A 72089-nucleotide genomic window follows, 5' to 3' on the forward strand; every position below is an offset into this window, starting at 1 on the left:
GGCTTCTCACGGAGTCTCCGGGCAAAACCAAGAGAGTCTCCAGGTATGACTTGTAGACAGTTAATAATAAAGACCCCCTTTCAGGCATTCTATAAATATCTAGTTGAGAACAGAAGTTCCATTGGGTTTCAGGGAAAACAAATTAGGTTGGGAGATTGAAGATGTTAAAGGCACAGCATTACGTTACATGCATACCCACCAACTAAGAGTACCCACCAACTAAATACAGCTATAAATACTCTGCAGTCCAAGATTCACACCACTTTCTGCTGCTTGTAGCAGGAAATCCAACATAACAAAGATTTAAATCCGGAATTAGGAAAGGGTATCCAATCTTCTACAGATTTGTTGTACCAAGAAGAAAGTGCTGCGAGCAGCTGTTCGTTTCCTAACACTGAGTAAAGTTATGAAACCCATTATGTAAACACCAAATACCAGTCACGCGTTCAGTACGACGTAGAAGCAGTTTGTCCTAAGCGGCCACCGTTCTCAGTCACTGTCATGGCGACCTCCAACAGCGGCGTGAGTTCTGACTCCCTGCGTTATTCCGAGTATATGCCCGGTACCAGGTCACCTCCCGTCGGTGACGTTGATCGGGGACTGGTGAGTTGTGCATTATCGCTTCGGTTTAACAGATTTGTCGATGAAGCGTATTCTGGACCTTGTTTGATTCGATCACCTAGTGTACCGTATAAGCGAGAGTTATGTGAATATAAACGAGCCTGCCTTTTGCTTGCCGTCAGGTGTATTGATTAACCTGCTAGGCGATTTTTACCGGAAATATGCGTTACAGCCTGACACTAGTAGAGACACGTTACCGGTGCGGGTGTAACTACGGTATTTGTTATCGTATCATTCTGCTAGCTTTGTGTAACGTTATAAACCGGAATAACCATAATCCAGGGTGCCAGAATACTTCTAAAGTAGGTCTGCATTGTGACAGTTTAGAGGTAGCTTTTATTATCTTTAGATTTTGTCAATAAAGCATACATTCAGTCATTTTACATAATAGAGAAAAGATCAAGGTCCTTACATGAAGGACGATGGAAGATTACAACACTATTGCGTAAGAGCCCACCTCTCTGTACGCAAAGCTGGAGTGTTTTCCTAATGGTTTCTTTTGTGTTCACTCGATAGGCTTTGCAGTCTGTTTGTGTTTATATCTTTTTTTTTTTTTTAAAAATGTGTATATATGTGTTTGTTAGTTTTAACCCCCTTTTTATTTATTTTTATTTTTTACTAATGATATATTGTGACCTACCTTTTTTTTATTACGGTATATTGTGCAACCATAATTCCCCTTTTTGATTTTAGCTTACCTCCTAGATTATACATAGTGCTATAAATAACATATTGTTTCCCCCATATAAGTAACATTTTTATTAAAAGCCCTGGCCCAGTCTTAGTAAATACCGTATTGGCTCGAATATAGGCCGCACTTTTTCCCCCCACTTTAAGTCTTTAAAGTGGGGGTGCGGCCTATATTCGGGGTCTAGCGCCCGACGCCTGGGACATGCAGTGCTGGGCAGGCAACGGGGTTAGGATACAGATCCCCCGCAGCAGTGCAGGGGACCTGTATCCTACTCTCGGATGTGCTCAGACAGCCTCCCCTGCCAGCACTTCCCACGGAGGGAGTGCCGGCACGGGAGATTGTCTAAGCGCATTGCGTAGATGTTCACCGGCAGCGGCGATGCGCATAAACAGCCCCCACTGCCGGCACATCTGCACGATGTGCTTTAACAATCTCCCTTGCCGGGAATTCCCACGGGGGGAGTCCCGGCAAGGGAGATTGTTAAAGCACATCGTGCAGACGTGCTGGCAGCGGAGGTTGTTAACGCTTGTACTCTAACAATCTTCCTTGCCGGCACTTCCCACGGCGGAAGTGCCAGCACCGGAAGTTGAGTACGCGTACTGCGTAGCTGCCCCCCGCCAGCCCTGCAAGACCCCGGGGAGTCTGCACCGGTAAGTCTATGGGGGGGGGACCTCTTGGGGGCAGAGTGGCAGCATATCTCAGGGGGTTAGAGTGGCAGCATATCTCGGGGGGGGGCACATCTCGGGGGCAGAGTGCATATCTCAGGGGGGGATAGAGTGGCAACATATCTCGGGGGGGCAGAGTGCATATCTCAGGGGGGGATAGAGTGGCAACATATCTCGGGGGGGCAGAGTGGCAGCATATCTGGGGAGGGCAGAGTGGCAGCATGTCTGGGAAGCGCAGAGTAGCAGCATATCTCGCGGGGGCAGAGTGGCAGCATATGTAAGTGTTTTTTTGTTTTGTTTTTTTTTTACTACGATTTTTTTTCTTTAACCCCTTAATGACAAAGCCCGTACATGTACGGGCTCAAAATGCATTGTTTTCAATGGGTTTAGGAAAGCACCTAACTTTTAGGGTGCGACCTATATTCGGGTGCGGCCTATATCCGAGCCAATACGGTATATCACATAAGCAGTTGTAGAATGTAGAATTGGATAGGCAAACGTAAGATGGGGTTAAATGTAGGGCTGCAACTAACGATTATTTTCATAATCGAGTAGTTGGACAATTATTTTTTCGATCAATAAAATACATTTACATTTTTCATTTATTTAAAATAATTTAATAAACAAACAGCAGAATTTAAAACTTTGAGAAAAATGCATTTCTTGTTTTTATTTCCCAACCTGCCCCCCAGTTATGCACATTTGAGCCCAGCCTTGCCACACTGCCCCCCCCCCGATATGCCACATACCCCCCTCGATATGCCACAAAACCCCCTCGATATGCCACATACCCCCCCGATATGCCACATACCCCCCCCGATATGCCACATACCCCCCCCCCCGATATGCCACATACCCCCCCCGATATGCCACATACCCCCCCCGATATGCCACATACCCCCCCCGATATGCCACATACCCCCCCCCCGATATGCCACATACCCCCCCCGATATGCCACATACCCCCCCGATATGCCACATACCCCCCCCGATATGCCACATACCCCCCCGATATGCCACATACCCCCCGATATGCCACATACCCCCCCGATATGCCACATACCCCCCCGATATGCCACATACCCCCCCCGATATGCCACATACCCCCCCCGATATGCCACATACCCCCCCCGATATGCCACATACCCCCCCCGATATGCCACATACCCCCCCCGATATGCCACATACCCCCCCCGATATGCCACATACCCCCCCCGATATGCCACATACCCCCGATATGCCACATACCCCCGATATGCCACATACCCCCGATATGCCACACCCCCCCCAGATATGCCACACCCCCCCAGATATGCCACACCCCCCCAGATATGCCACACCCCCCCAGATATGCCACACCCCCCCCAGATATGCCACACACACCCCAGATATGCCACTCTGCCCTCCCCCATATGCCTTATATACCCTACAGGCCTTATACCCCCTGATATGCCACATACCCCAGTATGCCACTCCGTCCCCCCCCAGATATGCCACATTCCCCCCAGATATGCCATAGTGCCCTCATAGATTTGCAGACTTATTTGCAGACTCGTTCACAGCACACTGCCACAATACTTTTAGAAATAAATACAGGGTTAATCTTCACTGCCCCCAGGATTTAGATTCCCCTTAGTTTGGCCCCTTTACCTGTAACTGGACTTTAAGTTAACTTTATTAAATTAACTCTCAGTCCTCGGCATTAAATTAACCCTAAAGACCCCATTAACCCTAACTGCCCCTAAATTAACCCTAAAGACTCCATTAACCATAACTGCCCCTAAATTAACCCTAAAGACCCCATCAACCATAACTGCCCCTAAATTAACCCTTTAATGACCCCATTAACCATAACTGCCCTTAAATTAGCCCTAAACACCCCATTAACCATAACTGCCCCTAAATTAACCCTCACCTTGCCTAACTTTCAGCAGCCCAAATATTAATTTTATACTTACTGTTAGATGAGTTGCTGGGCAGTGTGGATGCTATAAGGAAAGGGGCGGGGCCAATCGTCAGAGTGACTGCAGGGAGGGACTGGGAAGTAGCGACTGCTTTGAGAGACATTGAATGAACCGAAGAATCGGATTCGAACTTCACCGCACAGACACCCCCCCACAGGCTGTTAGAGAGGAGGATCTGGGTCATCTGCAGCGCTGCAGGGGATCTGGATCTTAGTGTTATTATCCGACCTCTATTTGAGGTCAGATTATAAAGCGAGGGGTGTTTTTCAGAGCATTTGCTCTGAAAAAGCCGCCATCTTATAATCGATTAAAATCGATGTAACTAATCGATAATGAAATTTGTTGCTAACGATTTTCATTATCAATTAGGAAACTAATCTATAGAGGAAATACAAATTTCCACAATGGCGTCATACTTTTTCACTACAGTTGCTGAGGGTGATAACCCAGAAATGCTTATTTACCTATTTTCTTATTTGCAAAAACTAAATATATTTGTATAAATTGCTGCGTGTTGTTTATTGCTACTTTTGTAATAATCAGACTAGGGCTGCAACTAACGATTATTTTAATAATCGATTAGATGGCAGATTATTTTTTCGATTAATCGGATACAAAAACGCAGATTTTTCTTTTATTTAAAATAATGTAATGAAAAAAAAAAAACTTTTTTACACTTTCATCTCTTTATCACAATGGCATTTCTCTATTCACCTTCTTATTTTACTGACATAATAATAAAAGCTACAAGAACCCAAACCCAGTGTTTCTCAAACTAGGTAATTAGTAAATATTAATTCATGTGTTAACAATTTTTTCATATTTAATAAAAACTATGAGAAAAAAGCCTTATTTATATTTTCTTTTATTTGCCAAACTGCCCCCAGTTATGCACATCTGACCCCCAGCTTGCCACTCTGTCCCCAGATATGCCTTATACCTCCTATATGCCAGAGATTCCACTATGCCCCCTGATATGCCTTATACTCCTTATATGCCACTGTGCCTCTGATATGCCTTATAACTTCCAATATGCCACTCTGCCCCTCAGATATGCCTTATACCTTCCAATATGCCACTCGCCCTCCATTTATGCCTTATACCTCCCTATATGCCACTGTGTGCCATGATATGCCACTCTGCCCCCGCATAAATGCCCTACACCACCCTGAAATTCATTATACTCCCTGATTCACCACTCTGCCTCCCCAGATATGCCACTCTGAAATTCATTATACCCCATACACCACTCTGCTACCCTGAAATTCATTATACCCCCATACACCACTATAACTCACCCATACCCCACTTCCTCCTCCCCCTCCCATACACCACCTCTCTCCCCGACTCCCTGGTGTCCTATGAACAGACGTTGCTGACAGGCACTTTCACTGGAGCTTCATAGAAGCCCCAGCCGAAGTGAAGGGGAGTAACGAAGGCTGTCTGTGTGCATTGCACGGACACCCACCGGCTGACAGTGAGGGGAATCCAGGTCCCCTGCAGCTCTGCGGGGGATCTGGATTCTAGTGTTATAATCCGATCTCTGTTTGAGGTCGGATTATAGAAGGAGAGGAGTTTTTCAGAGCATTTGCTCTGAAAAAAACCTTTTTATAATCGATAAAAGTTAATTCGACTAATCGATAATGAAAATCGCTGTCAACGATTTTCTTTATCTATTATTATCAATTTTATCGATTAGTTGTTGCAGCCCTAGTTCAGACAAATTTTCCTGAATGCCAGGGGGCAATAAATTGGTAACATGCAGGCACTTTTCTCGTTATCGGTTCCCATTGTGAGAGGCAGTTGCTTACATTGGTACTTTCACAGATTCGTATATTTTTGTGGCAGCAACACTTTTTTTTCCCCTTCAATTCTTGTATGTTTATCTAGTTTATTCGCAGATGAGTATGCATAATTATAATTTAAAATACTGCCAGAATAAAAGGTCAAACTGAAATGCTTGAATGATTTTAAGGTTGACTTTTGCATTTGTATACAATGAACAGTTTAGGCTGATTACTAGTAACCCCTTAAGTACCAGGCTGTTTCTTTATTTTTTTGTACCCTTCGTGACAATGGCTGTTTTTAACACTTTTGAGGTGCTTGTGCTTAGCTGTAATTTCCTCCTCTCCCATTTAGTGAACCCACACAAGTTTATATATTGTTTTTTTTTCAGGACAAGAAGGGCTTTTTGATCATATGTCTAACTACCTATAAAAAAAAAAAAAAAAATTTATGAAACATTGAAAAAAGCCTTTTTTCTCACTTTTATTTGAAAGATCTAAATGAAAAATCCTGCTAAATAAATTCTACTATTTGTCCTGAATTTAGAAATACCCAATGTTTTTATTTTTGCTTTTTTCTGGAAGTTATTGGGCAATAAGTACAAGTAGCGTTTTGCTCTTTCAAAACCATTTTTTCCAAATCCGGTAGGCAATTCTGCTTCATATGCTATTTTGGGTATCTTTAAAGCCGGCCAATGCAATTTACCCCATCAAGCCATATATTTTTGAAGACTAGACACCCCAAGGTGTTTCAAATGCTGGTATTTTAACCCTTTCCATGAGATTCTACCACCAGCCTTTGCCAAAGTTTGTGGTAGTAATTTGTCACACAAATTTACATTACATTTATTTATAAAGCGCCGGCAGATTCCGCAGCGCTGTTACAGTCAGTAGAACAATTTCACATACGAAAACACGTACAATAACAAACTGGTGCAAAAGGAGAAGGGGGCCCTGCTCTTGCGAGCTTACAATCTAGTCGGTGGTTGAGGGGGAAGTGAGACAATAGGAGAGGATTGCTTGGATGGGGATGAGTTGATCTGGTTCCGATGGTGTTGTAGCCGTTTTCTGCAGTGGTACCTGGTATGCCGTTTCCCTCCCGTTTAACTCCAGTGTAACTCTTACATAGCCACTTATAAGGAGGCCAGGTGGAAAACAGGGATAACAGCAGGAGATGATGGGTTCAAATGAAATATAGGATATTCATACCAGGTGGAAAACAGGGGTAACAGGGGATGTTCATATCTGTAAGAGAAGGAGATATGGTGGACATTAGTGGATGGATGAAAGCATGAAGACCAGGGATGGATGTCTGGATAGTCCAGTGTAACTCTTACATAGCCACTTATAAGGAGGCCAGCTATGAATTTATAGCTCCTGGTATAAGTCACTATCAAACAACACCCCAATATGTGTGTGTGTGTGTGTGTGTGTGTGTGTGTGTGTGTGTGTGTGTATCAGCCATAACATTATGACCACCTGCCTAATGTTGTGTAGGTTCCCCTTTTGCTGCCAAAAGAGCCCTGACCTGCCTACACATGGACTCCACTAGACATCTGAAGATCCTTTGAGTCCTGTAAGTTGCAAAGTGGGGCCTCCATGGATGCATCCTGGTGCCATGCGTACTCCAGGTAAGTGACGCTCACGCACCCGGCCACCCACATTCCATAGTCCAGTTCTTATGCTCACATGCCTATTGCAGGCGCTTTCGGCAGTGGATAGGGGTCAGCAAGAGCACCTTGACTGATCTGGGGGTACACAGCAACATATGCAGCAAACTGCGATGCACTGTGTGTTCTGATACCTTTCTATGAGAACCAGCATTAACTGTTTCTTCAACTTGAGCTACAGTGGGCTTACCACACGGGCCAGCCCCCCCCATGCATCAAGGAGCCTTGGCCCCCAATGACCCATTAGCAATACTAATATTTTATGGAATCAACTTGGGGTGGAACTGGTGCTGATCTAAACCATTGTCTTGGGAATAAAGACTTAATGTTAAAACGTGCCAGCCTTTATTTTGTTACCAGTCTATAATAACAATTTGATCATAATACTGAGCTCCGTTCAGCATGAGATTTATTTTAAGAACGGTACCTATTTAGGCTATTTCCCTAAAGAGAAGTTTCCGTTTACTGATTTCCCTATGCATTATTAAGGACCAACCCCCGTAAGCCTCTCCTGAGGTATTCATGCATAATGCACAGTTTTGGTAATTAGATGGCCTTTTATAATTTTACTGAGTTAAATATTGTCACTGATTCCTGCAGGAGCTACTACCTGTTGGCTCTTACTGTGACATGAGGTGGGAGGGAAAAGGTTAACGGAAGAACCAGACCGGACGCTCAGTCACCTCTCTTCCCGCAGGGCTCAAATTGACAACACTTTAACCCAGTTCGGTTTACCCCACAACCCCAAAAACTACTCACTGCTACCACCAAGTTCTATTTAAGGTTTTGCAAAAACCCAAGGAAGCTTTGAAGAAGCTCAGACTGCTCAAACTGTTTAAAAACCCAATGTTGCCACAAAAGGTGTAAAAGGTTAATTTAGAAAAAAATGGTAACTTGGTAAAAAGCACAAATACAAAGCTGATTAATTTATATTTCATCTAAGCAAAAATACTTTTACAAAAAAAAATGGTAAAGAAAATGTTTTTTTGCTCTGGTCCCAATTCATATAAAAATCTCCTTTCTTTGACTCTAGCAGACTAGAGTCAATAGCCCAGGCACTTTTTGACACTCTAAGTGATTTGGGTCTTGTAACCTTGCACTAGGTTAATAATTCTGGGGTGATCAAACACCCCTATCAACCTGTCAGACAGGTCACCCATTACTTTTCAGGGCCTGTTTAGCCAACTCCTACTATGTTTCCTGTCATTTTGGAGGCACACAAAACAATTATGTAATGATTCTACTATCTTGTCTAAACTATATTTCTGGTAACATAACTCTGAAAATGATAGGTGATTTGACCCCAGTGCCTGGTCCATGTAAGATTTTCTTTATAGCACCAAGGACAGTACACCTGGCATCATTTGAATTTGCTCTATTTGGGGCTCTTCATGTTTCACTGATTTTATGATGTGGTCTGGCCAGGTCTCAAGATAACATTTATGGCAGCATCTGGCCTAAGATATATATATGCACAATCAAGCCCTTCAGGAGAAGCTTGTCCCTTAAAATGGCACATTGAAGTTACCTTACAAAGTATAGAATTTCTTGCTAGTACGGCCATTAAATTCTCAGTCATCATATACGTGTGATGTCACCATTGCTGTGAAGGTGTTAATACCTGTATAGTCAAACAGCAGACCTGCATTAGTAAGGGAGCCAAGTAATGACTGCCAAGTTTTACAATGAGAATGAACGGAAAAGGAAGAGTGACAAATGGCACAGAAAAGTGGACAGTAAGAGCAGTATGCCAGTAATTTCACACTCTGCTTGCTTTAACAACATTTCCTTAAACTTCTAAATAGCGTAAACCCCTTGTCTGACATACACCCTGGTGTGGAAAACTTTACTGTATGCTGTGAGTTGTAAGTGTAAATCCATGAAGAACTATTTAGCTTAATGTATAGCCTTGTTTTAATGTATCTAATAAAAGAATGAGCTATATAGGAAAAAGTAGTTGCAATGAAGGCAGAAGCTTTTTAGAAAATAGATGTGGATGGTCAGAGACTGATGTAGGGATGTAAAAAGGACAGTCTTTCTAAAACAGAATAGGGGATAGGTTAAGGTCTTTGTATAGCGTTTGTGGATGTAAAGGGGGAAAAAGGTGAATGATTTGTCTTAATGGAGACCCTTGAAATAAGGATAAACAATATTCTGCCTTTTACCACAGGCAGCATGATAATGTATTAGGGGCAGTAGTGGGATTCAATTGTTTTAGTAACCACTTCTGAGCTTTCTTACTAAAAATAAAAACCTTACACACACAGAATCAGGCAGTCACTCTCACAAACACACAGACTCAGGCATTCACACCTAATGTAGAATGTGTGTAGAAAAATATATTACTGCAAACTTTGATAAAGGCTGATGGTAAAATGTGTGCATGGAAAGAATTAAAATACCACCGTTAGAAATACCTTGGGGTGTTTAGTTTTCAAAAATATATGCTTTGATGCCATAAAAAAGTGACTGGTTTTAAAGATGTCCCAAATAGGACACGGAGGCAGCTTGATCAGATTTGAAAAAATGGTTTTGAAAAAGCAATATATAATACTTGTAAATATTGCATAAAACATTGGGTATTTCTAAACTCAGGACAAATAGTAGGAACTATTTAACAGGTTTTAATATTCGCTTTTGTAGATTTTCAAGTAAGTCTTTTTTTTTTCCCTCCATCTTTTATACTTTGTCAGTGTCTGGAAGGGGTTAATATTTCCCATGTAGCTTTGTGTCAAGATCCAGGTTCCAGGAATAAAATTGCGAAGGTTACAACTGAATGCCAGTTCAGTGTATTGGACATTACACACGCAAGCACACTGTGTCATTTGATGCAAGCATTATAAGACTTTACATAAATCTTTCGCATTGCATATGGCAATGCATATATATAATTTGGTTTTTGACTACCTAATCCAGAAATTGGATACAAATTTAGTAGTAATTTTACATAAACATCCTTCTTACATGTCCCCTATACGTGCATCTGTGGTTTTGTGTATGTACATATTTTTTTCCCTCATCATTCTGCAGGTATTCCCATTTCTTGATTTATTTTTATTTTTTTGGCAGTCACTGTGCAGAGTCAGCATAATTGTCTTCAGCACTCTGAAATAAAATCAAAGTGCTTTGTTCACAGAATTCGAAATAAACATCAGAACACATAAACAACACAAGGATGTCCCATAAATATCTATAACAGACACCTCAGCAGAATGGAAAATGCCAGTGCTAGAAATGGGGAGTGAATCATATCTGATTGGTAGGGTAATTCTTCTGCCTTCAGAAAGTTTCCAACAGATGGTTTTCCTACATCTTCCAAGTATTGCTAGTATCCATACATACATGTAATCGGTGATCTGCAGGAAAATGGTTGTTGGGGACTCTTTAATACCACACTAATAAAAAGGTCATTTTCAAATGACGATAATGACTTATCTAAGCCATAGACGTAAAGGTGCTGTTTGTCTTAGACAAAAAATTAATTGTACAATAAGCAAAGACACTTGAGTCATTCCTATGAAGTTTAATCGCATAAAAAACTGCAAATAGATATTTGCGGGTTCCATGGCAAAACCTTTCAGTGCCTTTTTTATGAAATGGACAAAGTTTTACATGATTAAATACTACCGGTATTTATAGGAATATTTGCCACAATATGCCACTGGTCACATTTGTAAGCATTCCATGAAAAATTATAAATGAAGCGGATAAAAAAATTACTGGGAAGGGTTTGAGCATTCAGCAATGCTAGAAATGATCTTTCTAATGCTACATTTAACTGCAAGGGTGTTGTATTCAGGGTAAGGGTAAGAAGAGTACCTTTTAACATTGAAGTCATTTTGATTCAGTCTGCCAAGAACGCCTTGCAGGTTTACAGATATTATATTTCTTTAATACCCTAGACAATATCGAAAAAGTATTTTCCATGTTATGTATCGGTTTTTCAGAATCTTATCATAAGGCTCTTTCCTAGAAATAAAGATTCCTATTCTGAGACAACAGGAACTGCATAGTTATGCATTTCATAACCCAGTAGAGCTTGACTCATAAAAATGAACCACTGTTTGGTAGAAGGATGAGAAATATAGACAAATCATAGTAAAACACTGCTTTTCTCGACAGTGAATTAACAAAAAAACACACTGTTCTTAACTTTGTGGTGGACTTATGTCACTAACGGTGTCGTATATAGGGCCAATGTTTGAGGTGTCAGTGTCATTTTTAGTGTGTATGTATATATATATATATATATATATATATATATATATATAAAAATAAATAAATAAAAGCTCTTAAAAAATAATATATATATATATATATATATATATATATTATTTTTTTAAGAGCTTTTATTTATTTATTTTTTACATTTTCCCTCTGCGTACCAAGCCTACATAAGCCACCTTCCTATTTCTTCCTAATTGCCCACAATATTTATTTATTTTTTAAGAGCTTTTATTTTTAATTTATTTTTTCTACCAACAAACTAAATTCTCAATTCCCCTCAAATTAATTTAAAAAAGAAAAAAAAACTTGTACAGAAACTGTATAATTGATCAGGGTTCTCTCTGCTCTCAGTTTATCACTGAACAATGTTCAGTGAACACTAAAGATGGAGGCAAAGAAACACCTAGTGTGCCATGCAACCTAGGTTGTTGCTAATTGACCGGTGGGTATTTAATGACGTTCTTTGCCATTAACCTAGATTTTTGGGCAAATTCTTTCACGGTGGCACAGAATCGCTACCCAGACTTTGTAATTATTATTTTTTTTTTTTACAAATAAGGCAAAATAGTTGTTAGCAGTTTAATTGAGAATGTTTAAGTAGGTTGGCCATAAATGTGACTTAATCTTTACATTACAATGAATATCATTCACATTAAATACATTACCTTAATAATTAAGCTTACAAGTCTGTTTTTTTCTCCATAGGGTGGAACTTTATTTGCAGTTGGTCTTGGAGTAGCGGCTGTAGCCTTTGCAGGTAAGATGAGCGACAGCTACATGACTAACCTCCTTGGTATTTGTGCACTTCAATCTTTTTCTTAAACATTATGTCGTATGAAACATTTGTGAGATCAGTCACTGATGTTGGACGAGAGGACGTGGCTCGCAATCAGCGTTCCAATTCATCTCAAAGGTGTTCAGTGAGGTAGAGGTCAGGGCTCTGTGCAAGCCACTCAAGTGCTTTATACGAAACTCTTCGAACTTTGCTTTGTGCACAGGGGCACAGTCATCCTGGAACAGGAAAAGAGGGCCACAAAGTTGGAAGCATATAAACGCCACAAATGCAGTAACATTAACGTTACCCTTCACTGGAACTAATGGGCCTAGCCCAAACCATAAAAAAACAGCCCCAGACCAGTAGTGAGTGATGCTACAGACAATACTAAATGACGCACTATATGCTTCAGGACTCAGCAACCCTGCTCTGTGAGTGTGCCTAGTCTACCGTTTTGTGGCTGAGCTGTTACATCCACCACCTCACATTAATACCCTCTGGTATACCTGCTTTTGTGAGTTCCCATTACCCTCATCATCATTCAGGTGTAATACTGTGTAATTCGAGTTGTAGCTAATAAAATCTCACCTTTATTTTGAAAAAAAAAAATAGAAATGTTATTACATTTCTTTTATTTATTAAACAGGGACAGCACCTAAAAAGGTTACATGAACACTATTTTTGTATGTAATAAATTGGGTTTTGTTGGGTTTTTCACTCGCCCTCATTCAATTTCTCATTCTTTCACAATTGCTCTCACTTTAATTCATATTCACTCACTCTCTTATTCACTCTCTCGCTTTCTCTGAATGTCTCCCTTCCTTCTCCACCAACCGCTTCCGTTTCCCTGTCTCCTTGCTGCGCAGTTCTGCTTCTTTTCTGCATCTGCTTCTCCATGGACAATTGGACATGGGCTACCAGTGAACTTCCCCAAAAGAGCGTAGCCTCCGCGCACACCCTCTCCTCCAATTGGCAGCATTGGAGAGAGGCTGTTCCTATGGGCCTGCTCTTTTGAGGAAGTCCACAGAGAGACCAGAGTAATACAGACAAATCTGTCTTCATTATCCTGGCCTCCCAGTACACTTTCGACAGTTTTTTGTGCACATTTTTCACAAGCTCATACACTGTGTATTATACATTATATAGCATGGAGCAGAAACATACAGTGGTGTATTTAGGCAGGGTGCTGCCATAGGCCCAAGCAGGAGCAATTCTCCAACCTACCATCCTCTGTACTGAGTACTTGGTGGAGTTCAGCATGCTATAGAGACTGTGCTTGACACAATTCTCCATAGTGTAACTTGTCCTGTTACAAGGGAAATCTCTGATCTCCCTAATGGCCCAGTACCATAGTCCTACAATCAGTTTCGCATAAAGACTGGATTTGTCTTCTCAAATTGCCCTGCCAAAGAAGGGCTGAAATATTAGCACATTCTGTAAAATGTAATTCAGCAAGACATATATAGCACAATGACAGTTCGGTTAATACAAGGTTTATCCAGGTTTCCGAAGCTGCTTATTGACATAAATATTAGCTTGGGTTAATTAAGGTGCCCATTTTCATTAGAAATGAAAGTTGCCATAGTTACTGAACATGTTCTACTGCAAGATGACTTGTAGCCAAGGATCAAATGGAGACTGCCTTGCCAGTCCATGTGGCAGTGTTTCAATAATGTAAAATGTTTCTCACCTAACAATTCAGTACAGAGAACCTTAAATCAAGTGTATAAATGTGCAAAAAGCAACTTAATTATTTACAAATTATTATTTGTGGAGAGATGATAAAAAAGAACATTGTGTGAATTCTTTCAGGTCGCTTCGCTTTTCAGCTGTGGAAGCCTTTGGGACACGTTATTGCAGAAAATGCCAAAAAGATTTCAACTTCAGTAAGTGCAAATTTACTCATTTTATAAATAGGACTGGGCTGTGTGAGGTTTCATTCTAATACATAGGTTCAGCATCTGGTCAAGTTGCTTTATGTGATAGTTACATTGCTGTGATCTCAGCTATATTACTTGTTTTCTTTCTCTCTCTTTGTGCAGAGCCTTTCCTATTATTACAAAGGAGGATTTGAACAGAAAATGAGTAGGCGAGAAGCTAGCCTTATTTTAGGTATTAGGTGGGTGAGCTACATTATGTTTTTTTTTCTATCTAACACCACATTTAATTAAATCAAATATTTTCTGATTATGTAGGGGATGAGAAATGTGTTTGAATGTTATAAGGCTATCCCCAGCTGTCTAACAAAATTGAGTTTTCTGTCCTTGTCTCCTTGCTTCTGATATATTCACAAGGAACTGCATTATTTTTGGTGTCACTGTGCGGGTTCTAAACTTTATTTCCCCCCCCCCCCCCTTCTGCAAGTACAGTCACCTACAGTCACAGTTTCTATGGTTTTACATATCAGATCATAGTAACCATCATCTGTTCCTTAGCAGGTCTAAAAATTAGGTAAATACAACCTCAGATGAACAAAAACACATGCCATATTACACTGTGTCATGATTTCTTCAACAAAAATAAAGCCAACATGGAGAAGCTATGTGCGATAAACTAAGTACATGCTTACTGCTTCCAAAGGAATTAAGATGCTTAGTAGCAGACTGGTGCTTCTATTCAAATGCCCTTGATTGATTGATCATCACCAGGCATGTCCACTTCAATAAAAGCCAAAGTTTTAGCAGTTTGCTGGTCTGGAGCATCCAGGTATGTGTTAACACAATGCCATTGAGGAAAGACATGAGCCATTGACATAGAGAAGCAATTGTTGCTGCCCATCAATCTGGGAAGAGTTATAAGGCCATTTCCAATCAATTTAAAGTCAATCATTATACAGTTAGAAAGATTATTCAAAAGTGGAAAAAATAAAAAGAGCGGACCTAAAATCCTCCACAACAATGTGACAGAATGATAGTCATACAGAAAATGATTTCTTCAAGTTATTGCTGCTAAAGATGGTTCTACAAGCTACTGAATCATAAGGTATACTAAGTTTTTTGCACATAAACTCTCCATTTTGGCTTTATTTTGTTGAATAAATCATGACACGGTGTAAGGCATGTGTTGTTCATGTGGAGTTGTATTTACCTAATGTTTAGACCTACTAAGATCCTGATATGTAAAACCATAGAATTCAAAAAAGGGTGTGGTTTCTTTTTTAATGTAACTCATTAATGTTAGTAATTTTAATAAACCTTTTTCGTGTCTGATAATTGTTTGTATTAGTCTGATTAAATAACCATTCTCAGCAAATTGGCTATAGTACTTAAGGTCGCCTTGAATCTCTTGTAGTGAACCATTTTTTTCTGTACAAGGGTAAACGAACATGTAGCCAAGCACAAGCATTCAATTTCACCTATATTTCTCACATGATGCACATAGATTTGTACAGAGATCTAAGGGCATCTGACTGAATTATATGTTTGCTTCTTTTGAAGAGCTTGTGTAAGATCTACTCTTAAATCAGTAAATCTCCTTTTATATCAGAAAACCTTCTTTCTTGCATAATGTGTGTGTGTGTGTGTGTGTGTATATATATATATATATATAATGTTTAGTTGTAGATAATGACATTTTGTAGTAGATAGCTGGACAGAGCTGTAGGAAGGATGCAGGAAGTGAGGTGCTCACCTCAGACACAGCTGTAAGGGGGCACAGGATGTGTTTCCTTACCTTCTCCACTGACCGCTTCCATGTCCTTTCTCGTATTCTGCAATTTTTCTTGTTCTGTCTTCTTTCTCTGTTTACTTCTCCTCGGTATGAGCTGTTCCTGGAGCAATTCTGCAAAAGAGCGGAGCCTTTGCACATACCCTCTCTGCAGATTTGAGGAATGGGGGAGAGGACATTCATGTGGTGTGTGCCATGGCTTTGCACTTTTTCATAATTACTCCAAGAAGCCAGAAGAGCAAGAGAAAAGACGGAGAAAAAAGAGACAGGGACACTGAAACCGGGAAAAAGTAGATGTAGAGGAAGAGGCAAAAGAAGAAGTGGATTTGTGGGAAAGTAAACAAGGATGTGGAAATGGTCATGTAGAGTGACATGAAGAGAGAGTGAGTGAGAGTGTGAGAATGTAAGAGAGCATGAGTAAGACCCCCATGATGCCCTGACAGGCAAAAAGTATATTGTGATATTTGCTGAGCATCATAGAAAGGGTTGTTCTCAGCAGCAGTATATATTGGAAGCTATGCTGCACAACTATTCGTCTTTCTTATTTTATAGTAATGGGAGTTATGCTGTACCATAACGTGTGCCTAAATTACTATATACTTATGAGTCACGATGCACCACCCTCTGTCCCTGACTCATCTATGATGATAGAAGTCAGGCTGTACCACCGTCACCGTGTGGCTCACTATATGATGATATGAGTCATGCTGTACAACCGTCTGTGTCTGGATAACTATATGGTGAAAGGAGTCGCACTGTACCACCGTCTGTGTCTGGATCACTGTATAATGATAGGAGTCATGCTGTACCACTGTCTGGCTTGCTATATAAGAATGGGAATTATGCTGTACCACCATCTTTGTCTGGCTCACTATGTAATTATAGGGGTCATGTTGTACCACTGTCTGGCTTCCTATATAATGGGTACTGTGCAACAATCTGTCTGTGCTATATAATTTGGAGTCATGCTGTACCACCATCTGTCTGCACTGTATAATAATAGGAGTCATACTGCATCACTGTCTGTGTCTGGATCACTATAGAATGGTGGGAGTTATGCTGCAGCCCCATCAGTGCTGGATCACTATATACCGTATTTGCTCGATTATAAGACGAGGTTTTTTCCATAGCAAATGCTCTGAAAAATACCCCTCGTCTTATATTCGGGTCGTCTTATAATCAGACCTCAACAAGGTATGACTATGAGACTAAGATCCAGATGCCCCGCAGCGATGCAGGGGACCTGGATCCTCCTGTCTCCCCCCCCACTTACCGGTACTTCTGAGTCCCCGGTGCTTAGTCCGGGCAGCGTGTAGAGCTGTACTCGATTCATGTACACAACTTCCGCTGCAGCCGGGAGGAGGTGCGTTTGGCAGCGGGGGTTGTCTGTGTCCATCGCGCAGACCTTCCCCGGCTGTCAGAGATCAGAGTTCCCCGTGATCTCTGACAGCCGGGGAAGGTCTGCGCGATGGACGCAGACAACCCCCACTGCCAAACGCACCTCCTCCCGGCTGCATCGGAAGCTCTACACGCTGCCTGGACTACCAGAGTGGCATATAGGGGTATAAGGCAATTCTGGAGGCAGAGTGGCACATAGGGGGTCAAAAGGCATATCATGGGGCACAGTGGCATTTAGAGGGTTAAAAGGCATATCATGGGGCACAGTGGCATATAGGGGGTATAAGGCATTTCTGGGGCACAGTGGCAAGCCAGGGGGCAGATGTGCATAACGGGTGGGGGGGGCAGGTTGAAAAAAAAAAAAGAAATAAAAACAAAATATTTTTCTCAATAATAGCTTTTATTAAAAAAAAATGTTCACATAGTTTACATGAATTAACATTTACTGGTAAAAAAAAAATTTCCTCTAGGGTCGTCTTATATTCAGGCTTTTTCTTTTTTCATAAATTAATCAGATTTTGGGGGGTCGTCTTATAATCGAGCAAATACGGTAATCATAGGAGTCATGCTGTACCACCATCTGTGTCTGGATCACTATATAATGATGGGATTTATACTGTACCATCATTAGTGTCTGGATCACTATATAATCATGGGAGTTGAGGTGTACCACTGTCAGGCTCAATGTATATTGATGGGGGTTATGCTGTACCACCCTCAGTGTTTGGCTTGCCCTCAGGGTTCTGTTCTGGGACCAATTTCATTCAACATATTTATAAATGACCTGGCAATAGGCGTTGAAAGTCATGTTTCTGATGACACTAAACTAGGTAAAGTAATACAGTGCAAGTGGGATATTACAGTGCTGCAGAGGGATCTAGATAGACTGGGGGACTGGACACACAAATGGCAGATTAAATTCAATGTAGATAAATGTAAAGCTATGCACTTCGGGGCAGGGAATGCACAAGCAACTTATACCCTAAACGGTAGTAAATTAGGGATAACGACTAATGAGAAAGATCTGGGAATTGTTATAGACAACAAACTAGGCAACAATGTGCAATGTCAGTCAGCGGTTGCTAAGGCCAGTAAGGTATTGTCATGTATAAAAAGGGGCATTAATTCGCGGGATAAAAATATAATTTTGCCTCTGTATAAATCAATGGTAAGGCCACACCTTGCCTTGAACATGCTGTGCAGTTTTGGGCACCTATTCTAAAGAAGGATATCATTGCACTTGAAAGGGGGCAGAGGCAGGCTACAAAATGTATAAAAGGAATGGAGCACTATAGTTATTAAGAAAGGTTAACAAATTTAAATCTGTTTAGTTTAGAAAAATGGCGCCTCAGAGGGGATATGATAACATTATATAAATATATTCGGGACCAATACAAACCATTGTGTGGAAATCTGTTCATAAACAGGACTATGCATAGCTCATGTGGTCATGCGTTTAGACTGGAAGAAAGGATATTTAGTCTAAAGCAGAGGAAAGGTTTTTTTACAGTAAGGACAATAAGGATGTGGAATTCTCTGCCTGCAGAGGTAGTTTTATCGGAGTCTGTACAGACGTTTAAACAGCAACTGGATGGACACTTGGAAAAATGTAATATTCGGGGATATAATTAATTATGGTGAAACAGCTTATTGATCCAAGGAGAAATCTGACTGCCATTTTGGGGTCAAGAAGGAATCTTTTCCCTGGTTAGTGCAAAATTGGAAAGAGCCAAACTGGGGGGTTTTGCCTTCTTTTGGATCAACAGCAACAAATTAACAGATATAGGAAAGGCTGAACTTGATGGACGCATGTCTTTTTTCAGCCTATATAACTATGTAACTTTGTAATTATGGGAGTTATGCTGTACCACTGTCATTGTCTGTAACGGGATTTATGATGTGCCACAAATGCCACTATAAGCTGCACTGTATGATTTCTATATCTGGCTAACTGTGTACTGTTGAGGACTCTGCTCTAACACATGCACAATGGGGATTATAGTACACAACCTGACAAAGGTTTCTTTACTGTCCCATTAAGCTCATGCGAAACACATACTCACTGGATTTGGGAAAATGTGTTGTTATTTTTAGATCTCATTATTTCCTCGTTACTTGTCTACTTTCATCAAAATAACCTCTGTAAAAATATAAAAGGGGACACAAGTTTCTGTTCTTGTCTCTTGCTAGTTGTCTCAGTAACTAGCATAATCGCTTTACCAGTACAACCAAACAGAACTCATCTTTTAGAAGAAACTTGTTCCTCAATTAAAGCTTCACTCAATTAAAGCTTCAGATTTTTTACATAGGAAACATTTCTTATAACTAAATCATAATCCAAATATTCGTCCATGCAAGAGAATGTTGTAGCTGTTTCTGTTGTCCACAAGATGGCAAAAGTCCTGCTTTTTTCTGCCTCGCCGAGTTTAAAATGTAATTTACAGTAGTATTCTAATTTTTTTTATTGTAAAACTTTATTTTTACAGTCCTTCTGCTGGAAAAGCCAAGATTCGGGCTGCTCATCGCAAAACCATGATTTTGAATCACCCAGATAAAGGTAAGGAAAACATTGTTTTGATTAGCTATAAAATCACCTTGGAGTGATTGTGCCATGAAGTTGTTGGTTTTTTTCCCTTTATCTAGAGATTATCAAGAATAATTATTTATGAATTTGTTCAAAATAAGTGAAAAGAGATGCTTCTGATGGTGGTAACATGCCATATAGAAGGCTTTATGAACTAAATAATTTGTGACCGTAGCCATTGGTATTTAGTGAGTCAAATCCGAGTGCTAACCTGCAGGATTACAGTCTCGATATAAATGTTCACAGAAGCTATAATGAATTGTACTATAAATTAACAATTTGGTGCAAATATGAAAATAGCAGAAGAGGTAAAAATAAAGGGCAGTGGGTTCACTGGATGGCTGTGAAAAATCCTTTATGCAGATAGCTATAAGGCATCCTAAAATTGCTCAATCGATGGTACAGACATGAACACAGCATGGTACCAGATAGCCACCTAATGCATTTAGTGCGTTAAGCACATAGTCATAGGGTGCTCCATCTGCTCTGTATGATATAAGCAAAGAGCAACATTAAAGAAGCAGCCAGGATCATTTTCAATTGGTTTATTTCATATAAAATGTACCTTTATGCTGCAAGAAACACTGTTCTGAGCTTATAAACCCCTCTGTGTCAGTGAGACTGTCATCCTCACTGACACATTGAGGAGTCCCAGAAGAATTCCTTCAAAATAGGTCGCTGACAAAAGTGTGTATGTGTGTCACCTAAATAGTTTTTAGCCTAAAAAAGCTCAAAGGTTAACATATTTAGAATCTTTTTTTCTTAGTTTGTGTGTATTAGTAGGTGTTAAAATATTTCCATATTTGTTATACAGAGATCTCTATTCTCAAGCCAGGTCATTTTTATGTGATAAATGATGAGTAGATCCTTAGGTCAGTGTTAAGTTTTGAAGATTGTCTCTTCTGAAGATCGCAAATCAAGTCAAAATGTTTCAGTCAATTTATATGTAACTTTAGTTATGTATGTGTGTATTACACAGCTGTGTTAACTCAACATAAATCTCCTCTTCATCAAGACATTACAATACAATAAGGCAGTAAAATAATTTCAAATAACACATACTGGTAAACAAGGAAAAGAGGGCCCTGCTCTTCTGAGCTTACAATCTAGGTGGTGTTTGAGAGAAAGTGAACAAGTAGGGGAGGACTGCATGGATAGGGATGACTTGATTGAATCAATGGTGATCTGTAGAGGTGCTTGATTGAATCGAGGATGATGTGTAGGGGTTGTTTATCATTCAGGTGGCTTGATTGGGATGCTGGTTAAGAATATTAGGAAGAGAGGTTGTAGGCTTCTCAAAAAATGTTGGTGTTTAGAGAGTCTCAAAGAACAGCGTAGTGAATTCTAGAGAAGTGGTACAATGGTGATATGCTATCTGTATATGTTTGGAATTATCTACATATAGTAGTAACAGTTATGTTGAGAAAACCAGAAACTGAGCTTTTTTCTTAGAGATAAGGTACGTGTCTGTACAGAATAAGGTTGTCTAAGGTAGCTTAAATTAATGTAAAAATATACCATACCGATATATCTTCTTCATGATTTATAGATTTTCATCACACCGAAAAAGTAATGCTCTGCGATTAGCTACATTTTGGTAATACATGGGAAAGTTAAATCTTGTACAATTAAAATTTCCCTTCTCTAAACTTGTCATAAAATATTAATGCCATTCAGAGTTTGGAAAATTACAGACTGTAGAATCAGTGCACAAATGCTATAACTACCCAGGTTTTGAATGCAAATGATTTATTTTACAGAAAGACTATTATTATAACTTCTAAGTAGACCGCATCTGCTGGAAAAAAAGCATGCCCATATGCTCGTTCCTGCTTCTGCTTAAAAATAGCAGATGGCAAGACATTACACTGTATTTCAAAAGTCAAACAGGGGAAAGTGCATTTTTTTTCTTTCATTGTGGTTAGATTTAAAACACTCTCCACTTTTTACTGCAAATTGCTGACACTTTACTTGCACCAACAAAATTCACTGCTGTGATCTTGGAAGTAGAACTTTGCACAGACCAAACAAAATTACATCCATGTGTACAGCCTGGGAACTGGAGGACAATAGCTAGGATGATAAAAATACCAAGTAATGCACATTGCTAGTTAAATAAGAGAATATTAACATTTCTGTGTTAAACTGTGACATTAGCCTGTTATGCGATAAACCTTTGGAATGACCTGACTTACTGCATTAATTGTTTGCACATCTTATGTACATCTAAGTCACAAGTATAGCACAATGTGCTTAAGCTAATAACAATAACCTTTCGTGTCTTTATTAAACACGCCCATTAACCATTCACAGTGCTGGTGGAAAAAGTAAGTGAACCCTTGGGTTTAATAACTGATCAAACCTCCTTTGGCAGCAATAATCCCAAACAAGTGCTTCCACTAGCTGCGGGTCAGACCTGCACGACATTCAGGAGGAATATTAGACCATTCCTTCCGGAATTGCTTAAGCTCAGCCATATTCCTTTGCTCTCTTGAAGTCATTCCACACCATCTTAAATGGGTCTGCACTTTGACCGGGCCACTCCAAAGAGCGGATTTTCATTTTTTAAACCATTCTGTAGTAGATTTACTTTGATGTTTAGGGTCTTTGTCCTGTTAAATCACCCAACTTCTACTGAGCTTCAGCCACCCTGACATTATCCTGTAATTATGCCTTGTTAGCTTCATCAGTCCACAAAACATTTTCCCAGTAGCATTGTGGAGTGTCAAGTTGCTCTTTGGCAAACTCCAGATTAACAGACATGGTAAATTGGATTAAAATGTTAACCAGTTCCAATTATTCCTTTTAGCTGTTACTCTATGGTTCTCTTTTTTTTTTTTTGCCTCACTGAGCATTCTGCGTGGCACCCTTGGAGTCATCTTGGGGCACCCAGTTCTAGAGAGTAGCCACAGTAATAAATTGTCTTCATTCATAAACAGTTTGTATAACTGTGGTCTGATGGAAATGTAAACTCCTTGAGATTACTTTTTTTACCCTTTCCAGCTTTGTGAAAATCAACAATTCCTGATTGAAGGTCTTCTGTGAAATCAGATCAGCAGATGCTTCTTGAGAATGGCAAACTCAAAATGTTAAGAACAGTACAATAACTTGTGTGTTATTAGTTAAAACAAATTGTGTTTTTCATTATTGTAAGATGGAGATCAAATTCCCAATATTGTTAAAGGCCAAAAATGCCCACTTTAGAATTAGTGGGTGTGGTTGGGGCTGTGACTAACGGGCAGGATTATATCCCCTATAATAGGGGCACATGAGGGGAGGAAAGAGAGACAAAAGGATTTGGCTCCTAAAGAGGGACTATCCATTCATTAACATACATGTTTGGGAGGGATAGTCTGAAGTACTCACTCATGCTGTAAGATTTTTTTCAGTACTACTGTACATTTCACTTTTTCTAGTTTAGGTAATAAGTACATGCCATTTTCTTTCACAGTAACCAGAATATCCTATTATTGTTTTAAACCAACTTAGATTTAAATGCTTCTCAGGCAGTTGCATTTTATGCATTAAATAAACGTAATGTACTGGAACAGATACATTGTTAATGTTGTTAAGAAAACCCTAAATTATTTTAATAGTTCTGTCTTTAACGTACCATAACATAGCTTGTTTGGGCACATCTTACACAATAGCTTAGCGCTATCCCAGCTTTTTATTTTGGACGCAAAAGAAGAAAAATGAGGCAGGATGGAAACATACAGAACGCCACCTTATTTTCCTTCCAAGTACTTGGGTAGAGACAGGTATTAATCATACCCTCCACTGTGTCCACCAGCATCTGTTTATAAATGTTTTTGAAAGCTGTGCTTGGCATCTGAAGTCACATCTATTTGTGTGCTAGAAATTTTTATTTAAAAAATCCCCAGCAATTTTATATTAACCCCTTGAAGACAATTGACGTGCCAGGCCTGTCACGGAAATATATCCCCTCAGCGACAATTGACGTGCCTAGCATGTCATGGGGTTAAACGAGCGTAGAAAGCAATCAATCGAAGTATTCAGCAACACCAAAAAACATATAGGGGCCCTGTAAGACCACTCATAGGAGAGATTGTATTCACCATAGTGAAAGGCTATATGTCTTTAAAATATGGTGGCGCCTGGTAGCTTAAAAAAAAAAAAAAAAGGACCTAGGAGGTGATCAACAATCGCTTCCTAAGCTCAGCCAGTGTTGCTGAAGTGCCTCGATTATAGACACATTCAGCAACACACACAAAAAAACCAGGGGTCCTAGGAACGTATCAAAACACCACCTGTTAGAGAAGTTAGGTTCTCAAAAGTACTGCAGCCAACCATGCAGGTCAATGAAGCACTGCTAACTAATCATTATGTGATCAGTAAAATAAAATAAAAAATGTATAAATAGTGAAAATTAAATAACATGTACAAATAGAGACACCAGCAATTCTAAGATGTATCTGTTTTGGTTTTTTGGGTTTTTTTTTTGCTATCTGGGTTAATTTCTAGTAAATCTGATTCTGCTAAGTATGTTATAAAAATGTCATTATTACTTTGTGCTGTTTAGCTGAGATCCATTCTGTTTTGGTAGTCATGTCTCTCTAAATGTTCCTTTCTTCTTCTCCCAGTGATTCTAACATTGCTCGAGGTTACTTTTGCAAGTACAGCCATTCTTCTTAATTTATAAACAGGAGTTGCATGTTTTCTGTCACTCTTTGAACAAGATGGGTCTTTAAAACTACCAATTTTTTTGTGTGCAGACATATTCCCTATCGACATGAAGCATTTTTAGTACTTTTCCCCCCACAATGTAAAATCTCACTATTTTGTCTTTACAGGTGGATCTCCTTACTTGGCAATGAAAATAAATGAAGCAAAAGACTTACTGGAATCCAGTAACAAACAATGACCTACAGTATGTTAAAAGTTAATTTATAGATCACCCCCGCTTGGTGTCACAGAGGCCTACAGTGTGCCATAGACAGCTCCATAGATCATTGTTTTTTCCTTTCTAGTCTCCTTATTTATAATAAATTATAAAGTTACTGTGCAACATTTTGGACCAACCCTATATTATGTAGGGCTCCATTAATCCTCTAAAGGATTTTTCTGCAAGATTTTCTTTCAAGAGAAGTCTATTACACACAACAATAATTAAAATAAAATGTACGTCTGTAGTGTTATGGTTTATATTAAATATATTAATATTGGACAACATGCTGCCTTGGTGTGGACATCCTAGATGCATGTCTGAAGTTAGTCATCTGACCTTCGTAATAAATATGTCAGACTCTCAATTTCACAAAATGAAATGAAAATGGAACCCAAGAAAGGGCTTTTTTATTGTCAATCACATTAAACTAATATCAGATTGTAAAATGGTAGTTGTAATAAATGAAATGTGGTTATGCAAAAATACAAGTGCAACTTCTATAAAATACTTAGTGACCTTGTGTATGAGTAGATGCATCCTACAAATTTGCATATGGTTTGGAATCAAGATCTATCCAGATTTTGATTTTTCAACAGTTTATTACTGTGCCAAGGCAAAAACATTGTGCAGTTACCTTGGCAGGCTCACAAGAACAGCAGATGAAGTAGGAACTATGGATGCTTCATCACATTTTGTGCCTGGATCCCAGCTGTTCTAATAAGGGCTATCAGCCGGCTTCACAATCATCTCTCATTTTGGACTGCCTTGTTTGTACCGGGAATTCTGAGCACATTGCATATAATGCGAAAAAAATAAATATGTAATAAAATGTTTCAGTTGCTGCCAGTTTTCTTTCTTCTCCTAGCTATGCAATCAGCGGCTACTGGGTGAATAGAACAGTAAAACTGTTAAAGTACCCAGCATGCACAAATGCAATATAAATGGATGTGAAGTATGGCTACTTAAAGCATAAATTACAAATAAATTATACCTGTACCATACTTTAGTTCATCAAAGCCCCCATATTTTAATCAGCTGTATGTTTAAAGCATCAGTCAATGTAAGTTGGCAAAAGACAATGCAAGCCTCTGCACCGAATAATCAGCTGGGAGAATAATCCTAACAATGCAATATTCTTTGATCTACGATACCTTCCTTACTTTTCATGGATGGATAGGTCAGTGAGGAATTGGTTATTGTTTATCTAATGGCCTATGGATAGGCAAGTGTTTCAGTGGGGTTTTGTAATAGAAAGCTTCATTATTCTTCTTCTCCTACACCTATTTCTTTTAATTAGCCATTTCTCCTTTAGTTACACGAACTGATAATTTTTTCATCCATACTATAACTTGATGTTTTACTGTTGTAAAAATATTACCCATACTCACTCATGTTATCATTAAGCAAAAGTCATGTTATATACATTCTGGGTTTCAGCAGCGAAACATTTTGTTACAAATTGAAAATGAAGATGTTTATAAGTCATAGAGCACATAATGGTTCGACAACCAAATGACCCCGTTATAATGTAAATATGAAGTAAAGACCGTGACAGTATGACCTGTCATACAGGGGCCCAAGGTACTCAGAGATGGCTCCAGCCTGGCTGCCCAACAAAGATAGTATAGGTGGGAGCTCCATTGTTTAACTAATCCCAATAATACGATTGCTGCCAGGGGAATTAAAGGTGGGGTTGCATACATGTGTCTGTTTATCTATGTAAATGCAGTTCTGTGGATGTATGAGTCTATGTTTTACAATAATAAAATGTTCATTCCTGCTGTACTCAGTTCAAGGTAGTTGTGTCTACTTATTGGGTACATATAGCAGGGTTCCAAGGTGCGCATGCTGACTGGTGCTGGAAGTGATTCCGGGGACAACAGGAGGAAACATCTGGGTGATCTCTGGGAGTGACTACAGCTCTCTTGGTGAACCAGTTACAAAGACCTAACTACATTGTTCTGTATTTTTCACTTAATAAGAAAAATGGTGTGCTTCAGAGATCAATGAAACAGATAATGTATGTAAACTGGAATGGATGTAGTGAGATGATTTGGCTGTGGATGGATTTTTGCAATAGGATTGGTATCAAGGTTACACTATTGCAAATGTATGGGACCAGTAGTTATTTTGATAACCTTTTGATATAGTAAAATGGAATATTGCTTATGCTATGCCATACTAGTTATGATGGTACCTTTTTTCTGTATGGCCCATAACCTAGTAATAGAATGGACGCTTGTAAAAACTGAGCCCTTTATACATTTGGTACTGGTATATTGGTAAGTTTGTTACGTGAGGTTTTAAGGGACAAAATCTGTACTTATTAAATAAAACACATGCCAACAAAACTTTGGATAAAACAGGCTGTGGTCTTTTATTTAGTTTACAACAAACAATAAACCGTCAATTTAACCATTCAATAAATTCAAAACGAATATAACTAGCTATATACAAGCTCTTGGCCCATACCTAGAGCACCCAAAACTGAATTTGAAAACCTTGCCAACTGTCCTAAAAGCCAGCAGGCATCATTTTACACCTTAACAGTTCACCCCATTAGTTATAGGGCGTCTTTACCCCAATAAAAGCCACTACAGAATATTGAAATAAAATATACATATTACAATGTAGGCGGGCGGAAGGGACGGCTTCCCCCGCTTCAGCCCACCTGCTTTACTGCTGCTCACTAGACTCAAGGTCAGTTCAGACAACTTAACAGTTTGCTTAGTAAATGAACAGCACCCCCGTAACTCTGCTATTTATAATTAAAATTGCTGCAAATAGCACAACTAGAACCTTCTTATGTTACATTTATTTTATTTTTTTGCATCTGACTTTTATAGACTTATATGATCTATTTTGTTATATATAATCATTTGACCTCAACTTGCCCTCACAACCTCCTGTGACCATGCCCTAAAGGTGCAGGTTTTTTTTCAAATGTTTATCCTATCATTTTGGCTCTAGAATTGCTTTAAACCAATTGAATAAAAGGAATTATATTATTATATCTAATTTGTTTCTTCATTAATCATAATTAAGTCATAAATAGACCTGTATTGGCGGAAAAGACCTAGAAAATGCCATGTTACTTTGCACATGTGTGTACTATACACTCATTTGTCAAGTCTCTTAAAATAAAGGAAAGTATGAAAGATTCTACAGTAACCAAACATATGCTGTCCTACAGAAACAACTTTTCATGTGTCTGTTTCGGCATCAGATAAATCAGTTTGTGCAAGCTGTGGTATGGGAGCTTTGCAGATCATACCGGCCCAGATTCCCAAACCCGTTTGCAGCTTTTGCCTGTGCTGACAAATTTGGTCACACGTAGTGCATTTTGAAGTGCTAATTCCAAAATCTAGCAGAATTACTTTTTAAAGTGCACTTAATGTGCTAAGGCTAACAAGATTGCCTCATTAGTTGAGTAATTGCACAAATAGCAGTGAAATGGAATGATTAAAAGGCAAATTAATTTATTACACGCTGGGTTGTTTCATTAGATGCCTGTTCAAACCACCCAGTGAGCTTTACACTTTTTGCCAATGTTATGATGGTCAGTGTGAGCGCTGAGCTTTAGATGCTAGAGAGAGGACTGAGATATGCTGTTAACACCAGCAATGGCAAGCATAATTACTTGAGTAGGTATTTACAATCAAACACATCTTACTGTCTAGTGAGTAATTGAGTAAGACATACCTATATACACTATAGGGTCAAAGGTATATTGAGACACACCTCTTAATTATTGAATTTAGGAGTTTCAGTCAGACCCATTGTCACAGGTGTGTAAAATCAAAGCAACTAACCATGCAGTCTGCATTTATAAACAGTTTTAAAAAAATTGGTAATTCTGACGAACTCAGTGGATTTAAGCGTAGTACTGTGATGCCACCTTTGTGACATTTAATGCCTGCTAGATATTCCGTGGTCACCTGTATGTGGTATTATTGGAAAGTGGAAGTTTAGGAACAGCAGCAACTCCGCCACAAAGCGAAAGACCACATTCACAGAGCGGAGTCACTGAGTGCTGAGGCGCATGGCGTGTAAAAGTCGCCAACACTCTCCAGATTCCAAAGATGAAGAGTTTCAAACTTCCACTGGCATCAACTGTGTGGCTGGAGCTTCATGGAATGGGTTTCCATGGCCGAGCAATGCCAAGCGTCGGATTCAAAGCACACCTCCACTGGACTCTGAAGAAGTGGAAAAATGTTCTGCGGAGTGACAAATCACTTTTTTGCATTCTGATGGGGAATCTGGGTTTCGTGGATGTCAGGAGAACGTTACCTGTCTGACTGCACTGTGCCAACTGTAATGTTTGGTGGCGAAGGGATAATGGTATGGTTGAGTGTGGTGTGAAAGAACTTGACTGGCCCACACAGAGCCCTAACCTCAACTCCATCAAACACCTTTGGGATGAACTGGAACAGAGATTGGGAGCTGTTATAGCTACAAAGGGAGACCAATCACATATAAATGTCTATGTATTTACAATGTCATTAAACTCCCCGTGGGTGTAATGGTCAGGTGTTCCAATACTTTTGTCCATATAGTGTACCTGTTTTTCTTAAAATTAAGTATCCTTGTAGAGTTTATGTGCACATTCTGGCATCCTAATGCACATGTGAAATAAGTATAAATTTTTTCATATCTACCAATGCCATTTCCTCCAATCAGCCTTCTTACAGATTATAAAATAGCAAGAGCAGGCACTCTTCTCCTTTTGTACTAATACATCTAAACATGTGTATGATATTGTAAATTTTACTGAAATGTTTATTTAATTTTCCAATGTATAATATATATAATATATATATATATATATATTATACATATCTATATTATACATATATATATATATATATATATATATATATATATATATATATATATATACACACAGAGCGAAGGAAAAAATATTTCATCCCCTGCTGATTTTGTACATTTGCCCACTGACAAAGACATGTTCATAATTTTAATGGTAGGTTTATTTGAACTGTGAGAGACAGAATAAAAAAAAATCCAGAATAATCCATCTCAAATAAATTATAAATTGATTTGCATTTTACTCAGTGAAATAAGTATGTGATCCCCTATCAATCAGCAAGATGTCTGGCACCCAGGTGTCTTTTATACAGGTAATGAGCTGAGATTAGGAGCACTCTCTTAAAGGGAGTGCTCCTAATCTCGGTTTGTTACCTCTATAAAAGACACCTGTCCACAGAAGCAATCAATCAGATTCCAAACTCTCCACCATAACCAAGACCAACGAGCTGTAGATTGTAGACCTACACAAGGCTGGAATGGGCTATAAAACCATCGCCAAGCATCTTGGTGAGAAAGTGAAAATAGTTGGTGTGATTATTCGCAAATGGAAGAAACACAAAATAACTGTCAATCTTCCTCGGTCTGGGGCTCCATGCAAGATCTCACCTCATGGAGTTTCAATGATCATGAGAACGGTGAGGAATCAGCCCAGAACTACACAGGAGGATTTTGCCAATGATCTCAAGGCAGCTGGGACCATAGTCACCAAGAAAACAATTGGTAACACACTACGCTGTGAAGGACTGAAATCCTGCAGCACCCGCAAGATCCCCCTGCCCAAAAAGCACATGTACAGCTGAATGATTAAGAGGAGAACTGGGTGAAAGTGTTGTGGTCAGATTAACCAAAATCAAGCTATTTGGCATCAACTCGCCATGTTTGGAGGAGGAGGAATGCTGCCTATGACCCCAAGAACACCATCCCCACCGTCAAACATGGAGGTGGAAACATTATGCTTTGGGGGTGTTTTACAGACATCGTCAAAGGGACGATGGATGGGGCCATGTAACATCAAATCTTGGGTGAGAACCTCCTTCCTTTAGCCAGGGCATTGAAAATGGGTCGTGGATGGGTATTCCAGCATGACAATCACCCAAAACACATGGCCAAGGCAACAAAGGAGTGGCTCAAGAAGAAGCACATTAAGGTCCAGGAGTGGCCTAGCCAGTCTCCAGACCTTAACCCCATGGGAAATCTGTGGAGGGAGCTGAAGGTTCGAGTTGCCAAACATCAGCCTCAAAATGACTTGGAGAGGATCTGCAAAGAGGAGTGGGACAAAATTGTGATTGCCAACAAGAGTTTTGACACCAAGTACTAAGTCATGTTTTGCAAAGTGGTCAAATACTTATTTCACCAAGTAAAATGCAAATCGATTTACAACTATTTTGAATTATTTTTTGAAATTATAGACTGATCATGTCTTTGTCAGTGGGCAAACGTACAAAATCAGCAGGGAATCAGATGATTTTTTCTTTCATTGTGTATGTATATAGATAGATAGATAGATAGATAGATAGATAGATAGATAGATAGATAGATAGATCTTAAGCTATATAAATGTCAAATAGTAATCCTAAGTGATTGGAAAAGAAGGTGCATAATCATTTAGAATCCCCCATATGGTGAAGCTACCGTAATACGATACATTAGGAAGGAGAGGAGGAACATCCTTCATCCGAAAATCTCTCCTAAATAAATAAAATGTCTATATAAAAGTTTCCAGTTTATATTGTGTGGGGCAAGGCACAAACAAGGTATAGGAGTTGGGAAAAACACCAGAAGGTAACATTTTGTTCCAAATAAATATGTTTCAAAAATATGTTACAAAAAGCATTTTGGTAATAAAATGTACAAATCTGTTGGTGTAAAAGGTGTTTACTTCTTTATATTCTGTATTTACAATTAACTAAATGTAAGAAGTTAGCTTGAGACTTCACTTTGTTTGTTATTTTTTATTTAATTTTTATAGAATAGGGAAATTAGATCCAATTTCCTCTGGAGCATGTTACTAGAGTTTCTGTTTCTATCTTCCAAATAGAACCAGAAACACATATTTAAGTGATGTCAAATAATGTATAATAGGTTCCTTCATAATTTCATAGAAATCTCATGTCATATAAACACACACTGCCTAGAGTTATTTCCTTTTTAATTGACACACATTTGCCATTGCAAAATGCGTGGGCCGCTAATGTGTTTTAACGCTACATATCACCTTTTGCAAGTCACATTTTTTTGGCATGTACAACATCAGGTTATAATGAAAAGACTTAAACATATCAGAGAAGAAATTGATACAAGTAACCTATAAAGCAGCCATCAACATTTGATTAAAATGTGTAACATATATATATATATATATATATATATATATATACGCAACAATATATTTTACAAATTTAAAATAACCATTTTCCAAATTAAAATATATTGAAGTATGTCTTCCTGTAAAACATATTTTAACACATGTAATGAGAAATTAGTTAATTGAGTACACAGAATTATGGAAAACATAACTGAAGCTCGTATCAGCAAATGGGACTGAAGAGTGAAAGACACTTTAATTGTTCTTACTTATTAACATGTTATTCTCTACATACATTTCTGCATGTAAAGATATTAATATATTAATTTGTTGATATAATGTTCACTTATAGCTTGGAATTGCAACAGCATCCATTTAACAACTCTAATGCTTATTACAATGGTAAGCATATAACATGGACAAAACCTATATGACCTGTATCCGTGGTATAGCGTTGTACATTTTATATTCCAGATTACACATGTAGAATACCTATTAGCATATACTGTATATGCACAAACACACACAGTGCTGTAAAAAAATATTTACCTCCCTTTCCGATTTCTTCTGTTTTTGCTTCTGTATTTGAATAAATACAAAATGTAGCTTTTAAATTATCATTACATTTATTGAAGGTAAAGAGATAATCAAAATCTACATCACCCATGTGAAAGAGTAATTGCTCCCCTAATACATATACATATAATACATCTAATAACTGGAATCAACAATTGCAATCAAACCTTTGTGATAACTGGCAGTAAGTCTTTTGCACGGCTGTTAGGACTTGAACTAGGACACCCCAAGTTAACTGATCTACCAAAGTTCCTCCAAGTTATCTCCATTTGTAAATGGTGGATCTCACTGTAGTTCGCTAGAGTCCCAAAACGTAGAAATGGCTGATAGATGTCAATGACTGTCTTTTCTTTAATTTCTTTAGATCGAGGCATCATGTGCTCCTTTTTGAGACTTTTTAGTCTACTTCACTTTGCAAGACATGTTCTATTTAATTTGATGTTTAGATTCAACAGGGCTGCCGGTAATCATGCCTGGTTGTGTCTAGTGATATTAAACTCAATTACCAATTAAATTGGGTTAATTTGTTGATTTAGTAACTAAGGGAGCTATTACTCTTTCACACAGGGTCAGGTAGGGTTGAATAGCTTTTTTCCTTCTATGAAATCATCTTTTTAAAACTGCATTCTGGGTTATCTGTGTCCAATATTAAAAAGAGTTTGATGATCTAAAACATTCAAGTCTGACAGGTATGCAAAAATAGAAGAAATCGAGAAGGGGCAAATATTTTTTCATAGCAAAATGACTATTAAAGGTGTTAAAACATAAACGCTAGCTATAAAATAGTTTAATAAATGCAATTCTACTTTGGTCATTTTTCTCTTAAAGCAATAACCTTCATATAAAATTACATTTTTAAACTGCATGAGTATAACTTTAGCCACTATACATATCTGCAATTGACAAACAGTCTGGCATTTTCCACATAGAAATGCACTTAGAAGACATACCTAAAGTGCAGTAATCATTACATTTATGGTATCACTATTCTACGATTACAAATAATTTTCATACTGCTCACCCAACATGCGGAAATGTATTTTGAAAAAATAATGCTTGGATTGTTATATTTATATTGTATTATATTTGTATTATATGACATTGTGAACAGCTAGAACCCTAGAAGCAGAGGTTACTAGGAGGCAAACAAACATGCAATGAGGGGAAGCGATCGTGCACTCAGTCATGTTTTCCTAATAAAGTGAATATCATAGGCTCAAGCCGTGTTAAATGTATTCCTAGTTTACTCAATTCAACAAGCGAGGGCAAAGAAGGAGATAACACAACTGGTCTAGGTTGTCCATTATGTGTTTCTTGTCCCTGCTTTTTTTATTGAGTTATCTGGCAATAAGTTTAGCATAGCTATGATTTCAGCCTTTGCTATTCTCACACATGCCTCACCTGCACACATGGCATAAAACAGGAGAAATCCACAGAAATGTAGCCCATTAAAAGCAGATTTATTGGAAAAAAATGTAAAATCTTCAAAATGCAAATATAACCCTGTTTGAGCCATACCAAGATGACCATACCAATTTATCCTAATCAAGAAAAGTGAGGCACAGTTTATTTCTTCATTAAAGCCCCGGATGGGGGCTAAAACGTCACACATGTTCCTCTGTGATAGCAATATTTGTGAATAAAACAAGTTTGTGTCTGCAGTAGAAATGCTTGCTGTGCTCTTTTATTTTCCTTTGTATGGATTTTGGTTTGAAGATGCACCCAGGCATGAAATCACCTTTTTGTGCACGGTTACTTTGGACTAATTCCTCTTTTACAGTATGCATATTACAGTGCTGTAAAGAAATGTATCCAACCCTACCTGGCCCTTTGTGAAAACATAATTGCCCCATACTTACTAAATCAACCAATTAAACAAACTTAATTGATAATGGGGTTCAACTTCACTAGACACACTGGCCCAATATATGGAGTTATATCTAATATACTTGTGGCCTGGATGGTAAAAGTTGCTATACCTATTTCTGCTGTGCTTGGTTACGAAGGGTCAAAAACAAGGCGAGGATATACAAAAGAAAATAAAACCTGTTAAAGCCCTGAAGAAGCCCAAATGGCTGAAATGCTTGTGGCTATTGTGCCATGTTTTAGTGTGTTTTTCATTTGTGTAAAAAAGCCAGCTTTAATCTGCTACACAATTGTCAATGTATCTTGTTTTTTCCGATAAGTATTTTGCATGTTTGCACAAGGTCAATCTTATTTAACTTTTGGATCAATGATCATGAAGAAGTATAGACGCCGGCAGTGCTGCCCAGAGAAGACTTCCACAGATATGTGACACACTTGGGATTGGCAGAACGAGAAGATGCTATTTGTTAACAAGAATGTCATGAAAGTAATGTTTCTCAACACAACCTTCCCTTCCCTTTTAGATACATAGCAAATCCAGGTATTTGGACAGAACCCGCCGTGGGCACCACTATCTCCAGCTACAGATGAATGGGAAAAAATGGAGGCAAGAGAAATGGTCATTATATTGTGCTCTATTTGTGAAAAGACAGTATTCTTAAAGGTTTTGTAATAATTTAATTTTATCTGTAAATGGATGGTTGCCAAGATGTCCAAGAATCAGTAAAGTCTGTCAGTGCCAACCACGTGTGTATGTGGTGGTGCTGTAATTTTCCCTATCAACAATCGCAGCTATTAGAAAACTTTTTCCATTACTTTTACTATTTGTTTTGGATTGCAGGTATGTTTGTTAGTTTGATTGTTTTTATATATTTACCCCATTCAGTGTGATCGGATGCACAGTCAGCTCAGCACGATCTGGGCCAACCCAGTATAATAGTGAATTTCTTTCAAGCAGCTCACATGTTCCATTAAATTCAAATAAATATTATGTATTATATATATATATATATATATATATATATATATATATATATATATATATATATACATAAATGATATGCAGCTTAATTAAAGTATGACCAAAAGTTGCAGAAGACAACTTCTGGATGGCTTCTCATAAAATAAATTTGAAATGTTTAGCGAATAAAATCTTGTGTTTCTACCCATGTAGTAAAGTGTATTGGGTCATAGTACACTATAATAATTGGAGAAAAAGAGACTGCATTCTGATATTCAAATGTGTCGAAGGAAACTGGAATGTAGTGGATAATTCAAGGAGCTTAGATTAATTAGAAAGCTAGACATTCTGTGGCAGCTTCAAAGCCTGCATTGAAATGATATATACAAATGCATTCTTTGCTTTTCCAATTAGGCTTTGTGATAGTACAAAGATACTCTGCTTTTGAGAAGCAAATCTTTTTATACAGTCCATAATAACAGAATAAGAAATGTCAAAAGTTCAGTGAAATAGGAATCAAAATGATATGCCAAGCCTTGTATTGCCACAAAATGATATAATCTTTTCAGGATACTGTACCGTTTGAAATTTCCGGTACTTTAGCAGTAGATAAGCAAACACCTTGATCATACGATACTGAAAATGTTTTTTTAATGGTGAGAATTTCCTGTTGTGTTTTCTGATTCCTAAAAAAATATCCTTATTTTCACATTTTTACTGTCTCATCTGAAGAACGGACCAGTGTGTTCTCAAAAGCTCATATACAATAACATCTTTATAGGCTGTTTTATAGTTAACCAATAAAAATTGTAACAATGTGAAAATCCAGTTTTCTTGGGCATAAAAAAATCTATATTGGTACTTTTAACAGTTACCTTTCATTCTTCCCTTTTTACACGTGAACCTGTCAGTGCGGAAGTCACAAACACATCTTCCTGACCCAGTTATTCCCAAAATAAATATTGTTTCACTGAAAAATGTTATCTGATTTCCAAGATTACATCATAGCTTGCATTTTTCTCATTCAGTCAACAACCATGTATTTGTATTAGAAATCTAGCTTGTTTTTGATGACCCCTTTTCTTTTAATTATTCGATTCTGCATTCAGTGCCTCCACTCAGTGATGTACCTGTTTTAATGGATGAAAAGGGGAACAGATGCATATAATTACTGTGTTCACAGGAAGCAAAGATTTGTCTCGAGAGCGATAGTTCACATTAAGTGTATATTGAACCGAGTAATTAACAGAAATATATACTGGATATATACCAACTGATCGCCCACCCAGGAGCTCCGGTAAATAGTGCTGCTGATGGATATTGCTGCCATATGGGACATGCATGCATGTTCATCTGTACCATTAATATGTTATCACATACAGATATGCTATGTAGCAGCAATACCTGCGAACTTGTTGGCTCTGGTTACCTGGCTAACCTTGTGGGATGAGGCCAGAACTGAACAATGATGTCAGTGGCGTTCCCCCTGACATCGCGGAAAACATCCTCATTTAAAGGGGAAATGGATGTGGAGCGGGCCGTGTCAAGACTTCACTCCCATGATCCAGGAGGATTCGCGTATTGACCCAAGAAAGCGCCGCTTCACCTGGAGTTCTCCGGGCCAAACCAGAAGAGTTCCCAGGTATAGCGGTAGCGTTCAGTATAATTACACTACACCTATACATTTGCTGGTAACATGGCTACCACAATACTTGAGTGAAATGATGCAGACTGTTTTTCAGGTAAAGAACACCTCTACAAATGTGTGGTGCCTCTCGCTGTTCTTTAAGGTGTCCTAATTATATTTTCCACTGTCCATTTATTTATTTTGGTTTATTCGCCTTTCATACATGTTCTATAGGGGTTTTTTTAATGAAAAAAGTAATACAGTGGCTGCCCTTGAAAACAATCAGGACCAATAATAAGCAGCCTGTATATATTATTATTACCGTATTTGCTCGATTATAAGACAAGGTTTTTTCCAGAGCAAATGCTCTGAAAAATACCCCTCATCTTATAATCGAGGTCGTCTTCTAATCAGACCTCATTCTGCTTCGGCCGTGCTGCTCACCGGGCTTTGATCGCGAGCGGCGTCTCTGCTATTAGCAGCAGGAAACAGGAAGCTAGCACAGTCCTCACATAACTCTACCTCCCCCCTCCTTCTTCTGGGGGCGGGGCCAGAGAAGTTGCTCGCACAGCCGGGCCCCTGCAGAAGTCTGCGAGTGGGAGATCAGCAGTTCAGGTAAGGGGGTGGGGGAGGGTTTTTGAGTATGTGTGATTAATGGAATGAATGAGTATTTAAATGTTTGTGAATGAGTGTGTGTGTGTGATAGCATGGATGTATAAGGGGGGTGGGGGTGGTAGCATAGCATAGGGAGGCTGTAATCACACTTCTAACATCCCCAGGTTCCAGCATGTACTGGCTGCCTTGGCTTGATAGGAGTGTGATTGCTGTTAGCAGTATATATATAGCTCTCCAGAAATGCATTTTAACCCCCTATATGCCACTCAGCCCCATGATATGCCTTTTAACCCCCTATATGCCAGAGTGGCATATAGGGGTATAAGGCATATCATGGGGCAGAGGGGCATATAGGGGGTTAAAAGGCATATCATGGGGCACAGTGGCATAAAGGAGGGTATAAGACATTTATGATATGCCTTTAACCCCCTATATGCCCCTCTGCCCCATGATATGCCTTTTAACCCCCTATATGCCAGAGTGGCATATAGAGGTATAAGGCATATCATGGGGCAGAGTGGCGTATAGAGGGTTAAAAGGCACATCATGGGGCAGAGTGGCAAATAGGGGGGTATAAGGCATTTCTGGGGGCAGAGTGGCAAGCCTGGGGGCAGATGTGCATAACTGGGGGGGGCAAGGTTGGCAAGTAAAAGGAAATAAAAATATATTCATATATATATATATATATGAAAATCAGTTTACATGAATTAATATTTACTAGTAAAAAAAATTTTTCTATAGGGTAGTCTTATATTCAGGCTTTTTGTTTTTTTCCTAAATTAATATTTTGATTTTGGGGGGTCATCTTATAATCAGGGTCGTCTTATAATCGAGCAAATACGGTATTATTTATAGTTTTATATAGCGCCATCAAATTCTGTAGCGCCATTCCGTAGTAAAATGGGTAGACAGGACATAACAAGTAGCAGGGCCGGCCCTATAATGGGGCAGACTGGGGCAATTGCCCCAGGCGGCACTTTAGAAGGGGCGGCACTTTGCCGCCCCAAGCGCTTTTTTTTTGTTTTTTTTTTGAAGCGGAGGAGAGAGAGAGGGGCACCGAGTGGTTTTCGCTTACCCGCTCGGCGCCCCTCTCTCTCTCTCCTCTGCGGCGAGTCTCCCTGTTCGGTCCCGGTGCCGGCTTGGAATGCAGAGCGCCGGAAGTGACGTCAATTTCTGGCGCTCAGCATTACAAGCCGGCACCGTGGCAGAGCAGGGAGACTCGCCGCAGGACTGTTTAAAGGTAAGTACCGGGGGGGCGGGGTTAGATAATGGCGTCGGCGAAGTTTAAAATGCCGCCCCCCCCCGGCGTCGGCGGGGGGGGCGGCATTTTAAACTTCGCCCCAGGCGGCGTTAAGTCTTCGGCCGGCCCTGACAAGTAGTATGTAACATAACAAATTGACTTACAGGTGAGGAGGGCCCTGCTCAAACGAGCTTACAGTCTATATACTTATTTTCCATGTAAAGGTTAAGTTAGATTGTTTTGGGCCATAGCCAAGTACCTCATTAATGTGACAAATATTCTTACATTTTCAGTTCCTCAATTATATATAATTAATCATTTTCCATTGAAGAACACAATGCAGAATAAAAAAGTGCTATTTTCCAGTGGTAATGGTCTGCATATTACTGCTGCCTGTGACATTATGGCTGAAACCCACACACTTTTTTATATTAAATAAATTACATTAATAGCTGCTTCACTCCTGCCTAACATGTTTGTTTCGTCTGACATTTATGGCACTGTCTACTTTTCATTGTAGTTTATGTTAATTAATAGTTCTCGAAAAAATAAGTAACTACATGCCTAATATGCATCTTGAAACAAAATGTAGAATGTGGAAACTCAAATTTTAATTTTGTTCAAATTAATATTTAAAACTATGACCTTTTTAAAAATCTTTTTATTAAAAAAAAAAAACAATTGTGTTTATCTAGGATTTTTTTATCCATTATATCCGTTGAGCTTCATTTCCTAGCGGCAATGTAAATGAAAATACCTTGTGTAACCAAAGCCGAATCACAAACTAGGTTTGAAATACAAAACCTATAACACAGATTCGAATCTTTAAAAGAATATTTTTGTCTCTGAAATGATAAGCGGGAGCTTTTTAAAATTACGTTTTTAATATTGTTATCCATTCCAAATAGAGCCCTGCGCGGGACTACTTTTTTAATCCCGCTCCCGCCCGCTCCCGCGGATTTTAATCCCGCTCCCGCCCGCTCCCGCAATGTGGGTGTTCCGCTCCCGCCCGCTCCCGCCACATTTGTGGCCAATCCCGCCCGCTCCCGCCACATTTGTGGCCAATCATGCCCACCTCCCTACCTGATTTCCCGCGCAGTCCCGCGCGGCTGCCCTCGAATTGTTCCCTCACGGCGTCTCTTCTCTTGCTCCGCGGAGTCACAGGAAGTGATGTCACATCACGTGACTCCGTTTTGTTCCTGGGCGGAGCAAGCTAGGAGACACTGTAAGGGAGCACCAAGAAGGCAGCCTTGCGGGACTGCACGGGATTACCGGGACCCGCAGGTACAGTGCCTGACCGCCCGCTCCCGCCCGCAGCCCCAGCAAGACCGCCCGCGCCTGCAAGTTTTTTGGCGGGTCCTGCGGGAGCCGCGGGACCCGCCTCCCAGTGCAGTCCTCTAATTCCAAATGCCATTCCTTCTATTTTACTCAATAGGTAAACATTTTCACAGGCATGCAGTTCATCCAAATGTTTGCATCTTCTTGAGTTATCTAATATTGCCGTGTTTGATCAAATATACATACCTGAACATTTATTGTACTGTGAATGGGGGAAAAAAGTTCAGAATGTTGGGGAGAAACAACAGAAGGCTACACAAGGGACACAGAACATTGGTGGTGGTTGGTGACAAAAGGAAAATGCTATAGCGAGGATAAAAAGGCATAATAGTAAAAATGGACCAGTGATTGTGATAGATGTAATGCACTAGGATCTCAGGAGTAGAAAGAGACTTTTGTTTTTCCTTTTAAATGTCAAAAAGTGGTGACAGTGAGTGGTCATGATTACAGTAGCCTGATAAAAATGAAGGGCTGTTTATTGCAATTATAACTGTCACACTGCCAGGCTGGTCTGATTATTATTATCTCCAGTTTGTCCTGCAAACTGTAACAGTAACATAAGATCTTAGTAGGTGAACTTTTCCGATTCATTGAACAATCGTGAAAGCAGATTTTTAGCTTAGAAACTACACTTCCTAATAACCCTAGATTGTAAACTTCCAAGCAGGGCTCACTTTAGCTAATGTACTTCTAGTTTTGTCATACCTTTTTGAATGAATGTACTTTAGGAAGTGCTGTGTAAAATGCTGGCGTTATATACATAAATAATTAATAAATAACACCATCTCCACCGCAATTTGCGTAAGATATCCAGTGGACAGTACTGGAATTAAAAACTAAAAGAAAGCGATGCGCCTAACGCTTTCTTTTAATGTCCTTGATACCCCTACTATAGAAGAATGCATATTAAAGTACTTTAATGCACATTCTTCCAAAGATAAAAAAGGAAAAGTCATTTATGACACAGAGGTTGCAGTCTTACAGCAATAGCTGCCCTTTTCCTCCATGATGCAACATTTCTTATCACTGATTGGCTGCTTGAAGCAGTAATTCAGTGGCAGGAAAGTGCTCCCATTAAAATAAATGGGATGATTTTACGCATGAGCATTGGGGGTCCGAACAGACCCCTGTGTCCAGCGTTCACCAGAGCAAGATCTGGATCTAACCGGAGTACATCACGTGCAGGAGGATGTGTACAGCTGAACTTGTATTCCATGTTAATTTACAAATGTTCTCATACTTTTGAGGTTATCCCTTATTCCATTAACCCTTATTTTGCCAAAGGAGTGAGCAACACACAAAATTTACTTTCCCTTTGGATTTAACCCACATAGAGATTAATACATGCAAGAGAATAATTAACAATATGCATTTACTGTTTTCATGATAAATTACCTTTTTGTGAGTTGTGGCAGGGATTATAGTTGGCCAGGAACATATCCCATCTATCATTTTCCTGGGTTTGTATATAATGCAGCGGGCTCTAGCCCTACACAGGTCTGACATATGTTGTTTTTTTACCACAGGATATTAAGGTTACACTCCAGGATACATTGACAGCCTTTTTAAATGTATAAAACCCTTTTAGGGAATATTGTCCTGTAACTTACCGGAAATACATGGTGCATTTGATTCATTAGTTTTTTTTTAAGGTTTTGTGGAAATAATCAAGGATGTTTTATTTCCTAAACAAAATGTGTCTAACTCAAAATCAGCCATTACTCATTATATCTGTGGCAACACCTTGATCAGGCTTTCTGTCCTCCAGACAATTCTTGTAATAAAGTTTTATTAAGGAGCACCTGTGATCACTTATACCAGCCAGAGAAGAGCCTGTGATCACTTATACCAGCCAGAGAAGAGCCTGTGATCACTTATACCAGCCAGAGAAGAGCCTGTGATCACTTATACCAGCCAGAGAAGAGCCTGTGATCACTTATACCAGCCAGAGAAGAGCCTGTGATCACTTATACCAGCCAGAGAAGAGCCTGTGATCACTTATACCAGCCAGAGAAGAGCCTGTGATCACTTATACGAGGGCTCGACAAATTGGGTGTTGATCAGCTCCAGAACTACGTGGTGCTCTGTGGTGGACTGGACTGCCTTTTGCTAGTGGAACAATGAGACTATGAATCTCCTTCTAACCAACCTAAAATAAAGGGAGTACAGGGTCTGTTCACTGCTCCCTTGTAATGCTGCTTTTCTCAGGATATGACATCATATCCAGGTGCCCAGAAATAAATATGTGCGCACAGCGATGGAGTGGTGGGACAGAAGGTTCCCGCCACAGGACTTCAGCAAGTTAAGTGATGAAGTGGGGGGTAAGAAATGGAGAGATAATGAGAAAGATATAGAGAGAGATAAGGAAGAGAACAGAGAGAGGGAGATAATGAGAAAGAAATGGGGAAAACGTGCAGAGATAACCAGAAATGGGAGAGCTAGGGAGGATATATGAGAGATAACGAGAAGGGGTGAGATGTGGTGTGATGAAGAGAAAGAATAGAATGTGTTCTGCTAAAGGTAAATACTTCTTTGTGGGTAACAGAATCCACATTGAGGTCCTTACTAAGTGCTTTGATGTATTCTTCATTGTAGGGCTGCATGGGACTATATACTGTCGCTTTCTATTGTGATTGATACATGAACCGGCAATGAACGCAGCAGACTCTTAAATGCTTGCGGTTCATCTCAAACTATTCATATCCATTGCCAATAAACAGAGGATTACTTCAATATTATGTTGTCTTATCTAAGTTACAGTAAATAGCCTCTAATTATAACTTCACTGTTGATAATTAGCAACAATTAAAACCAATTAAAATAATTTTTAAAATACTTAACGCTAAACAGTTTTTGCTTTGATCCATAACAAGTGAATGTTCAAATAATCACAAAGTTCCCAGAAATTATGAATACTTTTGTGTTTACATTTTACTAGGTTTGATCAGAATACTATTTAGAGGGGTCCCATTTACACTGCAAAAATGCATAAAAACAGAAATTTGTATTATGTAATTTAAAAAGCAGATAACTATGGTTATGAATTGCAATGCATTGGGCAATGTACAAGGCAGCTCAGTACATTTGGCAGAAACAAAAAGATATATTTTCAGCAAAATTTAGCTTTTTTCTGGTTTATCCATTGTTTGTTTAGCTATGATTCTCCTTTTTCATTTACACTGTAGCCATACCAATTATACAATATTTTTCAAGGACAGATACAGTTTTCTTTTGAGAGTTTTTTGTATAGGCCAGCATTTATAATGAATAATACAACAAAAATGAAAAAAACCCACATTTTTTGTATTATAATTGTCACTAAAGTATCTGAGTTGACCCAAATACCACAAATCTATATTATTATAAGTGTTATGAGTTTGCTAATACCGTATTGGCTCGAATATAGGCCACACTTTTTTCCCCCCACTTTAAATCTCGGGGAGGTAGGACAGTGGTAGCATATCTCGGGGAGGGAGGACAGTGGTAGTATATCTCGGGGAGGGAGGACAGTGGTAGCATATCTCGGGGAGGGAGGACAGTGGCAGTATATCTCAGGGAGGGAGGACAGTGGTAGCATATCTCGGGGAGGGAGGACAGTGGTAGCATATCTCGGGGAGGTAGGACAGTGGTAGCATATCTCGGGGAGGGAGGACAGTGGTAGTATATCTCGGGGAGGGAGGACAGTGGTAGCATATCTCGGGGAGGGAGGACAGTGGCAGTATATCTCAGGGAGGGAGGACAGTGGCAGCGTATCTCGGGGAGGGAGGACAGTGGTAGCATATCTCGGGGAGGGAGGACAGTGGTAGCATATCTTGGGGAGGGAGGACAGTGGTAGCATATCTCGGGGAGGGAGGACAGTCGTAGCATATCTCGGGGAGGGAGGACAGTGGCAGTATATCTCGGGGAGGGAGGACAGTGGTAGCGTATCTCGGGGAGGGAGGACAGTGGTAGCATATCTCGGGGAGGGAGGACAGTGGTAGCATATCTCGGGGAGGGAGGACAGTGGCAGTATATCTCGGGGAGGGAGGACAGTGGTAGCGTATCTCGGGGAGGGAGGACAGTGGCAGCATATCTCGGGGGGGGCAGAGTGGCAGCATGTTTTTTGGTGCTTTTTTAAAGAAAAAAACTTTTTCTTTAAAAAAGCACCAAACTTTTAGGGTGCGGCCTATATACGGGGGCGGCCTATATCCGAGCCAATACGGTACTTTATATGTAGGAATGCCTATATCTCTGAGGCCATTATAAGGCAAATACCACTGTTTGGAAGTCTAGCATTATTTTTGCAGCCACTTTATAGGTTTGTAACGGTAATCACAAACAAATAAAATCATGAATAACATACAAAGTATATATTTGTGGAACGTAGGCAACCTGGGGTGCTTCACTATATATATATATATATAAATATATATATTGTGAAGAGGAAGGCGGGTGTGTTAATCAAGGGAGATTACGACCCAGTAGACCCCAAGAACGGGTGGAGGAAGGCAGAGATAAAGTGCTGGAAGGAAAAGTATTTTGGTCCCAGCATGTCTTTTAGGGCTGTACCCATTAGCCTCACCTGCAGCCACTAAGAACTGAGGCATTATTAAGGGGGTTGTAAACAGCAGAGCTCAGAAATTACACTGAATCAAACGGTTCTGTGAGGTAAAAGAACCCATATCTTGGGCTTTGTGTCTCTGTTGTAGCTGTCCTACCTGAATAGTTAGCTAAGGTATTGTTTAGTCAGAGCTCAAGGTCTATTCTTGGGAGAAAAAATCCTGCAAAAAGGTGAAGTTATCACAACATATATAATTTTTTTTTAACAAAAGCCTTTTGAGGATGCTGATTAGTCTCTCATGACTTTTTATACCATAATGACTTGTTTTCTGGCACAGTTGTTTTATGAATGCGCTTTAAATTAGCAGTCCTGTGTTTTATAGATAACAGGATGCCAGACATTGCACAGGACTGTGGTGTTACATCATACAACACAGAATTCGACAGCAGATGAGAACCATTCAGCCCATCTAGTCTGCCCGTCTCTTTTCCTGCTATAAGACTGAAGCCTTAATCACTCTTCATACTTATCTTACATTTAGGATAGTGATGTGCCTACCCAATGCATGTTTAGGTTCTCTTACTGTATTAAGCTCCACCACTTTTTCTGGGATGTTGAGCAACATATCTGCCACCTTTTAGTAAAGTAAAACTTCCTTAAATGACATCATGCTACCGCTCAGCACTTGGTATGATGCAAACGGTATGATGAGCTGCTGTTAGATTTAGAAAAAGGCAGTATCGTAGGAAGTAGTCCATGGGATGGGTATAATTAAGAAACCCCAAACATTTTATGTTCTTTTTTCCTATAAATGCAGAGGGATATATTTCCGTTGACTTCTCGATGTGAATTCTCAGTAACTGAAATCAGAATAGTTTATTTGTAATGGTATCCTTTTAAGCACTCGGTATGGTATCTTTTGTCAGATTTCAGTCAGACATATTATTTTCTGCTGGTGTTATATGATTGAATGCAGTGATCAATGCTGCATTGTATGGTGACATTTATCAATCAAAGCTGCTTGTCTGAGATTTCATACAGCACTTAACATCTGATAAAACAAAGGAAGAATACAATACTGACAAATCAACGGAAATGAAGTTTCCATTGCTACATTACGAATCGATCAAACATATCTAAAAACATTACAAAACAAATCACTAGATATTGCAGGTAGTTGTAGCTGATGATGGTTTTAGAAGATGATGTCACTTGTCAAGAGCCACCTTAGCTTTAGAAACTCTCATTTTTCACATAGCAACTAATCTCTGTAAAATATGGTTATTTGCAGAGGAGAATGAAAAGGCTGGAACTTTTACAGATTTTCCAGCTTCAAAAATTACTTCTGTAAGGTATTAACTTAAGAGCACATGGACTGTGATGTATTGGGTAGGTCTGGCCCCAAAACGAACACTTTATGTATGGACAGGAATTGGGATCAAAACATCCACAATTAATGGGTCATGCCGAAGAATAACAAAAGTATTGAACAACATGAACAAGGTGAAATATTCTCTACTGTTATTCAATAAAAAAATGATATTTTTGTCTCATGACTGATGTTTTTAAAATCGTACAAAACTTTTCATCAGTATATCCTTCTAGCAACTAGGGAACAAGTTTGCTTTACTGATGTATCATCTTCATATTGGATTAATAACTTGGATACCTCTTGTTATTGTAAGTCGAATTGTTATGTTATGTCATGTTTTACCCATTGTACAGCGCTGCAGAATATGATGGAGCTATATCAAACAAATAATAATAATAAGTGGTGTTATATGGGCAAAAATTAAAAATGTGCATGGCACATTTCAGGCATCCAATGTGACCTTACAACAGATTTTCTCTCGTCTGATTTATACCTCGTTATAGATTTCCAAATGTGGACCTGTATCTAGAACTCTATACATTTGTATACATTTGATATTTAAAAATGTAAGAAAATGCATTGAAAAATACAATGACAAGTGACCTAGAAATAAAATGACAATTCTACACAAATGTGAAACAGCTGGAAGTTTATTACTACCAAATCTGTTTACCTATTTTATAACGTCCAGCTAGTCCAAACAGCACTATATCTTTGGAAGTGTAATAACCCACGCAGGGTGAGTTTTCATAGCCTCAGGACTAGCATGATTTGAAGCCATATGCCTGTCCTAAGCATTCAGGAAAGGATTTTCTGCGTTACCATATGTCATATTCATCTTCTAAGCACCATATGGGAGTAAGACTTCACCTTGAATGTGGCACCTTTAATTTTTTTTTATTTGTGTTAACTTTATAAGAGCTTGGTTTACAATGTTAAAACTAATGTCTCATTCTTTGATAAGAGGGAAAAAAACACAAATGTTATATTTACTCTGTTCTGGTTTGGAGATGACTGGTTACTGTGATCTTTCATAAGATATTCTAGGAAGGATGATGGAATTCACTAGTTAATTGGCATCACCACCAGCCGACAGGAGGTCAGATCTCATTTGGCATGACTTGTGTTAAAGTGACCCTACCCTACCACTTGAATGTATTTGAATGGAATGAAAATGATCTGTAATGCTATCCATCAAAAGGCTAATCCAATTGTTGTTATAGTGTTTTAGTGACCTTTAAAATGAACATGTAAGCACTGTTTAATTTAAATGAATATCATATAGGATGCAAACATGCCAGCCATTATACTGTAGAAGTCCACTATGGGCATAGTCCCTTAACTTTCCAAGTGGCAAAAAAGTTGATCAATCTTCAACCCAGTTTAGCTTATATTAATGCTTATATTAATTTCCTCTTCAATGACCTTTACAACTTTCAAAGGGAGACTATTTCAATTTCTTACAGTAATTTGGATTATACAAAATGCTAATGTAAATTTTCTTACACTGTCAATTATTCATAACCACTGTTATTACCTTTATATGAAATTTTTATTGTTATTTCACGATCCTTGATTAATTCATTGTAAGCACCTTCTTCCTCCCCTAGCTAAATCATTATTAAAATCTTCTTTAGACATATTTTCCATGATCATTGTTATGATTGGCACAAAGCTTGCTAGTGAACCTGAATAAGACCATGGTGGAGCGATCTGGATTTTAGTTATCCTTGGAATAATTTAAGAATTATCTTCCTCTATTGTTATCTAATGAAAGGCTTCTCTGTCCTTGTTACATACCTCTGAGCACTTTTTGTTATAAAATATTTCATATCTACAAAATCAGAATTTGCTATAGTTTGTTATTTCATAAAAAATGTGTCATAAATGTGTTACATACTATTTATTTTTTATAAAAATAAAATTCTCAAATATGTATAATATGCCTCATGTAAGTGGTTGTACAAAAAAAAACCAAAACAAACAAAAATATCAGTAGTTTTAGGACTACTTTTTAGAAAACATAATTAGAAAAACTAATTGATTGTGGTATTAGTTTGCCACTGACATTTATAAATACATGTAGCTATTATAACAATTCTTGTATAATGTGGAATCTAAGACTCACTAATTTTGAAGAAGAAAATGAAAAACATTAACAGTGATGAATGCCAAATCTACAAATTACAACAAAAGTAATTATAGAACTGGCCAAAACATAAAGGCTAATTTGCCAAGCCAACCCAGATTAGATGAAAACAAATCACATTGCATATTTACTCAACAGAATATCTGAAATGAGAGACAGACAGACTTTATATTTTGTGCTCATGAGGGTACAATGCTCCTGGTTTCTTTTTTACGGGGGTGCCCAGTATACACCAGTGAAGCTGAATGCATATAGAAGTAGGGGTTGAAAGTCTTCAAGACTTGAAGTTACAGCATACCCTCGCTATGAAGGGACAAGTTTGGTGAACTTCTAAGCCTAAAGGAGGCACATACAATGCATATTTAAATAAGTAGGATTTCTTGAAAGTCACCTAACCAATTGAACAATGTGCTACAGAAAACCAAAACAGCAATTCTTGCTGTAGAAATATCTGGGTTAGCCATTCATGATGAGTAGTAAATTTATTTTATAAACAGTGTGGTCATAATTATTAAATATAGTTTATCCTTTATGTAAAAAAATGGATCTCTCCATTTAGCTTCATCATATCCCTTCAGCATGGATTTTAATCTTAAATTAGTGATTGCACCTCTTACCAGGTCTGTAACGGGTTTTGCATAGGCCCATAGAAACCGGGGTGATTTTACCCCAGGTACCCCCTTACGCATTACAAGCTAGCACCGAGACCAAACAGGGAGACTCGCCGCAGGACTGCTGAAAGGTAAGTACAAGGGGGGGATAGATAATGGGGGGGGGGAGGAAGGGTAGATAATGGGGGGGCGGCAGGGACGGAGGGAGAGGAAGGGTAGATAAGGGGGGGTGGCATTTTAAAATTCGCCCCAGGCGGCATTTTGCCTTGGGCCGGCCCTGAGGAGGTGACCCATTGTCTACATAAACCTCACCCGCCCATCCACAACAAATACAGGGACCCACCCAAGGCTTAAGTTAGTTGATGCACATAGGTGGCGCCCAGAATAATGGTAAATCACCATATGGATTGGATTATGATGTAATCTTCCACAGGTAATGTATGTCAGTAAAACTAAAGGCCAAGGTCTCTTAATTGTGTAGCAAGATTCAGGGTGCCCTGTCATAAGACAGGCAGAGGTTTCAAGCGTAAGCTCCACAGCCTGCAAACAAATGAGTTCAGCAATTGGAGCTCCCGCTCTTGCAGCTACTGCTGGCCTTCTTCATTGTTCACAGCAATCTCCACCAGAACATGTCTGTATCTTGGTCTTGTTACATCTGTCTGCTCTTCTCAACAGGTCAACAGGCCTCAATCCCAAGCATCAATATGTGTATAGCAGGGGTCCTTCACCTTTCACAAAGAGCAATGAACTGAAAAACAAACTACCGTATTTGCTCGATTATAAGACGAGGTTTTTTCCAGAGCAAATGCTCTGAAAAATACCCCTCGTCTTATAATCGGGGTCGTCTTCTAATCAGACCCCAAAAAAATGGCTGGGGCCATGCTGCTTACCGGTCGCGAGCAGCGTCTCTTCCGTTAGAAGCAGGAGGACAGGAAGCTTGTAGCTTCCTCACAGAACTCTATCTCCCCCTCCCTCCTCTGGGGGCGGGGCCAGAGAAGTTGCTGGTACAGCCGGTCCCCTGCAGAAGTCTTCGAGTGAGAGATCTGCAGTTCAGGTAAGGGGGTGGGGGAGGGTTTTTGGGTAAGTATGTGTGATTAATGTGTGAAGTATGTGTGATTAATGGAATGAATGAGTATTTAAATGTTTGTGAATGTGTGTTTGTGTGTGATAGCATGGATGTGTAAGGGGGTGGGGGTTGTAGCATGGCATAGGGAGGCTGTAATCCCACTACTATCATCCCCAGGTTCCAGCATGTACTGGCTGCCTTGGCCTGATAGGAGTGTGATTGCTGTTAGCAGCAATCACACTCCTATCAAGCCAAGGCAGCCAGTACATGCTGGGTTAAAAGGCATATCATGGGGCTGAGTGGCATATAGGGGGTTAAAATGCATTTCTGGACCTCCAGAAATGCATTTTAACCCCCTATATGCCACTCAGCCCTATGATATGCATATATACCTCCAGAAATGCATTTTAACCCCCTATATGCCACTCAGCCCCATGATATGCCTTTTAACCCCCTATATGCCAGAGTGGCATATAGGGGTATAAGGCATATCATGGGGCAGAGTGGCAAATAGGGGGGTATAAAGCATTTCTGGGGGCAGAGTGGCATAACTGGGGGGGGGGCAGGTTGGCAAATAAAAGGAAATTTAAAAAATATATTTACATGAATTAATATTTACTGGTAAAACTTTTTTTCCTATAGGGTCGTCTTATATTCAGGCTTTTTGTTTTTTTCCTAAATTAATATTTTGATTTTGGGGGGTCGTCTTATAATCGGGGTCGTCTTATAATCGAGCAAATACGGTAAATGCAGTCTTGAACACATCCAGCTGTGTGTTTCAGAAGTTCGCCATCTGCTGGTCACCATGTAGGAACTGCAGGTAAATCAGTGACATGAAAAATTACTCTAATCCCAGTGGGGTTACAGCTGTAAACAATAACACTTCTTATTCCACTCACACTTAGGTCTTAAGATATAAACTGGTTTTAGTTTACCCAGACTTACTTTCATTGACGTGTGCACTGTTTTAGTAACATTTTATTATGATAGCCAGCCCTTTAAGCTTGACAAGAATTTAATTTGAAATACAAGGTCAACTGAACTTTTTGTAAAGTAGTATCTAGTAAGCTTTTATGAATTCCTTTTGTTTATGGATTTCTTACACTACTAGTGTTATTAACATTATTTATGTGATTTGGGGCTCAGTTACATATACTAGCGCACACTTCTTGTTTTCTCTGATGTTGATTTACCTCTAGGTATAGGCTTTACCTTATCATGTTATTATTCCTGCTGCAAAAGCATCTAGGCTAAAATGGCAAACCTAGCAACCCCTGGATAATTACAACAGCCACGGTGACCAATAAATATGTTTATAGTCCTCACTTTGTTCCTACAAGACTGCTCTAAAAAAATTAATGCGATCCTTTGCATGCTTCTCCATGGCAGAAGGAGGCAAGAAGAAATAGAATTACAATAATTTTGCTTGCAGAGGTTGTTTAGATTTAAAGCCATGCATGACATGGTTTCAGGTCACCTTAGCAATATAATTTATTAAGAAAGCAAAGCTGTCATTTTGTTTAGCGTGAAAGAAAGTAAGAAACCAGATTTTTACCGTAATGCTTGAGAAAATGTTTGAGAAAAACACAAGGAAAACCAGGAGGACAACATTCTAGCAAACATTATAAATTTTGTAAAGTACTTTGTGTTTGCTACATGAGAAACAACTTTATCCTGGTGATGAACATCTTTGCCGAGTACTAGAATACTTTCAAAACTGCCTTACAAAGCGTACAGTAATCCATTCCCTATGGACATTTCAACTCATCGAGTGCATTTTAAATATGCAATTTGTTCACGGATAGAATCCATTTGGTTTATTTTTTTCATGCTGTAAAACCGTAAAACCATATTTGCCCATTGGTCTTGTATTATGCAGAGGATAGCCTTACACTTATACCTGATCTAAAGTTGCAATTTGTAATCATTTACAATGATAAAATGTTTACTACACGTGCCTTGAGCCACCATTGGCTTTTCTATCCTTAATTGTTATAAAATGTGTATTTAATCTGAAATAAAACAGTTAAAAAAGAAAATGAAAAGAAGTGATGAAAATAATAATACAGTAATACAGAATAGTAATATAAACTGGATTTATACAGATAAAATATTTTAGGAGAAGAAAAATTCTTCCAGTTCTTAACTCTTTAATAATTAACAAATACACAGATAGTAGGTGTGTTCAATCTGAGTGGCAATACAGTAAGAGGCAAACTAATCAATATTCACTAATTTGAAGTACTCTATATGTAAGTGATAAAATGTGATTTACGTAAAGTTAAGAACGGTTGTATTTTGCTGAATCTCTAGGAAAAGATGTTCAGACATGAATACATTGGCATACCGGTACACCATGGGGTCCCATTTCTTTGAATTTCAGGACCAAAAATATTAACAATATATCTGCACAACATGTACTGATCTTATTTGCGCCACTGGAGCCTTGTCTCCTACATCTGCTAGATAGAACTAATGCATTGCAGAGCATCCATGCCACTGCCCCAGTAAAGTGATCACACTTAATTATGTCCCAAATTTAAAAAAGTGAAGAGATATATCTATTTTAATGCGACATGACAATCTTAAGGAAAAAAATCTTTATTCTGTTTTCTATTCCTGCCTAGCATATTTCAACTTGAAAACATACAGTTCCTATTTAGGTAAAAAAAAAAGATACTCAACGTTCATCAAATGTTCCCTCTCACCTAAATTATATCTATGTTTTCACATGCAAATAAAGATATACACAATACCAACGGTGGGATTTCACATAAAGCCCTTCACACGAGTCATTTAAATGTTGTTTTGGACACTGGTGTAAGAAAACAATTAGTTGATGCATGCTTTGTAATAATTAGTTACATAACATAAGGCACAGTGCACAAAATATTTCTTAAAGCAAGCAATTATCTGATTAATCTAGGTGCATGCCTGGGTGAACAATTCAGCCCTTTCGGCTCAATACAAACACAACCGTCTACATAAATTAAACTGTTGCAAATCTTCTGAAGTCATGAAATCGTACAGAGTAGCCAACACAGAGATGCTATATTGCCTCCAGTGACACTCGTCTAGTATCCACTGTATTGTAAAAACATGTTTTGGATTTAACAGGCATTATCGTAAGAAAACAGCCCTGCTTTCCTGATCACAGCAGTGGTGGGCTGAGTTGCTATTAAATTACTTTGATAGATTTGTCTCCGCTATCCTATTATTAATAACCAGGAAAAAAGGCTGGGTGGGCCTTTCATAACGCATACATTTTACCTCCTATCAAACACACAGTTTAGTGAATAAACCCATAATATATAATAATAGCAGAATAATGTTTTTTATCCCTAGGTGCAATAATTGTACAGCTATTGTTAGATCAAATACCTACATTCTCACATAAGGGATCAGTATGTTGCAGCTCTACTCATTGGTAATAAAAGGATATTAATAACGTCAAAATCTGTTTATGTGATTTGCTGCCGATGTCAACAGATTGCCTAATGATTTCATCTCATTAGGTGCAATAGAACTAGGATATCCCGAAAGGAAGAAAACAGAGGAGGCAAAAGTATTGGTCATTTTACAGATGAAAATGATTAGCCTGCAGATGTGGACACTTACTTAGGGCTCATTTTTAAACATAAAGGAGCCAGCGAAAAGCTCCATCCATGGGTCTCCCTCTCAGACAGTGGAGGTTTGTGTAACTACTGGCACAGACCTCAGTGGTCTCCGTGCTGCATCATATCCCAGTACTCCCCAACAGCAGGGGCACAGAACAAGAGGAAGGCCCCTTTAGGAATATTTCAGCTGTTGAGAGGGACCAAGAGGCAGCTGCTGTGTGCCCCAAAGCTGCCCCTTTTGCCCCTGATCCAGTCTTACCAGGGTTTCTCTTCCGAGATACACCAAGTTTTGCGTAACTGTCCGACTGACAGCTGATGAGCTGCAGACATTGATGGTGTCAGTGCATGTGTCCGCCAATGTTAGAGGGGATGTTTTAACACAGGACTGCACATGCCTACGTGGACAGGGAGGGGTTAACAGGTTTAAGGATACAGAGATGACCTCTTTACTCAATGGATGAAATCATGACTATAGTTTATTAACTAACTAAAAATACATGCATGCGGATCAGCAATGAAAGAGGAATTAAACAGATTATGGTTACATCCCTTTCTGCACATAGAGACCCTTAAAACGATACGCTGCTTTACAGTGCCAGACAGGATGTAGGGCCAGGCATCACAAACCGATCCATGGTCTCTCTTAATAGCTGGAATCATCTTTATCTTTTAGTAATATGTAAATATCTGTCTACGTGATCCTGCCCATTAACTATGGTTTAGCAATTTTGTGGTAAGTTTCATGTCATACTCCTTATCTTGTTCTCCATCTCCCGATATCCCAGGTTCAAGGGCATTTTCGACTGTGTTCAGTCACACTAGAACATTCTACCTGACATCACTTTGATTGAAAGTTCCCGTTATGCTGTTATACAGAGAATAACTGGAAAGCAGCGTATTAACCCTTTCCTTAACAATGAACTATTACATCCACATGCACTCATCACGCTTTGTCCCAATTATCTTCTGGGCACTACAAGGGGTGTCTAGGTACCAACAGCATCACCCAATTTATGAGCAGCGACTGTTAACAAACAGATTGCTGTCTATAAGCAGACTGTGCCGGTTGTCATGAGAAAAAAGCTTGTAACTTATAAAGTACAAGCTGCTTTCTCAAAATGTGTGGGGCATTGGAAAAATCACTTTTAAGAAACCAACATTATTTTTAATGTTTACTGGCACTTTAAATGTGTCAACACAAGGTATAAGCTCACGTAAAGTCAGATTTATATATAATGTGCCTTTGTCAATTAACAACAAATCAATTATTGGGTAACTTCACAAAGTTTACTTTGAACAATTACCTTCACAAAGACATTGATTTAGTTGAATTGTCCACGAAACGTCATTTCTTCAGGGTGATATTTAATTCATGAATGGGGACTTCCATGCCCTTGAATGTCACTTTGTATGCACAATACGGAGGCATGATGAGTAGTTAATGAGCACTCTGTGTCTGTTAATTTCAAGTGCATTCTGATGAAAGAGGGAAGACTGAATTTTTGACATATCTGTCCTCTTCATTCTGCACACAGAATATAAATTAAGTTTTATTATTAGTTTCTTGCATTTTATTATTTATATTCTGGCTGTCTTATTTCATTTCTAGCTTTGGTTTAGCACAGATGAAAGTTTTAATTCCCCTTATCCTTTAATATAACGAGTTCTTAAAGCACAGATCCACCTAAATCAAAAAGGCTTAGAACATTGACGTCATTGTTTTTCATTCCGTTCATGCAGAAAACACATGGACAGTTGTAAGGAAGAGAGATTTAACTTGAGTTTTCCATTTAGAACCGTCCATTCAAAATGTGTGAAAAAATGTTCTGTCTTTAAATTCCGTTCAGCTAAGTAGCCCAGTAATGCCACAGCCCAAAGCCTATACAATATGTTCTACCCAATCATGACCAAGAAAAAAAGAATGCAAGAAGAAACCATAAAGAAGCTTAAAATGACCATGTAAACACCACTTAAAGTCCTTAGTGATCTACATACCCTGCCTGCTCTGCATGTGAACCCGAAAGTAGAACATTTAAAAAAATCTTCAGGTGGTGGCCCATACTTTTTAAATCATAGCAGCCCGGGATAGTTTCCTCCTGTATCAGCCATTCTATGGCCTTTTGTACACATTTATGCGTTTTTACTACTGTATCTTATCCAAGTCAAATCTGCCCAGGTGTGTGTGGATCTAGGATGTTTTTATAAAAAAAAATGAAATTTCCTTATCAATTTTTAAATAAACTTTAAACCGGGTAAACCAACAAGCATTTGCAAACACCTATGGAACATGTAAACTTTTCATTAGTGCTACTCAACTCCTTTTTCTCGACGGCCACAAAAAGGCCTGAAATTCTGTGTGTCCTTGAGTTAAACTTTACTAAATTCTGTCCAAATATTGCTCGTAGCTTTCAAGGACTGGAGTTCTGGATGCTAGTGTTTTACCTCCATTAAATCCATAGTCACAGGGCTACAACTAGCGGTGTGGTGCATCTATTGGCTCTTGATTGAGGGGCTCCAGCAGGGAGCAGACAGCACGTTACATCTTAGATCGTAGATACTGTAGTGCGGATCCTTGGAAAATCCAGTAAATGGCAGAGAAGTAGAGAATATCAGGCAAAATTTAAACCATGACTGCAAACAACTTTTTAATTTCTCAGCTTGTGCACAAGACCCTCAATTAAACCTTCATAACTTGGCAACCACTTGTCTTGAGGCTAGCATACAGTACACAGAATTGTTGGCCTGTTTGTGGTCCTTGAGGACTGAATGTGTGATGCCCTGAGTTAAAATCTGTTCTAGTCCTTTCAGGCCAGCTATTATGGGTTTTCTATGCAGCCAAGAATGAGCATAGAAACCACTATATTACTTCACCCTTTGGCAAGGCTTTTCCCCTGGGCCGAAGGTTGTCAGCCTTGCTGTTTTATTGATTGACACCGTAGAATAACCGAAGGAAGTATGCACGGCTTTAAAGAAAAAGAAAAACACATTTTTAAACATTTATTATTGTTCACACCGTTTCTTAATTTACTCTTTTAACATTTCAAGGTCCATTTATATATAATGTTAGATCTTTAACAATTTTACAGTGACTGCTGGAAATTAAAAGTTTAATTCAATAATACATATAAAATGACATTACATCATGGCTGTCATAGAGACATTTGAGATGTGTAAGTTCAATAATTACATTTACATTTCAGAGAAGTACAAATGTGTTCCTACTGTCAGTTATATTTTATTTTTATTTATTTATTTGCAGGTATTGTGTTTCAGGGAGGCAATTCTTACTCTCAGAGCTGTAATATTATTTTATTGGTAACGTCTCCTTATAGATTACAAGGAGAGATTAAAATGATAGGGTTGAATCGCAGCAGAAAGAACATATGCCACAGTAAAAAAGGAATTGCACTTTTAAGTTACAAAAATATTATGTTACAAACTGCTGTGTAGTTTTCACCTGTGTCATTGCATGTTAAATGGAATTAATGTTATTGGATTTTGTAAGGTGCATCCAGAGCTTCCACTGCACCCACGCAGCATCCCGATTTCCCGCCATTCTGGCATCCTCCTCCACCACTGATTCCTCAGGCCGAATAGAATCCTGCAATGTCATATGTACATGAGCTTCCGATGATTAGTGCCTTACCGTATGTAAGTGCAGCACGTCCGGGTTCAAACAGTCCTTCTTAAAGGTATATACACCAAATTGCCCTTCGAGCTTTGTTTTTACCCCAGAGGCAGAAACAGAAATTGGAGAGCTATTTTAACCCTCAGTAGGCATTTGTTTGTTGCCTGTGATAATGCCTAGTGCATTTTGGCTCCAGTATTGACCTTTGGCTGTTTGTGGCCATCCAGATATCTCCAGTGCTTCACCTCGACTTCCACCTGACCATGAGTCTTAGTGCCTTACTGTTACCAAACCAAGCTTATCTCCTGGCTTATCCAGCTATTTCCAGTCCAAGGCCTTGGCTTCCACCTAACTGTGAGTTAGTACTCACCAACCCATTGGGTTCCCAGACCTCCGTTCTCCAGTCTTCAGCTGTTTATGAGTAGTCTGATTTATTATACCTCTGGAACCCATAGGTTTGGTCTAAGGTTGGTTCCACAGAATTCTACTAAGCTCTCAAGAAGACTTTTACAGCTCCGCCATTACCACTTGAAGTCGTCTGTGAGGATTGATCATATGGTCTCTCACCTTTCAAGTGGCCCCTAAGGTGTCTAGTACTGAGTACTATCTTCTGGTACCACACTGCTGGATACTGGCTGCCTACCAGGTTCCTGAGTCGCTGGTTTCGGTGTTACAGATGTGCTGCATATAAATTTTGAAAAAATCAGTTTGAGCCAAGTACATTGGCTAGTTTAGTACATGCATTTAAGTGGACATATAATTATGAATGTATGGTGTTTTGCTTTAAATGTAGTTGCATCTAGATAGTGGTTCCTCCCATCTCAGTGCAAAATTGTTTGATGCTTCATTTTCCACCCTCATCATCACTGTGTATGTGGACAATAAGATATGACAAGACTGCTAATATATGCATGTTTGTTTAGATGAGGTATATTCAATCTAAAATGTTTAAGGGTACATTTACTATAATAGGGGTGTATAGGCCAGGTGAAACTCTTTTACACTGTTTAAAGGTTTCTTATTTCTTTTATGCTCCTCTGAGGTTTTAAAAGCAGGGAATGATGCAAACTATTGAGTCTAGTTTATAATGGCAATAATCCTCTCAAAGCTGGCTGTTGCAAGGAAGAATGACCTCTCAGTTAAACATTAAATAACAAGTCATAAAATGCTGAGAACAACCAATTTTCTATGTATTAACGCTTGAATACATTTCAGTAAGATGTTCCGATCATTAAACTTTGAACATCTGATCAAGACTAATGAAAACAAAAATGAAATTTAGCACAATTCCAGTGTCGTAACCCTCATAAAATGTACAAACAGTTTAAAAAAGATATATTTTGATTTTGGCAGTAGTTTCTTCTGCTTTACAGAGTTGTTTTCCAGAAAAGAAAATACAAATATTTCTGTACTAACAATTACAAATACACAATAAATGAAGCAACCAAAACTACATAGAGTCTATAGAGTCTGAGTGTAAAGGAACACTCAGCAATAAATTCATAATGTACCTTATTAAACAATGAGAAGAGAAACAAAATTAGTTAGAATTTAGAAGTATTAACAGAAGTTTTAACATAAAGCACGTGTCAGTATATGTCATCTGGGTTGCCTTTCCTCTTCACAATGTAAATAAATTTGAAATGGATATATCTGGCTTGAAGCAATGCTGAACACTTGATTGTTTATATTTGTATCAGCACAATGACACTTTTATTTCTTCTGTTTTTTGCCTATGTTCTTTTAATATATTGTTTGCATTTTCTTGATCTTTCCATAGACCATTAATGTGATTGTGATATCTCCTACCAACCTTAAACTTCATTGTTGGTAGCCTACCCTTATTGTGCCAGTCTGCACCTCTTCAGAATATACCCTGATATTAAGAACATTCTAAAATCATAACACTGTTTTAACACCAACATCTGATGCTTATAGGGTGCATATAAAGCCATGGAACCAAAGCTTGATTGAAGATCAGCACAAGGGAACCCATAAATCAATTATATGTTAATATTCTAAATCAAATAATTAGTTTTATGAACTTGTGAATGTTAACGATAGCTGGTAAGCTATGGAATAAGCAAAAAGTGATTCATGGAATTTAGCATATTTCTATTTAGCAATTATGTACCACAGTACTTGATCAGCAAAAAAACGTGTTGGGTTATGATTAACGCTATTGAGCTCTTGCAAAAGTTGAAGTTTAGCTGTGTATGCTGTAAAAATCAGCCATGAAATAGTGAATCGAGGTTTTAGAGACAACAAAGAAAATACAGCAAAGCTGACCAGCAGTGTCCTCTGTCCATGGTGCTGAAAATAGTACTTAAATGTTTACTTTATTAACACCATGAAAAATATCATAATATTGAAGTTCTCTCTGCTATTATCTAATAAAATCCAGATTTCACCAAAATCTTCTTAAGATTGCTTCTCAAATGCATTACGTCAATTGACTGCTCTCCTGGCCTTTTATGATTGTGTCTGAGGACACAGTTTGGTTTTAAGGGAGGTTTTGCATTCTATATCCCAGACAGCATAGCCTTTAGATATTTACTACTATACAAGGTGTGAATTTGAGAATATGATATTATCAGAAACCAAAGTCACACAATATCAAAAGCTAGGCCCAAATAATAAGAAGAATGCATTGCCTAAATCTGGATGGGAATGCACCGATTGTCAGATTGTGTTAAGTAAACCTGCATGTCATCTTATTTGGAATGTACTATTGTTTCTTGCTTCCTGTATTGACTTATAAGTCAGGTATTAGCACTAAATTTTTCTTTGACTACTTTCATGTCTCTTGACATCTGCCTAAAATGCTGTTTCTTAAAAGTTCCAGATACTTGTTATCCAAACCCTATGCTATACAATAGTTCAGTCTAAATCCAAAGGTTTACATTCAGTTTATCCAACTATAACCCTAACCAAAAAGTTTATGTTTAGGTTATCTACTCTTACCTGCCCTAAAGATATATCCAAGGTTCCCAAAGCCATATTATAAGGTTCAGGGCACCATTATTGCATGGTTGCATAGAAAGGTTGACAGAAAACAACATGTGCCTTTTAAGTAAAACTGCTATATATTAAATTTGACATACATAATATAGTTTTTGACCTTCAAAGTAGTTAATAAAGCATTGGAATTGGAATATGATTAATAGCTCTGTGTTTTTCACAACACTGGCAAAGAGTGAGAAATCAATTTCATCTAAAAAGAAAACACTACATTAAATCATGGACAAAATTTACATCCAGATTTAAAAAATTAGGAAAGATATGTATAGCTAGAATCATGAATGAGAGTTGTTGAGGTCTAACATGAGGAAGCTGTTAACTATTATAGCATACTTAATGTGTCATGGCACTTTACTAAATAAATGTTTAAAAATAAAAGGAAATATACAGCACCATACTCATCATTGAAATGACCCAAAATGTCAAAAAAAAAAAGTTGCTCGGTCCATCTAATCCACCCATGTCAGGGTCCAAAGGTGCGGTTAGCCAGCTCAGGACATACATAATAGGCAGAGTCATTTTTCCTTCATAAGTGTTTCCAGTGTTACCTCCTTTAAATGTGTCAAATGGAGATAAGAATGAAGAAATAAATGTGCTTAGCAAAACTCAAGGAAGCATTGTAGTAGCAGAATGTAAGAAAAACACACTCTCACTATGCACCCAATAATTTTGATTTTGTCCTGACAGTTTTGTCCTAACCTGACAGTAATGGTGAAAATCCACACAGGGGTCATCAACAGTAAGATCAAGTCTGCCTTGAGATGATATAAATGCACAGAACAGATGGTGCGTCTCCTAAGAGACATCAAGAAAATATCCGCTGGTGGTCTCCTGATTATAGCTTAGGGGAGTAACTCAGCTAGCTATCAAGATGGGGACAGTGAAAGGCTTGTCCCAGCCCATACCCTTGACTCAAATATCTGAATGTTGGCAGAAGGAGAAAAATGTATGCAGCTTAGTTATGTCATTATCATCTAATTCTTCTTACTGGTCTTAAAAAGTCATACAATAATAATAATAAATAAATAAACTTTATTCCAAGGAAATATGCAGACATCTACTTAAAAAAATATCTATGCTATCTCTGAAGTTTTTTTTCTACTTTTTTATGACGTAAGACTTACTCCCGCAGCTTGAAAAGGTGTGTGACATTTTACTTTCCTATACTTTAAAAACATTTTAGAATTAAAACACATGGTTATTTCTGTTCCCTGTGGCCAAAGAAGCCGTGTGATTGTCGCATCTGCAAAACCATATTTTGTATAATAATTTTAGAAATTGCTTACCAGAAGAGGCTTACAAATCAGGAGAATAACTAAAAAAGTATTTTGAGTTTTGAAGAATTCTGTGTTTGCCTAATCTGAATTGAATTAAAATCACATTAATCATGTAGCTACAGTACTTACAAGTCTTTACATATTGAGGAATTAATGAAGGAGCAAAATGGATAGTAGCCGACTCTCATTTATCTCTGAGTGGATTATAGATTCTTCTTATGTTGGCTGCCCTATAATGGAGAGGCCTTCCTCTCAATCTAGGGAAGCCTCCATGGACAGCAGATGTGCACTAGGACACTCCTACATTTCCAGATTTGTGTGCGTATAGGTGTGTGAGAGGGGAGCAGACTGTTACTGAGCCCAATCACTGTTGGAAATCATGGGACAAAAGACTTTCTTGATGTTAGTTGAAGAGTTGACTCTGATTCCATCATGACAGAGCACATGTCGCAACACCATTAATTTTATTAGTAGAATGTTCACACATATTCTCAGCAGGGAACACAAATAGCTAAGGTCCACCAGCAGGGGCATTGCAAGGTCTCCAAAAGATTCGGGGCTAGAGCCCATAGTTGATTGGTAGCAGTGGACTAAAGAGGCTCACACGCTTGGATGGGCATACACATACACACAAAAGACATATATGTGTTTGAGTATATATATATATATATATATATATATATACTCAAACACAACTTAAATGTCATGTTTAGTTTGTTTAGTACCTCTGTAGGCAGAGTTTAGTGCCGTATATTGGAGTACTTTGGCATAGTGGTGGGCTAAGCATACTATGGCCATATGATGTGACGGAATCACATGATTCCAGTGCTATGTCTCATGCCTGCTCCAGGGTGCCTGCAGGATATCTCCAAGTTCTTCTCTGTACTGACATAATCCGCTGCTATGAGTAATCAGAATGAGGAATCTGCACACTCCAAAGGAACTCAGGTGCTTAACTGTGCCAGGAAGGGCCAGCTCCCAAGTAGATCAAAATAAATAAAGGCTCCAGGCACTCAAGGGTTCCAGCTCAGGCAGATTTATTAGAAGAAGACAAAAACAACGTTTCGACCTCACAATGAGGTCTTTTCCCAGTTGGAGCCTTTATTTATTTATTTATAATCCGCTGCTATGTCAGGGCGCTGGTATGTGGCTGCACAACCCTAGGTGCTCAACACCTAGGTGCCTCCCTTACCCGTCCAAAATTCTATACAAAGGGTGGACCTGGTCCTGTAGTTTCTATCTTTGCACAGTCATCATTCCCCTTGTGTTCCTTGCTACAGTTCACTAACTTTACATGACCTTGTTTGACCTCCCTGCTTTTGACCTGACTTGACTCCTGGGATTATCCTGTCTTTCTCCTGTCCCATGACCTCTGCTTGTTAATGCTTAGTGAAAATGTGCTGCATTTCAGCTAAGGCACATAGTCCTTAACACCAGAAAGCAACGTTAATAATCAGTCCAGAGGGCCAAGGCGACTCTCTGGACTGATTGTTAACTTTGCTTTCTGGTGTTAGGGACTATGTGCCTCTGGATGCACCTACTGCCTTTCCTCCCAACCCATATTATGAATGTATGCACCAAATTATAAATTTATTGAGATCACTAATGCCTGATTAATAAAAAATATTTTCAGAGACATGGAGTTCTCTCAAATTCTATTATGCATGCTACAACATTTTATTTAGTATATCTTAATTATATACAATAAGATGGTCAGTAAAATATGAAGTTATAAAACTATAGCTTTCAAGTGCATATTAAAGGTTATGATGCTTGCCCAGTTAAATGTATACATCAATACTTGTACATTTGCCTGGATTGCAGTACTTTCTGCAAGTTCATAGGGATGAATCACTCTTGTTGTTGCAACTAACTATCGTCTTTCATAAAACTACTGTCTTTCAGAAAAAAAGAGACGAATGTAATGGCTTATTTTCACCGGATCCATATTCTTTTTCAACAGTACAGCTCTGCAACACTTATCAAAAATGAGCACCTTGCTTTTATATTTTTGTTATTGTCCTACGGCTGTAAAGAATATGTATGTAATATTTGTGGCAAAACGCTTTGTATTGTATTCCTATATTTTATATAATCACTGACCCATAATCCTCTGTTATTTGAGAAGACAGTTTTCACAACCCCGACACCTCTTGGAAATGGGAACGCAGCACCAATAACACATGAGGCAGCATGTCACTGGTACAAACCTCTCCACTAGAGAGTCTTTGTGATTTCTGTGCTGGCACCTACACCGTTCTCCTCTTTTATCATACTACCACTTTAAATGATTAATGATGGCCCAGTGAAGATTGCAGGCAGAGTAAATATAAACAGAAGTACTATTTATATTAAAAAAACAATATTTCTGTGTGTACTGTATATATCCCTGGTTATCCATTATAAAGGTGAACTTTTTCCTATAAAAAAGGTTCTCCAGTGGAAAAAAGTACCACCCCGCGCGGTATTTAATATGTTTGTTCAGGTTGTGTTTAAAACACTACAAGGGATTATGCATGTCTCACAGGTAATAGAGTTGCAGTAACACTATGTGATACATAATATTATAAAGCCACTAATACAATATATGTCTTCAATGCCTGGTTATTTCATGTTTATGTTAATGTTCATGTTAATGTTAATCATTAAAAAACATTGAAATGTTGTTCTAAGGATTGCTAAGCATGTCAGATCCATTCTCCCGAAACAAAAACTGTTATGAAATCTTAATGTTTCATCATAAATGAAAGACAAAGTGGCAAAAAGTACTAAATGTATCTTCCTATATTATTTAGGAGAGGTGTTGAGTATTTCAAAGCAAAGTAATGGTTATGGTTCCTATGCTGAACTAAAAATACCAACTCAAGCAAGCTGCATAAATCAACCCTCATTTAGCAATGGAAAAAGTCCTATAGATAGCAGAATTAATTCCTCTGGGAAGACTTTCTCATGGCGTCACTTAACACATCCTTGGAGGGAAATTGATACTCCAAAAAGTTGCAAGCTGTGGGCTGTTTAAATAGAATATCCAGCTGACTGTTTCATTAGTTCTTAAAGAACAATGTTTCCCAAAATGATACAGAAGGGATCTTAAAACAGAAGCTCAATGGTCCAGCCAAAAAAAAACACAAAAAACTGCAGCTCATGGCTGAGTTTGTAGGAATATACTGTAATCCAATAACAATATGATCAGTTAAGAACCAAGACACGCTTACTGTTTTCCATTTTGGACAGAGTGCCTGAGCAACAATTTTTTATATCATTCCATAAAATATATAAAACACAAATAAATACAGCAGGTCAATAGAATGTAGACTCATACACAATACTATTATATTAGATGACGTTATACATTCTAAATTGTGTTTGTCAAGACCTTGCCTTCACCCTGTGGAATTCATAGGGATCAGCATTTAAATGGTTGATCTAGCAGCATGCAGATCACCAACCAGAAACACAGAACAATTCCTACTATTAAAAAGAAATGAATCAGAGACTCAGAATCTAGTTCATTTTCTGCTTTCTGTATTCAGCACAGTCACAAACAACCCCACCACCACTAGCTACATTCTGCCCATAAGCTACACAGTGCTCCTTTCATCTTAAAACTATCTACGATTTATGTGACACCCGCTGATCAGATACTGTTCCAGAAATTGGAACACTGCAGAATATTGCTACTTTAACATGGCTATAACAATGTACAGTTCTAATTGCATTTTACTAAAAAGTAGGCCATGCCATTACCTTTCAGTGCTGAACAAGTGTACTATTTAATACATGCACTTTCTAAAGCAATGTTTATGTCAACCACACAAAAGAATCATAGAGATTAAAATAGATTTAGAACGAAAGTGGGAATGCTAATTGCCACCACAACTACTATAACATGCAGCACTGACGTTACTTTTAAGTTTATGTTACTTATAAGATGACTTTATTTTATATGCTTATATAAATCCATACGTGAGGACAGTGTTCCCTGCTGTTTTCATGAGTGGTGCAAGTTGACTATACCTCCTACTGCAAATCCCTAATGTCAATACAAAACTTTACCTTAGGTTGCATGGGAAGTTATATGACACACCACATACTGTATAATTACCTATTGTGACCAAATAACACCTTTTGTTTTTGGATTCTCTTTATGCCTCAATGCCGAAGTATTAACCTGGCCTTTCATTATCGTCTGATGCAGGTGAGTGGAATTAGGGAGTGTTGGAACCCTGGTCTGGATTCCCATATATGACTTTTTGCTATTGTAAAAAATATGGGAGAGACCCCATGCATCTCCCTGGGGCTAATTAGAACAGATCCCCTGTAATTCCGCAGGACTCATACATATGCTTTTGGTTATTGTGTATATTTAGGAAAATGCATGCCTTAAAATTGCAGGAGAGACAAACTTCAGGTAGAAAGTCTTAAGCAGGAAACGTACCTGTTCAGCAGGTCCTTTCCTCCTACTGCACATCGTGTCTCATGGCAGCAGGCATTGGGTGTTCCACTGCAGTGGATGGTGGTCTAGTGGCAGCTGTGTCTCCTCTTTGTGGCGCGCCAGCAGTTTCTTCAGTAAGAGGCAGAGCTTTTCTTTCATGCACAGTTGTGTAGGGTTGGATATTTAAATGCTCTGACGCCCTTGTTAGAATTGCTTAGTTGCTGTTTCCTAGTGCTTAGACTGCAACATAGTATTCTGCTCTTGTGTCCTGCCCCCTGGTCCTTGCTCACAGTACCTGTTCCTACCCTTCCCTGCCTGGTTCCAGACCTTGGCTACCTTGACTTCCTGTCTCCTGACCTCAGCTAGTCCTGAAAATGATTTATTCTCTGACGCCCCCTCCGGCTTCTGACCATGGGTACCTTGACCTCATAGCTGCTGACCTCAGGCAGTCTTGACTATGCTTCCCTCTCTCAATTCTCCCCAGCTTCTGTTCTCAACCTTACTGGTTACTATTCTCAACTATCTCAGGCCATATGTTTATGTTTTCATTCTCTGTTTTGCCCACTATGAGTGGTTGTATCAATCATATCACTCGTAGTAAGCACCATAGGTCCATGGTCTCCCTACAGAGGGGTTCCAGCATCCAATACTCCTGAACAGGTAGTTCCTAACACAAGGTGTCTATTCTGTGCTTCATGTACGTTCATAGTAAGCACAACCACATAGTTCTATCATGCGTGGTCATATGATATATTTATGCAGTATACAATTTAGAAGCAATTATGGTTAATTAACTCCCAAGGGGGAATGAAAAAAATCAATAAAAACAAATTATCATTCAGTATCCTGACGCAATCAAATTGACAATGGAAAAGGGAAGTAATAGATCTATTACCGAATGAAGATATTATTCTTATTTTGAGGTCAAGTTTTTGTATTCTATTTATAAAGATGTCCATGACAAAAGAAAAACATTGCCACACTAAGAAATTATAAATAATAACATATACACATATTTGTAATTTTATCTTTTGTTCACCAAATATGTTAATTGCATAAAATTTATTTTTCTAACAGTAGAATTCGCTTGTAAGTATTATCCTTACTATCTTAATTTGTGCTTAGTATTTCATAATATATTTGACTATATTGCACTCATCCTGCATATATTTTTATCAGTGTTTATTATTATTTATATTGTTAAAATTAAACATTTTAAGAATTCATCGAAGTATACTACCCATTTGTCTTGGTGTTAGTTTGTGAAATAATTCCTTCATACAGAATTATGGGCACTACAAAATATGTAATACTGGCACATCTCACAGGCTATATAAAGGAATATGCAAAGTTTTTAATATTAAATAAAGTTAATCCGCTTTAAATAAATATATTGGTACGTCAGAGAAGAAATTAAACATTAACCATAACCAGATAGGAACTGTAAGGATATGGGATTTTCTGTCACTTTCTCTGTTACACATACTTGCTGTTCTATGCAGCTGCCAACAACATTGGATTAAGCTTAAGTCAACCCTGCGGTTGCTGATAATATAGGATTTGTGGAGATATCAACATTTACTACTACCCAAACAGTAAATATCCATTAAAGGGTTTAAGTCAGATGAAATGTAATACCTAAACATCCACAGAACTTCATTTTGATTATCGCAAGATGTGCAATGTTGCAATCAATTCAGCTGGAATTGTGGCTGAGTAACCTTTTCCATGTCATCTTCCTCCAAGGTCTGTCCTGACCCTTTGCAGGAGGTGAATCGCCAAAGCCAAGAAAGGTGTTGTGAAGGAGACACTGGTTAGGTTAAATGGCAAAGCAGATGACATTATGCCCTTTGCCCCATACAGGTGGATTCTAGATGACCCCATACCTGTAAGCATTGATAACACATTTTGGATATAAAGGTAAACTGTATAAAGTATTACTCTAATCTCCACAATCAGCCAGGTGAGGAGCTGTAGTGCTCCTGTTGAAGTCAATGATACATCAACTTGCAAACCTGTTTTCAACAGGAGCGCTGCAACACAAGTGAAGGAAGTGGACTTAAGTGCACGTCCGGTTTTATTCGAAGCAGGCAGGGGGTGGGGAGGAAATGGGACAGTCTTGTTTTCTAACACCAAAAAAACACATGCACTGATGTATATAGAATATAATACAAAGGGTCATGGGCTTGACTACTTCTGCTGAGAAAAACTCCCGGGCTGAGACCAAATTTTATGCTTGGATAATCCAAATAGTTTTACTTATATATTTTTACCAAACTTGGCACGGTATTTAATTTCCTGTCTCATATGAAATACAGAGCAAACTTGTTTTAACAACATCCAGTGTGCCTGATTAAGTTACCATTGAAGTGAAGGCCTTTTTGGAGCATCAGGCACCCTCCCTGGAAAGTGAACAAACTCACAAATAACTATATTAGCTTCCTGTTAAATCAGTCTTTTCATAGATCAAGAACAATTTTAAATACTACAGGAGGAATGTTCTCTAGACAGCAAATAATGTGAGATAATGTAGGAGTAATACTGGGGGAAATGCAAGTTAGGTGATACCCCTTTGCATTGAGGGTTGAAGGAAAGATAAACAAAATCCAGCAGGGAGCCGAAATGTTTGAAATGTCTGACAAGTTTAATTTAAGGCTGAAATTATCATTATAAATGGATTTATTGTTCCGCATTCGAACAATTTAATGTTAGTGCAGCAGCACCTTTTGTTTGTCAATTGTTCAGTTGTTGTTGATGTTTTTTACTTTCTAGGGGAAGTTTTCTAGTTCAAGTACTGAGAGAAAAAAAGATTAAAAATATGAATAAGCAATTAATTTGTTAATTAAATGTAGCGCATTGAGCAGTTTGAGTGACAGCTGAAAGGAAACAGGTCAAAAGAATGTCAAATGAAAGGGCATCTCACTGGAACGGAAAGAGCCTGCTGAGAGACACTCTAAGGAGACCTATAATCTGTCATACAAAATCCTGCCACTGTTAAGTGGAATTGGCTTAGTAGGTTAATGCACATTTCCTGTTAATAGGGATTGTCTTAATAGGGTCATTGCAATTTGCTCTTAATTGGCATTGGCTTCATCCTATTTGGATCAATTCCACTTACTACATTATTTCAGGAAAATGTTAAATGATTGCACACTTAAGAAATAAAATATTATTTTATACTTGGCTTTAAAGATATTCATAATGCTTTTCTCCTGAAGATATGTACTGTTATACTCCAGAAACCTAGTTCACTGGACAGATGTGGTTGGCAAATATATTTAAACTTGTGGGTTAATGTGGACCAGGCTCAGGTGGGGGATCCTAACACAGTAACTTGCTTTGCCCTTCTACTTACTTACTATAGCATGTGACCAATAAAGAAGCTTCTTACTGGCTGATCATGTCGCCAGAAAGGAAATAGAAAGCTAACTCTGCCATCACTGATCATACACCCCTGCAAGTACCCTGATTTTTTTTTCACATGATCAGCAACTTCTGCTGTTTGAATGCACTACAATGCCATTCGGTCACGCTCAGTGTAGAATGAAAGAACTCTAGAGTGGTGACTGGACAGCGAGATCCAGAACTTAAGGTTGGTGAACAGATGGGCCAAAACCAGGACAATGCCAGTTGTAGGAATGAGCTGGGTTACAGGTAAGCTGGGTCAGGAACCATGATGCCCAGCAGCAAATAACCAAATTCAAGATCAAATGGCTAAGCCAGCAACATATAGCAACTGGACAAACTGAAAAACCATGGTCAAGAGAAAGCATAGTCGGGAACTAAAAGGCACTCACTAACCAAAGCTCTCCCCACAACACTACAAAGGGCAAGTAGGAAGTGCAGGGCCAAGATTTAGAAGATGTTGCCAAAAACAAAGGTCACATGGTCCCTTTAAGGCTGCTCATAGAATTTGCGTGAGAATGCACACACATCATGTTGTCATGTGGTTGTGCAAAGTGGGACAGGCCTGATTTTGACCAGGTTGCGTAGTGGAGGATGCGGGAGCAATGCCCGGCCATTTAGGTAAGTTCTGAGACTTAGACTTGGCAATTGTCCACTTCATGAGAGCTGTATGCGGACAATATGTTCCCTCATGTGATCTCACATTAGTTTTCTACACCTCTTTGAATCTATCCGCACTCAGAACATTGTATTCCTTGTTGCCATCACCTCTGCCCAAAAAATTCTGAACTCCAGGCCTTATTCTGTGAGAAACCCTTCTGTGTCTTCCATCAAGATAAAAATGTCCTTTGTCCTACATATTAGTAAAGACATTGTTCTCCTTTAATTTTTTCCATACCTTATACGAGGAAGTCTGCTGGAATACCCTTGATCAGATAAGAGGCATTACAGTCTATCTGGAGAAAAACAAGTCCTTAGGAAGATTGAATTGGCTATATGTCATCCTTGCAGGTTACGGTCGGGTTCAGGAAGCCTCTACCACCAGCTCATGCAAATGGAGTTTCAGTGCCTACCTGTCACTTTGGCCACCAGTCCTGGAAGGACTTAAAGCTCACTCTACTAGGCAAGTCTCGTCCTCCTGTGGTAATTTTGCCCAATCAGCTGACTGTGAGGAGCTACCCAGAGATCTCCATGATAGTATTACACATGGGTTTAATATCCAAGCATACATCACTGGAGGGTATTTACACTACACAGCTGCAGTCTAATAAAAAGACTGTTAGGTTCCTACTCTTTACTTAATACTGCCTTAGACAGTCAGAAAAACAATATTAAGACATTGGGAGGAGAAAAAATAAGAGGCCACAAAAGATATAAATTAGGGAATCTGGGAGCATAGTGAAGACAATGAATTGAAACTACAACTCTCCTGCAAACTCACCTATATCACTCTTTATCTGATGCTTTGGTGAATAAACTTTTCAAAAAGGCTCACCTTGGCTCACATTCCAATTTCCATATCCTGCTAGGCCCCTCTAGCCTTTGTTCTTGGTAATAAACTAGATATATACCGACAGTACTGTGCAAAGGTTTTAGGCAAGAAAATAAGAATACTTTCAAAAATAGACATGTTAATAGTTTATCATTTAATAAAATGCAAACTGAGTAAACAGAAGAAAAATCTAAATCAAAGCAATATTTGGTGTGACCAAACAGCATCAATTCTTCTAGGTACGCTTGCCAAAAGTTTAAGGAACTTGGCAGATAGGCTGTTAAGCTATTAAGGCTATTTCGAAATTATTCTTACTTTACTTAATATATACATACGGTACATAATAACTTTAAAGAAGTCAGGAACAAATATTTCAGTAAATCAGTTGGCTAGTGGCCCACTGGGCATTGGCCAGTGTGCCGGATTGCCAGTTCAGGCCTGGATGTATCTAGGCTGGTATTGACAGCACCTTGTACGCGTGTGGAACCGTCACAAACACCAGTGCAATTTATAATTCAAACACCAGCAATAAAAGTCGTTAAATAGGAGGGCTGAAAATCGTGAGATCAGATAGAAGTATATGAAATCATCAAAAAGACTGTCAAAATGTCAGTGTAGATTAAAAGCAAGATTGCAGGAGTATAACAATAGTAATGTAGTCTAGAGAACAGCAAATCACTGAATAAGGTGAAAAGCAACAATTTTTGGTGTTGTAAAAACCTTTTAGACGAACAACATTTGATTGCCTGATAGATGAAATTATAGTTTACAGAGCATTTGTGGATGGAATCCACACTACACATTATTATTTCATCCAAAAGCAACTACCAGTTCGATTCACTAAAAGGTTTCACAACTCTCTGTCTGTAAAAAGACAACAAAAATAAAAGTTTATTTTATTAAAAATTAAATGTTTTATTTTAAATTGCAGACCTACATGGTGCTGAGTGGGTTAACTTTATTCCCATACCATATTCCTTGCTACCAGTTTCCAGACTCCTTATCCTAATTATATGTTAGGTACTTTGGTATGCATTTTAGTTCAAGAAATAGACATGTCTTGCAGTGTTTGACTGAAGTTCCCTCGATCTCCGGGCCAGGCCCCTCCACCCAATTTACCTTAACCCAATAATGACAGACACATGAAACTTGGGTTGAAAAGGC

At 38.6% G+C, this 72089-nt stretch overlaps 1 protein-coding gene across 1 annotated transcript; it reads left to right on the forward strand.

Annotated features, from left to right (window-relative positions):
- The first annotated feature begins 447 nt into the window (after nt 1-447).
- DNAJC15 (DnaJ heat shock protein family (Hsp40) member C15) lies at nt 448-25787 on the forward strand. Its single transcript, XM_053455471.1, has 6 exons — nt 448-603; nt 12328-12379; nt 14210-14283; nt 14440-14516; nt 19948-20018; nt 24860-25787. Exons 1-6 carry the CDS (start codon nt 502-504, stop codon nt 24928-24930), a joined length of 447 nt encoding a protein of 148 aa, XP_053311446.1. The 5' UTR covers nt 448-501; the 3' UTR covers nt 24931-25787.
- The last annotated feature ends 46302 nt before the right edge of the window (nt 25788-72089 follow it).

Source organism: Spea bombifrons, chromosome 2 (genome assembly GCF_027358695.1).
Source record: "Spea bombifrons isolate aSpeBom1 chromosome 2, aSpeBom1.2.pri, whole genome shotgun sequence".
NCBI classification, from domain to species: Eukaryota; Metazoa; Chordata; class Amphibia; order Anura; family Pelobatidae; genus Spea; species Spea bombifrons.

What these genes read in the sequence shown, in the direction of transcription:
- DNAJC15 (XM_053455471.1), top strand. Translation starts at nt 502, where the DNA reads ATGGCGACCTCCAACAGCGGCGTGAGTTCTGACTCCCTGCGTTATTCC. An exon ending in AGCCTTATTTTAGGTATTAG is followed by an intron (nt 14,517 to 19,947) that starts GTGGGTGAGCTA and finishes TTATTTTTACAG; the next exon opens with TCCTTCTGCTGGAAAAGCCA. An exon ending in TTTGAATCACCCAGATAAAG is followed by an intron (nt 20,019 to 24,859) that starts GTAAGGAAAACA and finishes TTGTCTTTACAG; the next exon opens with GTGGATCTCCTTACTTGGCA.